We start from the raw sequence: 72089 nt of genomic DNA, 5'->3' as shown, positions 1-72089 counted from the left end.
AAAAATAAGAAACTAAGAAAAAACTAACAAGGACTAACTACGAGGCTCTCTGAACGTAACTAACCTCACCGCGTTCTAAAATATCGCTGATAATTCAGCAACTTCTGAATATTACGTTGAACGATTAACAAACTGCCGAGGCAAGCACACAGGCCGAAACGCGTAGTTCTTCAATTTCTAACTAGCCACCTCCACGCTTGTGAAGCAAGAAAGCACACTTTCGAACACTTTCCTTTCTATTTAACTCAGATACTTCCGTTGACAATTTGAATCCTTGCGCGTTCTACTAAAATTTACATACTCTGGCATTGGCAGTTCCAGGGGAAAGTAAGGCTTGACAAGAAAGATAGTTTAAACTTAAAATAAATGTTAGTTAAAATAAATATAAACCCTACAAGGGAATAGAAAATTCCTTGCAAATCCATAGATTAAAAAAACAATTGTAAAGTATTTTCTTCCTCCTCCGAGCACGCCTTTTTGATGTAACGTTAGCACACTTGGCACGTATTCGAGAGGTCCAGGTTTGAGTCCCGGGGAGGGCACCGCGCATTTTATGCGTCTCATGCTTCATAAAAACGTAATGACTCGAAAGGGGCGCCGGAACTAAAAGGTGGTGGGTAACAATTCGTCACTACTAGGATTTGGCTACTGGGTAACTTCCAAAATTGAGGTCAAATTCAAAATTGGGTCTTCAGTTGCCCTTCAAAAGGGGGAGTATATAAGGTATTTTTTCCTTCCTTCCAGCATACCTTCGAAGTGTGAAGGTAGCCCACTCAGCGCGTATTCGAGAGATCCAAGTTCAAATCCCGGCGAGGGAATTGCATATTTGTCACGTCTCCTGCTTGCTTCAAAAAAAGATCCCTAATGACTCTGCAACTTTTGTTTTAATAAAGGGGAAAGACTCATAGTAGAAAATTTAAAAATTTTTCATGCCTTTTCTAAAACGAAAGGAAGTTAAACAAAACAATAATTTATACGAATGTCTATCAAACATGTGGATTTTTTTATGATTTTCGTAATTCACACCTATATTAATTTCGTAATTTTCTTCCTGATCAATATTTTTCTTTCATTTTAATATACACTGCTTTCCAAAGCCAATAAATTTGTTTAAATATCCATTTATTTAAAATCTCAAGTCTGTTATAACATGCCACTCTGATTCATTTTCGAAAGCCATTTTGTTCCTTAAAATACTTTCTCCTTTATAAATCATTCTTTCTTCCTTTACACAAAGCAGAAAATATATACTACAGCACTCTATGGTCAAGTTATTTTGATTTTCCTTCTTTTGTTTCCCAAAATTTGCTGTATTTTCTTTTCTTTCATTGAAATATAATCTCAAACGAGGCAAGTTTCAAGCATCCACTTGGAATTAGTGCATAGAGCTGATAAGCTATAGTTCAGTAACTTCATGAAGACGATAAGAAAGAGATAAAACGATTGATATATCATGTGGTTAGGGAACTATCCGAACAACTGACAGGAAATAACGGAGTGGATTCTCGTTTGGTTGACCGATAATTTATTTGCTTTGCCCTATAAATAGCATAAAGAATTTTCATGTGTACTGCACTCAGGGAACTGCTAATCATGTAGTCAGAACCAGAACTATTCCGGCGCTTTTATAAATATATCGTGGTTCTCATGCCAAAACAACGAATCTATAACACTGTTCTTTCGACAAAAATGCGCCTAAAGGTTTTTCATGTATTTGGGTTTGAGTAAACTCTAGTTATACCTCTTCCTAGTATTTTTTCCACGCATATCCTAGGAAATAGGTATATTTTTCTTTTTACGTGCTATAAGGCAGTGTTTTTCAAACTTTTCTAAATGCGGGATATTTTTATTAAGGAACATTAGACTAAATTTCGGTAAAAAATGATAACACGGATATATAAATTAAAATTTATTCTAATATTTATATCATGCCTATAAAAGAAATGTTTTTCAACTTTTAATCTTATAAAATATGCCACATTAAGTTAATTAAATTAAAGAAATAATATAAAAAATTTAAATCATTTAGTTTTAAATCACTTCAATATGTTTGAGTCTTTAAATGACAAATTTTTTAACATCAGGCACAATGCTAGAATATTCTTATGGATTTTCCAGAATGATTCATGAATTCTTATATCATTTGCAACATTAAGTCAGTTTCTGTATTTGGAATTTGTTCCGGTGTATTGTGAAAAATAAGCCTCGAGCAAAATATGTTGTCGCAAAAGGAAGTAAAATATGATTAATTCGCTTTGATAAATTCGGATTTTCACCTGAATAAATTTACCCAAACCCTCAACTTCATAATTTTTTTCGGAGCACTTAGTCACTGTTAGTGACAATTTAATGAAAGTTGTCGGAGCACAGTTTGGGAAACATGTATATGGATATGGAGAAATGTGGTGGACACCCATTGCTTAATCATTGGCAATGTGGGTATTGTCCAGCCACAGTAGATATCCAGATAAATTACACCCCACAAGACTTACAGGGCATCTTGCCAGGCGTTGCTTGAAATGCTTTGTATTTTACCAGACCGCGGGCAGTGCCTTTCTTTTTCCCTTAAATATACATTGGTGTTTTTACAGTTGGTGCCTTTCGCACTTACATGCTATGGAGGGCAGCTCCAGGTCTACTTGCTTACTATGTTTTAAGTAATAGCTTTGTTATATTATTCTAGGTTGTGCTGCATAGCTCAGTGCCTCTTGTGGGCAGAAAGCTCATTATAATTATGATTTTTTTCGAAGATGGATGTTATTGATAGCGTATCTAATAAAGGGAGTCACTTCACTCTTCGAATTCGGGACTTTTAGATGATGTTGAACTGTAAGGGGGCATTTGAATATATAGTGGTCGGGACTGCCTCTTTCTCAACATGCACATTGATCTGAAGTTGCTAGTTTCCTTGCATAGAAGACGTGGGAAAACGGCCATGCCCTGATAAGAACCATGTTATTTCTCTAGTTATTAAACTGGGAGCTGTGCCTACTTTTGGGAACAACTGATAAGTCCTTCTTCCTTGTTCGGCGGTGTCCCACCAGTTCTGCCATTCAGCTTTAGATTTGATGGTTAAGGATTTTTTTAAGGTGCGAGCCAGGCCATGGTACTGATAAATTTTGTGCATTTTGACCCCTAGTTGCTTCTTTCGCTAGGATGTCAGCCTCCTCGTTGTCTTTGTCCCTGCATGTGCCTTCAGCCAAGTGACAAAGAAGTGTTGATTTTGTGATGCTGAAGTTCTTTCTGTAATCTCCTGGATTAATTTTGATCGGTCGCGCGGGTTTGCGATGACATGCATCGCTGAAAGACTGTCTGTAAAGATATGTGCTGCTTTTAGGGAGTTTACGATGCTGTAGTTTATTGCTTCAAGGAGCGCTACTGACTCCGCTTGGAATACACTATTTTGTTGATCTAGGTGGAACTTCTGTTCTGTTGTCGAATTGAGATCTAGGCAGATTTTGATTGCGCTGCCTTTGCCTTCTTCTAGGCCGGAACCGTCTGTAGGCCGGAACCGTCTGAGATTATATGTAAAGAGTCGAGGAATTTGGAAGAAAACACGTATAAGGTATTTTCTCCCTCCTTCCGATCTTCGTAGTGTAATGGTAGTAAACACGGCGTGTATTCGAGAGGTCCAGGTTCGAATCCCGGCGCGGGAATTGTACTATTTTCATCCCTCTTGCTTCATAAAAAATTTAATAAATCTACACCTTGGCATCAAAACCACGCATCAAAAACCACGCATATTGTAAGGCATCAAAACCACGTAAGAAATGCATGTGAGGGGAAATTTCTAACGTAGGTGTTCACAGTTCTGATGCACAACCAACGATATTTCGCTGATAATAAAGTTGCTTGATGCGAAAGCTAAAAGCATTTAACATATACTAGTCGATTTTCGCCACTTATGCCAAAATGTTTGAAGCAATTCCCAGCATTGTTATAGTTTACTAATGATATGTCTGACATTCTACACTGTAAAGTTTACTACACTGTAAACCAATTCACCATTTTACATGTTTAATCTTCTCTGTACTTCTACTGTTCTGCCTGCTCCAAAATAAAATGTGAATGAGAGGAGTTCAGAATAAGTGTAAAAATCTAAATTTAAAAGATAATGAGGACTGGCAACTTCAGCCGGCCGTAAAGAGATTTCCCTGTTTGTTGTTTAACGTGAGAGATATTTCAGTTCGTGAGTTTACATTTTGCTTTGAATATTAAGTAGCAATTCGTGAACTTATCCAAGAAAAGTTCTAGAAAATAACTTTAAGAGTTAAATTAAAACTAATGAAATTCTGATTGGTTTATTATTTCTTCCAAATACGAAGTCAGTTTGTATTCGTTTATTTAGTTCAACACTACAAGCTGAAGCACGATAAATCTTTAATTGTTCTGTACAGTTGCATTTACTTAGAGTTCTGGTATTGACAGCTGAAGACAGATTGAGAATTCCATTGGCAATCTAGAAGGTTAGACTAGCATTTACAGTAAACTAAACTGAGTTTAATCTTACGACACGGGGCAAGATGAAAGTTAAAGCCAAAATAATAACTTAGTTCATTAAAAATTAATAATGTTATTTTATTATTTAGGCTGTGCTATAACTTCTGCTTTCGTCAACATCCATCGTCAACGAATTAGTTAATTGCCTTTCGTTGCTAACAGAATAGTTATTCGACTTTCGCCAACAAATTAATTGATGCACAAATTAATTTTGAGTTGTTAATATTTTTAGACAGTGTTCGACAATGGCTGGCTATTCTGATTTACACTCACTGTTGTTGATTTCATTAAGTTGTAAGCCTAACTCGGCCTAATAATTGAAGGATAATGAAAGGCTGTAAAACGATTGCACTTTTCTTCTGCAATACAGAAACGAATGCAAGGATCTCTGGTAACAATCACTTAAATTTTGTAAAATAACGAAAAAAAATATAAATGTGTAATGCCTGCAAATATTGAAAATATCACACAAGATTTGGTTACTGAATTCTTGATGAAAGAAAACATAATAAAAGCAATCGTGACTGCAGCTAGGAGTGATACGTATCTCCTTATGTCATCATCAAAAGAACAACTATCACGTTTAGGCAGGGGCAAGCATCACTCAAAGACAACCTAGATGATGTTGCAGTGTAGACTCACGTACGAAAGTGTAAACTAAGCTAGACTATGCAATAGAAAATCGATACAGGATACTTTCTCAGATTGCAAAAGAAATGGATATTTGTCATGAGTTTCTCGAGAAAACCTGGAACGGAACACTGGAAATATGGTAGATATGCGCCAGAAGGTTATAACGTAAAATGAACTTAAAATGGCGAAAAGGTAAAAAAAAAGTTTTTTAATCTTAAAGATTTCAGATTTTAAATTACACCCAAAGGGGCTTTTTTTTACCTTTTTTGTGTTACCCTTATTTATTAAATATCATCTTCTATGCACTTAAACTATAAAATTCAGTTCAACAGCAATGTCGCAAAATGATTTTAAAATCAGCATGTCTTTGGAATTTCCGGTATACAGTTTCACGCATTGGAGATAAAGAGGTATTTTTTCCCTCGTAGAGTGTTGCCATTGCTCGGTATTAAATCGTTGAGTTTGTTAATCAAAAATTCGTTAGTTTTACAAGATATGAAATCGATGATAAAACAAATTCCAAATTTCAAATTTGGGTTTCCATATTCCTAGTAGGATTACGTTATTCAAAACTGGATGACTCTAGGTAGTATTGTTTTATCACAATGCTAGAAACATACATACATTTATGCAGATGTTTCATTATTTAACTTTTTCAAATATAACGCAAGACTCTTAACATTTGGTAGCAACAATTTTAAACGTGATACGCTGTCTATAGTGATTTGACGTAAAATCGCAAAACGAAAACAATAGCCCTTTAGGGACACAGCCCCTTTTGTCTAAAGAACGCCCTTTTGGACGTAATATAAAACAGGAAAGATTTCGTTTCTTTTTTTTTAAGTCAAAAAGGGCTTTGTCCCTGAAGTACTATTGTTTTCGTTTTGCGATTTTGCTTCGATTCACTAAAAACAGCGTATCACTTTTCAAATTGTTGCCACCAAATGTTAGAGTCCTGCATTATATTTGAAGAAATTAAATAATGAAGCATCTGGATAAATGTATGTATATTTCTTGCATTGTGATAAAACAACGGTACCTAGAGCCATCCAATTTTGAATAACGTAATCCTACTGAGAATATGGGCATCTGAAAGCCCAAATTTGAAATTTGGAATTTGTTTTATCATCGATTTCATATTTTTCAAAACTTTAAAGAATTTTTGGTTAACAAACTCAACGATTTAAAAATGAGCAATGGCAACACTCTACGGGGGGAAAAACATTTTTATCTCCAGCGCGCGGAACTGTGAATCAGTTTTAACAGAAATCATCAACATTTTCAAAGATCAGAAAACCCTTTATCTCATGAAATCAATAATCACAATAGCTCAGAAAATTAAATCAGCTAAATCAAATATGCAGAACCTTTGTCTAGCTTTTCAAGCCATCGAGATTATTTTGAACTTTGCAGATCAAGATTAATTCGCAGCTTCTCTCAAGACAATCACAGCCGAGCGGTAGAAATCCTCAAGCTGCAGATCCTCACTTCGTGCAGCCACGTTTACTTCTCTTCTAGAGAGTCTGCACTAGGTGCAAAAAGTACGTTCCATCTTACTGGATTCAACTCATCATTAAAGACACCTTACTTATAATATATTGGTAAAGGCCGCACCAGGCAGATTGCCTCTTAATTGTGTTACGACATAGACATAGACTGTGAATCGGAAATTCTAAAGATATGCTCATTTTAAAATTATTTTGCGACATAGCTGCTGAACTGAATTTTATGGTTTAAGTGCAAAGAACATGATATTTAATAAAGATAACACACAAAACGTTGAAAAAACGTCCCTTTAACGTAGTTTAAAATCTGAAATCTGTCAGATTTATTTTTTAACATTTAAAAAAATTGTTTTCTTCAGAATTATTTTTCATTAAAACTACCGAAGAAGAAAATTCTTATTTCGAGCAAATTATAGAAGATGCGACGGGGATTCTTAATCAGATAAAGAAAGAAGGGAAACAAGAAAATATGGAATTACTGTGGATCCACCTCCTTTATAATTTTCAAATGTAAAAATCTCCTGGGAATACAATAGTTATAACTTTTTAGAATGAAAATGGTCTGTTAATCATTGATTATCTACTACACAATACACAATTAATAATGACTGATTATTAAGCTAGCTTGTTAATAAAATTTCGGCAGGCCATAAAAGAAAAAGAGAGCGAAAAAACTCAGCAGACGAATGCTGCAGCTTTTGCATGGCAATCTACCTCTCTACAGAACTCAAATATACTGGCTACTCTTCAGTACTGACAATTTCATCTTCTTTCCTGCCCCATACATTCACCAGATCTTCTGTATATGATCATGTTTATTGTTGCTGTTTTATTTTATCCCCAAACCTGAATATGAATTTCAGTAGAAAAGCCATCGAATTGCAGCCTGGAAACTATTTCTGAATGGCATCTTTAGCTTCAGCATGGTTACCGATGCGGCAATAACAGCAACAGCAAACATGCTGAAGTTAAGGATGCCATTCAGAAATAGATTCCACGCTGCAATTCGATGGCTTTTCTACTGAAATTTAATGTGCAATTGATCGAAGTGCTAATTGCAAGTAAAAACGAAGCTGCGTAGAAAACCGAGGAATTCATTTTGAGCATTCGTATCGTACAAATGTGAAAGGCTAAAAATCTATTGAATGTTCTGTTTATTTTGTAGGGTTTATATTTATTTTAACTAACATTTATTTTAAGTTTAAACTATCTTTCCTGTCAAGCCTTACTTTCCCCTGGAACTGCCAATGCCAGAGTATGTAAATTTGAGTAGAACGCGCAAGCATTCAAATTATCAGCGGAAGTAGTATGATTTAAATAGAAGGAAACGAGTTCGGGGAGAGAGTTATTCTTACTTAGCGAGCGCGGAGGTAGAAATCGAGAATTGAAGAACCCCGCGTTGCGGCCTATGTGCTTGGCGGGAAGTAGTTGCAATTGTTCCAGTGAGCTTCAAGTCTGCTGAATTAGCTGCGGCTTTTGTAAAACGCGGTGAGTTAGTTATTTTAGAGAGCCTCGTAGTTAGAATATTGTCTTTACTTTCTTTTCAGGTTCTTATTTTTATTTTGACTGCCGAGTTGGCACCGTTTGTAAGCGTCAAGAGAACGCAATTGTAATTCATTACGTTGAATAAAAAGGGACTTAAACCCTTTACAAGACTCTGTGGTTTATAGAAGCTTTCACAGTCACCCTTGGTTGCGTGCAAGTTGTAGGCGCGCAACGTTATATTGGCGCCCGAACACTTATCGAACTGAAATGGCCGAAAACTGGATGGAAGCCGCTGGACAACACCAAGAAATGACAACGCAGTTAGAAGGATTTGGATACCTGGTCCAGACTTTGAGAGCATCAATCAAGCCAAACGTCTATTTCGACGGAAAAAATTCGGTGTCCGTATTTTTAGAAGGTATAGAAAACCACTTTCAGCTCTATCCTGTGCCTGAAAGACAAAAAGTTGCTATTGCCACATCAGCACTAAGAGGACAGGCCGTGCTATGGTGGAAAAATATAGGCAAATTTCTTCTAGGTGAATTTGGAAGCCCGACGTATACATTTGAAAATTTCAAAAAATCGTTAGTAAAGGCCTTCCCCATAGTGAAAGATCGCGCACGGCTGGAAGCCGAACTATATAGTTTCTATCAACGGGATACAGCACAATTGACGGACTTTATTTTACGAAAAATCAAGCTAACGGATATGCTGTATGGCAAGAAACCCGATGCGGAGATTATTGAAATAATATTACCAAGATTGTTACCCGCTGTCCAAGACTACTTTGAAATTAGAAACCCAACCACATTGCAGGAACTTTTCGAATTGGCGGTGAAATTTCAAAATCGCAGAATAGCGGAAAGAGCGAGAGGGGAAACATATTCTCAAAGTACCAGAAGGAAGGAGGAAACCAGAAATGGAAATCGCTCATATGGGGGAAAGAACTATCAAGCTAACGCATCGAAACTCGAAGGTCAAGGCCCAAAAAGAAAATTTGAAAATAAGCATCCGCGTACCCAGAAGACACAGATTGAAAGGAAAGCTTTAAACGACTAGAGGGGCCTGTGAAAGGGAGGGTCCAGACCCCGGAAGTTTTAGAAAAACCCTCAAATAGACATCTAAATACAGTCATCGTAAAAAACTCACAGCTACCAATTATACAAGTCCTGGTTGGCGATGTACCAGTAGAAGCCCTCATCGATACAGGGGCAGAAGGAAATTTCATGAGTGAAAAGTTCTTCAAAAAGAATTTTTATAGGATACGACTATTCAAAACCAGAAATACGGAAATTATAGCGGCGCAAGGAAAAACATGTCACTGCATCGGGAAAGTATCATTAAACTTACAGATAAAAGAGGAAAATCTCAAAGTATTAATTTTTGTGGTGAAACACCTCCAACACTCTCTTATTTTAGGTATGGACATTTTAAGGGCCGCGAGGGCCAAATTAAATTTTCAAGATAGTTCCGTGGTGCTGGAGATGGACCAGAGGGTGGTGGAACCGGTGGAGACACCTGAATTGGACCTTAGCCATTTGAATGACCAGGAAAGTAAAGCAATACAGCAAGTGGTGAGTAATTTTTCACATTTGTTTTCAGAAAAACCGGGAAACTGTCAGATCGTGACGCACAAGATTCAATTAAATGCCGAAAAACCTTGTAGGACTAAACCGTATCGCTATGATAAACAAAAAGATTTAATCATCGAAGAACATATTCAGGAGATGTTAAAGAATAAAATAATAACGCCCATAAATATTGAGTACGCGAGTCCAGTAGTACTATGTAGGAAAAAGAACGAGTTTCCTCCTTCGGATAAAAGGGCTTGGAGGTTTGCTATCGATTATAGGAAACTAAATAGCATAACTAAATTTCCAGTTTACCCTTTGCCGGTTATAGACGAGATCATTAGACAGATCAAATCGACGAGATATATGTCTACTTTGGACTTAACGTCTGGCTACTATCAAATAGCTATGAGACCCGAAGATATACATAAAACCGCGTTTATAACAAAATCGGGCACTTATGCATTTTTACGCATGCCTTTTGGGTTGTGTGGGGCCCCATCAACATTCCAGAGAGCTATGGACATTGTTCTAAAGCCTGTCCTAGGAAAATCAACTTTAATTTATCTAGATGATATAATTATAACGAGTAGTACGTTGGAACAACACGTTAATGACCTCGAACAAGTTTTTAAATTATTAAAAGAGGCCGGTCTTACAATTAACGCCTCAATATGCAAGTTCGCAACTAAAGAACTTAAATATCTCGGTTATAAAATTTCGCAAAAGGGTATAGAAACGCAAGATTCAAAAATAAAAGCTATTAAGAATTTCCCACCGCCCAACACCGCCAAGAAACTTTCGTCTTTCCTTGGATTATGTTCTTATTATCGATCTTTCATAAAAGATTTCGCTAATATTGTTGAACCACTCTTAGTAATCAAAAGAAAAAAGAGTAAATTTACGTGGACAGCGGAAGCGAACACAGCTTTTGAAAGATTAAATGAAGCGCTTATTAATGCCCCTGTTTTAAAATTCCCTGAGGGGGACGAAAACCTGGAAATTGCGGCAGATGCATCAGACTATGCGGTGGGTGCGGTTCTTATGCAAAATAACCATCCGCTGGCATTTTTTAGTAAAACATTGAATCAAACACAAAGGAATTATACAGCTACAGGAAGAGAAACATTAGCCGTATTAATGGCTGTACACAAATTTCGAGTTTATTTCGGCAAATCGCCAGTAACAGTCTTTTCGGATCATGCGGCTGTTGGTAGACTTTACTCGGGAAAAAACCTAACGGCCAGGTTAATAAGATGGGCTTTAAAACTCCAAGAATATAATATCACAATAAAATATAAACCGGGTAAGGAAAACAATGTAGCTGACGCACTTTCTCGTATAAAACTGGACGATGAAGGTAATGAACTTAAATGCGCTGTGTTGACTTCAAAAATTTTAGATTCTAGAGATACGGTTATTACTGAACTGAAAGCTGATCCTGAATTTGGAAATATCTATGCTTATTTGAAAGACCCCGAAAGCTTTGAGCATACAGATATCGATGCGATAAGAAATAGAGCAAAAAACTATGAAATAATAGATAATTTATTATTCTATGCGAAAACAACAAACGAAAATCTTGAGTATAAGCCAGTCATCCCAGCCTCGCTTCGATTAAGCATTTTGAAGGAGTTGCACGAAAAAAAAAACAGCGGGCCACCTCGGGGTCAGAAAGACTTTAAAAAGGGTACGCGAGGCGGTATATTTCCCGCAATTATACAAAATAGTAACGGCGTATGTCAGGTCCTGCAATCAATGTCAGTTAATAAATGATATTAATTACAGCCCGGCTGGGTACTTAAATAGCATTCGCGCTACATTTCCGAATGAAATTTTAGGCATAGATCTCCTTGGTCCCTTCCCCCAGAGCGAGTTAAATAAAAATCGTTTTCTTTTAGTAATAGTAGATCATTTTTCAAAATGGATAGAAATTGTTCCACTTAAACGCGCGTCAGCCAAAACAGTCGCAGATGCATTCTTACACAGATACATTTTAAAATACGGTGCACCGATAAAAGTCATTAGCGATAACGGAAAACAATTCATTAGTCAAATATTTGAAAACATATGCAATGGACTTGATATACGCCATATCAAAATGGTTCCGTATAGACCACAGGCTAACATAGCAGAAAGAGTTAATAAAATATTGTAAAAATAATTCGCAGTTACGTTAGCACACATCACAAGCGCTGGGATGGCTACATAAATGAATTAGCTTATGCTTTAAGAACGGCACATCATGATACTACGGGAAAAACTCCAGCAGAATTATTTTTAGGCAGAAAGTTAATTACGCCTTTAGATAAATTATTCTTTGTGCAACAAAGAGAGCAGGAATTTAGACAAAAGGACGTGCAAAAGCTAATTGATCAGGCGCTTAAAACCTCGGATACGGCAAGAAATAGGCAGAAAATTTATTATGATAGAAAACGCCGTGAAGCAGATTTTAAAGTTGGGGATAAAGTATTGAAACGGAAATTTTCTTTATCAAGTGCCCCAGACAATTTTATGGCAAAGCTAGCTCCAAAGTTTGAAGGCCCCTATGTAATTCAGGAAATCAAAGGAGTAGTCTTATATCTTAAAAACGAGAGAGGGGAAATCTGTAAAGCAAGTCCCGACCAGGTGAAAAAATACTATAATCCAAATGATTTTGAAATCCTTAAAAGTTTCTTGCAGGACTCAAGTCTAAACGAAATAGAAGGGCCAGAGACTGCAACAACTATTCCACCACCCTAGAAACGGAGAACTGAAGAGAGACCTAGCACTTCTACAACCCGGACGTCGGTATCAAAAAGAAAAAATGATTTTCAAACTCCGGCGTTTAAGAAAAACAAAAATACAGATGAACCGGGTAAAGAAACCGTGGTAAAGACGAAAACACCACCTACAAAAGATGGCAGGAGAAATTACACATCAAGGAGAACGCGCACACGGCCACAGAGTCAGGTGCCAGCAAGGCCGCCGTTCCGGAAACTGAAACGCCAACAGGAGGCACAAAAATACGACGAACAGAAGAAATTCAAGAAGGACTCCAGACCGGAGGACGTCAAGACCAGCCGTCCCAGGCAGAAACGCAAAGGCCAACAACCAGACGATTACTCCGTCAAGAGGCCAGCATGTAGAGGACGCAAAAGAAAGAGCAACGGGGACGACACGCGGAGATCAATAAGGAGAAGATTGACATCCATGACACCTCTAACTTGGGATCAATTTTGTCAAAAACGGATGACGGAGTTTCAAGCATCGAAAACTCAAAGATAAGTTAAAACCTTCTATAAATTTTTTTTCTCTTTTGTTCCGAAATGTTATGCATAAGTACGAAGTTCTATGTTTTGACGAAAGTCAATATGTCTCGGTTGAGACTTAGTTTTGTTTTACTTTATTTAGCTAAGGCAAAAGTATTATTTTCTTTAAGTGTAAAAGCTAAAAACAAGCATTTTCTGTTGGTCGAAAGACTAATTCTGTTATGTTAAAGCCAAAATTTGGCCGGAGACAAAAATAACTTCGTATTCTTGTACTAATAAGAATTTTAGTTTCAGTGCCGCCAGCTTGGCGAAGAATGAGTAAAGTAAAAATTTATTTTCTCTTATTCATTTTATGGTAAATTGTAAAAAGCATATGTATTAAACTTTTGTAAATGTATGTAAATACTTGCATGTTAGGTAAAAGTAGAATTTAGTCTAGAAGCATAAAATTGTAGATGCTAAAAGTGAATGCTTAAAAGCAATGAAGTCAAAATTTAAGTATTAAACTGTAAAGTCATGCTTTAGAGCGAAAGCCTGCATGTTTAAAGATGAATGAGGGGGAAGTTAGAATGAATGTGTTTTGTAGGGTTCTCCACCTACATTTGAATTTTTAAGAATATTTAAGTAGCTCATTGAGTTGTAGAATGGCGAGTAAGGTGTGTCTATTTGGTTGTTGAATTCTAACAAATCATGGTGGTTAGGGGAAGTGTTGTAAGACTAAAACACGAATATTCCCGTTTGACACCACACATGGTGGAGAGCCAGGGTAAAGTTAAATTAGTGCTTGAAAAATTGAATGAATGTGAAGTAAGCAATAACTAAGAAAAACGAATCGTTAAAAACAAAAATTTATTGTGTCAAGAAAGTGTAAATTATAATGTATGTAGAAAGATACTGATACTTATTCCTTCCAGATGCTGGAAGGAAAGACCAAGATTGATTGATGAAGTCCAGGAAATGTGGCTGTAAGAAGAAAGCTTTGTAACGAATAACAGAATTTTAATATATAATTGTTACATAAGATTTTTTTTGTGTAAACGAGGCTTTCGCCAGTTAGTTCAGAATTAGATAAACTTACAACAGGTCGTTTGTAGGACCTGCTTCCAAGTTTTCCAAATTCTGGCAGCGGCAAATGTAGGGTTTATATTTATTTTAACTAACATTTATTTTAAGTTTAAACTATCTTTCCTGTCAAGCCTTACTTTCCCCTGGAACTGCCAATGCCAGAGTATGTAAATGTGAGTAGAACGCGCAAGCATTCAAATTATCAGCGGAAGTAGTATGATTTAAATAGAAGGAAACGAGTTCGGGGAGAGAGTTATTCTTACTTAGCGAGCGCGGAGGTAGAAATCGAGAATTGAAGAACCCCGCGTTGCGGTCTATGTGCTTGGCGGGAAGTAGTTGCAATTGTTCCAGTGAGCTTCAAGTCTGCTGAATTAGCTGCGGTTTTTGTAAAACGCGGTGAGTTAGTTATTTTAGAGAGCCTCGTAGTTAGAATATTGTCTTTACTTTCTTTTCAGGTTCTTATTTTTATTTTGACTGCCGAGTTGGCACCGTTTGTAAGCGTCAAGAGAACGCAATTGTAATTCATTACGTTGAATAAAAAGGGACTTAAACCCTTTACAAGACTCTGTGGTTTATACAAGCTTTCACAGTCACCCTTGGTTGCGTGCAAGTTGTAGGCGCGCAACGTTATAATTTATTGATCGTTGATATCAAGACAAACCGTGAAAGTGCAGTTTTTGGTGTTTGCACTTAGAAACCTTTTCTAGTTCTATATCATGGCCTTGAAGCGAAATCAGTTTCGGAAAGTCACGCGATCGAAAAAGTCGATCTCTTTCTCTTCAGTATAATCCCGGAGTTTAACTTTGCCGAAAATAATAGTTTGTTTTAAAATAAATATAAATAAAATTAATAAACGTGAGTAGGTCGCATGATTTACACTAAATTTTTCATAGTGCAATATTCTTACATGCGGGAAAAATGTATATCTTCAACAATTTTTAAAACAATTTGTACTTTGTTTATGTAACTAAAAATATCATTGAGAATCACCACATGCGAACTTTATTTATGTAATTTTGATAAAAATGAAATCCATTTATGTAATCTGAATGAAATTTATTCCCAAAATAATATAAAATTCACATAAGGGGGGGGAATTAAATAGATTTATGGATGTAAATTTTAGATTTTCATACTACTAAAATAAATATTAAAGGCAGAACTAATTTGTAAAACTCCATGCCGCTACCATCGCATCAGCTATATAAATTTTTAAAAGGCAAATACCCATAGCCATCTCTCTTCACTCTATTCACTAATAAAACCTGGATATCTCGATTTTGTCAAAATAGGGAAATAAATTAAAATTCCTTAAATGCTAGAAAATTTGAATATAAAGATGACTTACATGCATGTTATACTATAAATAAATCTTTAAAGGTAATTTTAAAGAACTAAATGCTACTTACATTCATAAAAAGGACAGCCATCTATTTGTACCAGTTCCAATTTTATGTCGAATCACTTTTTCCAAACCATCCAACAGGTGAGTGATCAGGCTTGTTTTTTTTAAGTGATTTCTCCAAACTACAAGCCTATTCCACTGTTAAAAAAATCATAAAACTTGGAGCTGTACCATATATATATATATATTAATTTTCCCCCCTATCTAATTCTTTAAGAAAACCAAAAATATCATCTGCTATATCTACTGAATGAATACTTTGCAACCAGTCCTGGCAAATATGTAAAAGGGAAGTATTGTAATCACGAAAAGTTTCAGGCAGCATATTTCAACGAAAATATCCATTTTGACCGCTATCGAATGCAATTTAATGATGTTTTTGCGTGACATCTGTACATAAGGACAGAATAAAATACTCATTTCCTTCAAAAAAATTATAAAACTGCTTTAAAATTAATTCTGAAGAGAATTTTTCGTGGCGTCTGTACGAACGTATGTACGTACGTGCGTACGTACGTATCTCGCATAACTCAAAAACGAGCAGCCTCAGAACGTTCAAATTTTGTATATAGGACTGCTATAACATCTAGATGTGCACCTCGTATTTGGTTGCAATCGGCAGCACCAAACGTATATAAATATATTTATATATATATCCACTCTGTTACCCGGCTCAGTGATCTCAGTTTCTTTACCCTTATATGTTTGTAAATTGTACATTTTTTGCTTTAAAAATGATTGTATTATGTTGATTTTATCTTCCGGTTAAGGTTTTTATGCCTTTAGTAAATCTGTGTGCAATATTTTTAGAATTATCAACAATTTTAAAGTTGTCTAAGTGCCGCTAAGTATTTTTTTTTATGGCGGCCATTGATGTTTACATTTGAAAGAGACTAGTGGATTTGTTGCCAATCTAGAGAAACTTAGCTTCGCTACAACAAAGATAATGCATTCATTTATTATTGCCAATTAAATCGTGCTTAATTCTTTCTGGAATTTTTTCAAGGACATAAGTGTTTAAAATTTACTTTGTAATTTTTAATATAGATATTTTGAGTTTTTATGTATTTTTGCCTTCTCGCGAAGTGAGAACTGAATTAATTGAATGAGAAATACTCAATCGTCTGTGAAAAACTGTGTCTTTTTTGCTTTGTTTGCTTAATTTCTTTTATATCATTCTAGCTTTATTATAGTATTTGAATAGAACATGTGGCAACGATTAGATAATTCTATTCTTTAAATGATATAAATTTTGTGCATTATGAGTTATAATATGAACGAAATATATAAGTTAACTCTTATATAATTATTGGATTATATAACAGTTAACTTAGTTTCCGTTATATAATTATTATATAAGTTAACTGTTATATAATTATTAATACTGTTAAGTGAATCTAGCGCCGGTGTGTCGCTATGGTAAACAAATACTAGAGTGAATTTTAAAGAATGCATTTATTCTATTGTGGTTTATGCGCTGTTGGCGAAGTAGATTCAATTCAATCCAATATGTTTAAATGAAATGCAAGAAAAAATGCGTATAATTTAATTTTCTACAAGGAAGTCATGTGGTGTACACATCAGATTTTTTATAAAAAGTCATTAATTAGTAAATTTGAATAATCATTAATATTCTCAAAAGTAAAGATACATCCTTATAATCCTTATCATAATATGATATAATCCTTATCATAATATGGTAAAAGGGACATTCATATTTGATGATGAGATTATAATATTGTTTTTAAAACGAAGCTTCTTCTCACTTTCTAATAATTGTAGGTCATTTATTTAATAATTTCAACCTGACATTTGCCGATACATTCCAAAACGTGATTCAGGAGCATTAGTTTCCTACTTTTGAAACGAACAGGGAATCAATTGAAAGAATGCATCTGTAGTTGTTATTAATGCCTGAAATGTTTGTGGTGATAAAGTTTCTTTTATTGGGACAGACTGTCAAATATGCTATTAGAAAGAATTAATCAAAATAAAGAATTCCTAATGTACTATACCAAACAAATATTCAAAAGAACACTATGCAAAATGTTCAAACTAGAGTAAATGTATGCGATGTTATGTTAAAACGAAATACTTGAATAGGATTGAGAACAACTACAAATTTTTTAAATAAATGTAAAAATTAAAAAAGTACAAAACGAAATATAGATAAAAGTATTATTTACCTTAGCGCAAGTGATTTACATTCACTTAGAATAGCAACATATACATACAAAAAATCATGACCACGAGTTCACAACCACACACTACCACAAAAACACATCGACCATCTGGATCACGTGACGTTTGCCCTTCAAGGCCATTATAGAGTATATATATAGCTATAATGGCCTATATATATAGCTGTGTGTATATATATAGTATACTAGCATAAAACATAAAAATATATCAGATACGAAAAAAGATAGAATTGGAATTCGGAAATGAGACTCAGATTTTGGACTTTTTTGTTCTTTCTTTGTCTTTTTCTGGCCAGTCCGATTTTTTGATCATACGGCCGGCTTGCGCCGGCTAGGAGGATCGGGGCTGTGCTCTTATAATAATAATAATAATAATAATAATAATAATAATAATAATAATAATAATAATAACAATAATAATAATATTGTGTGACATGAATGTGAAAGACGTGCGTTCCTTTTGCAATCTGTTTATACTAAAATAAAACATGCACTTCTTTAATTTAAATGGATTTATCTCACAATAAGAATTTTAAAGATATTATGGTGAAAATGCATCTGTGTCTAAAGCAGAAAAACCTACAAAGGAAGCTTGGGGAATAGTAAATCTATATTTTAAATTAAATTCATTTTAAGCTGCAGCTATCAAACATATTATTTTCAAAATGAGTTAGATATCGTATAATATCGATGATGTGTTCCATTAAAATTACTTGCTAAAAAAAAAAAACAAAGAAGCAATTGACGCTATTAAAAAAAAGAAGAGAAATTATAGCTTTTATAATATGTCAACGCAAAATAGAAGCTAATCACAAGTATCACTATTTAGTCTCATAATATAATTCTATCGTATTATAACATAATTCTTACTTAGAGACATTTTTAGGAACAAAAGTCGCGTCTAAGACATCTGAATTTATACTTTTAATTGGTTTTACATGGTTTAATCTTTTATAGAGACAATACGTTATTTCGAAGCAGGAGAAATAAAAAATGAGCAATGCGGAACTCCAACAACGGACCTCTCGAATTCGCGTCAAGCGTGCTGACCACTACACCACGAAGGGATGCTAAGAAGGTGGGAGAAATACCTTATATACTTGCCCTTATAAAGGACAACTGGGGTTTTAGGAGTCCCAATCGCCAAATCCTGGTGATGAAGAATCATTCTTCACCACTTTTTAGTTCGGGTACCGCTGTAGAGTCATTAGGTTATTTCGAAGCAAGAGAAGTGAAAAATGAGGAGAGTCCTCGCTGGGACCCGAACCACGGACCTCTCGAATTCGCGTCGAGCGTGCTAACCACTACATCATGAAGGCATGCTAAGAAGGCGAGAGAAATATCTTATAAGAGAATTAGTTACTGAGTCTGTTTGTGACATGCAAATTTTTTCTTAATTACCAACATTAATTTAAAACTTAAAATTAGCCTCTTATGTGAAATTGCCACAAATATTGCAAAGATCTTGTAAGCTGGAACCTGAAGTGGCATTTCTCAAACACTAAAGAGAATAAATTTTCTACTATTTTCAATATACATAATGGTTTCATTAAATATTGTTAATATAAATTCGTGTGTACCAATTTTTAGACCCACGTATATATCATTTCGTATAATGAATCAAAACACTGCGTAATTATCATTTACCAAAGCTGACTATTCCGCAATGACGGGGTAGTTTACCTCTTTAACAAGACCTCTGTAATTTGAGATAAATTCTTAACACCGTCTCATTATTTAAGAATGCAAACAAGTACGGAGGAATTTTCGTGTTATGCCCATGTTCTCAGTCTCTATATTTGTGGTGGTCAAATGCAGCCAAGTCACATACTTTATCATACAAGTGCAGCACTGTGAAAAGGTGGACTCAATTTATTTAAACTTAGTATCTAGCAAGTATGAGCGATGCCGTGACAACAGATAATTTTCTATTTCCTGTTGTCTCTAATTCCTTGCGCTTTAATGCATGTGGTGTGGGTGTTTATACCCCACGTGATATAATTTTGAATGTGACATAGAAGATGATACCGGCGTCGGTGAGAGTAATTTAACCAATGTAAAAGAATTTAAAATTAACCCCCCCCCCAAAAAAAAAGAAGCTGTGGACCTTTTTCTATTTAGTTTGAGTATATTGTAACATAATCGTATTACAGTTGCACTGAAATAGCAGTAAGAGCAAAAAGCTGTACTTGTCAATTTCTGTGCTTAGAGGATTAAATGTTTGCTTGGTCAAGCAAGCTTTAAATTAAAGATTATATTACTAAGATAAATTAATGTTTAACTTACTTTATTTGTTATGGTATCACTTTATATTGCTATTAACATATGAATTATTTGGTTTGAATACTATTGGAAAAATTATCTCTGCCATTATGTAAGTGCCTGCGTTAAATGAGAACCATTTTGTAGAAAATTCATGTAAATATTTGTTTAGTTGATAGTATTTTGGTTTCTGTGTTTTTGTGGTATTATGCTTTGCTATTTATTTGTTTGTTTATATAGTGCATTTTATGTAAAAATTTTTTGTTTATTTTTTAGTCGAATTTGTGACCAAGCAGTGCGTTTGTAAACGCTTATTTAATTTATTATATTGCATATCTAGCAATCCAAAGCCCAGACGAGAAAGTGGTTAGTGACCCTGACTGCCTAGGTCCGCGTCCATGGATGTAAATTACCTGTCTCTTAGTAGGAAGTAACGGTGGCCGTCTATTAGGCGCCTTCATAGTAAAATAATTACCACTTTGGGCCTTAGTAGTAGCTAAAATGGCTAGTACCTTCCATAATAAAATAAGATTTAGCATTCTTAATCGATCGACAGCTTAACTTTAAAATTAGCTTAATTAGAACCTGAGATATCTATATACGAATTTTTATATACGACATTTTTGTAAAGCTTTCAGTGCTTGAGCAATTCTTGAAACATAGCTGCACTGAAATCAAGAGTCAATTAGTCCAGTTATTGATTCAGAGTCGTGCAAGTTTAACTTAGTTCCTACTGGGCGATTTTTGCTTTAGCGTTTGCTGTGTGAGTTGGTAACTTGCAATCTTTTTCACCTTTCAAGGAACATTTTTCTCATCTCTGCTATTATCCGTATAGGTATTTACCTATTGCTGCTCCGGTTATGATTTCATTGAATAAAATAATAAAATATTACTTTCCTCCTGTTCATCTAGTGCAGTTATTAAGGGCATCTGCACGAATCTATAGATCTCAACAGTATGATAGTCATTCATTGTGGAATGTTACTCTTCAAAAAGATTTATTATACGAATTTTACTCTTTTTAGACCAGAACTAGAAATTTGCCGAATTAGACATCAGACCTTTAAAGGATTTTTATAAGGATAGAATTAAAATTTTGTATTACATGCAGACATACATACGCTGAGAGCTTCAAAAGTATCTAACGATTATGTATTTCTTCGGTAACTAGTTGTAGACCCTTACATCTGGTTTCATAGTTCCAGTTTAAAAATGAAACGAATAAGACTGGCTGTTTGAATATAAGAAATTGAATCATGGTAACCTTTTAGAAACACGCAAAATATTTAAGTTTTTGTATGTGCCCTCTACAGGCAAATTTAGGTATTCTCGCAAAAGGGGACCTACCGGGCAGTATCATTTAAAACAGGTAGTCTACTCTGTGTCTGCCTTTGGGTATTGAATACGAATCACGCGATACACAGATCTGATGGTAAATCATCAACCGAATTTTGTTGCTCCTGCTTTGGTGCCAAAACTCAGACGACAGTATGTCTATGCAATCTCTTTAAACGAATAATTGTTGGAAATACGAGAGGAATAACACCAACGATGCTACTTTGTCATTTTGCTGAAATGTAGTGGCAATCTGTCAGCAACGGGAACAAACTTCTGGCCATGTTGAGAGACATCAGCACTTTGTTTGTGTAAATGAAAACTAGAGATGCCTATTAAGGTTGTTTTATATATGAATAAAACAGTCAAATGAAAACTGTAACCAAATGTGAAATAGCACTGCTTCAAATGAGCGATGCCAAACAGAATCGCTTGAATTACATTTTTAAGGCATTTAAAATACAATGTCAACAATGGAGGGATGTAATAGATCTTCTTCAGGGACACATCAGTGCGTTCTTTGGGTAAAACTGCATAATTCAATATAATAATTAGGTGACATATATAAAGTTGTGTAATATCTTTTTAATTATTTATTTATGAACGTAGGAATTGGCAAAGAGTTAAATAATCGGCTTATTAATAAATCAGGGCAATATATAATTTGATCATTTTTCAGAGTCGGCAACAAGAATTAAAATTCAAACCTGGATGTAAGACGTCAGCAGTTTTCTGTTAGTGTCTTGCACTTTGTATTTTGTCTACCGTATGTGTATTTAATATGCTATCTGATTCATTAAAATATCTTTCTAAATCATTAAGCCCCATATCTTCTTCATTAACTTCTACAGCCCACATGGAATCTACTTATATATACTGCTGTTTTTCGTGTGGTTTAGTACGGTAATGTTATCAGGTTCTTGGTCTTTGATCGTGGTTCACGAGTGGAAGGTCACCAGATGGGTGGTAGATCACCTATTGCGAGAATACCCAAAATTCTGCTTAAGGTATCATTCTTTAATTTAGAGAAGATCGGTTTCAGTCTTGTCTAATAAATTTCTGTCTTTAAATATCTCGTTCCTGGAAGATAGGAATCGTATTCTGTGAAAGAGACTGAAAATAATGTTTTGGATCAATTTATAGAAAGTTTGTTTGTGGAGTAGGCTCTGCCGAAGCACGAAGCTGGAAACAGGAAACACATACAATGTTCTCTCCGAGATTTTGATTCCGGACTTTCCGAATGCTAATCGGACGTGTTTTCTGGTCAAATCACGAAGGAACTCGGTAAGAAAAAAATACCTTACACATTTAGATATTAACTCCTCAAAGAAATATTGTTGAGGAGAAAATAGACCTTAAATATACGTACATACCACACAGTCCCATGGCAATACAATTAGTTTCAGCGCATTACTGATGTCGTGAAGGAAGTCATATACGGCAACACTGGATATTTGCTCTCGTTTTGAGTGAAATAGGCCTCGTCTTTCTATATACTGCTCCAGGGCCATATGTTGTTGACTCGGAAATCGGAAGTTGCGGTCTTTCAACCTGGTTTACCTTGACTAAGGGAAACTAACAGCTGAAAACATAGATTTTAAAAGTTTTATAAAGATTGTAAGCTTCATATTTTAACATTTCTATAAAGTGAATTTGAACTTTGTGTTCATTTTTATCTATTATAGCAAAAGAAATTTCCATTTAAAAGCTTACTTGTAAAACTGGATTTAGCGATATTTGTGCATAGCCGTAAGTATTTTATTAACTCTAATTTAAATATTTTTTATGATAAGAAAATGGTTTTTTATAACTATTTCGATTAGAAAAACATTTTCTTGCTGACTCTTATTTTTGGGCATTTATTAAGAATTATTCTCTGATGCATTTTAACGTGACCAAATTATCGTATTCTGATAGCGTATTTGATTCTTTTCTTAAACTGAAACAGGTCACCCACTAAAATTCAAATTCTTCCTTAATTACCTACGACCAAGGAAAACAATTTTTCTAACCAAGCATAATTATCTAGTTATCAGACTAAGTCTGAATAAATAAACATGTCTGTGCATTTACTACGAGCAAGGAAAACTCTCACTTAAGCAAGCAAAAACCTTCGCAATGTTTCTATTTAAAACATAACCAATTAATAATTTCAGAAGATTAATCTGTATGTTTGCTTTCAAGTTTCCTGGCCTTTTGGTAAAAAGTTCCAGATATTCCTTGATTTATCAGAAAATGCTCAATTGCTGATATTTTGGGAAAAAAATGCAAAACTGTCCTGATTTTTTGGAAAAGGTTCCAAAATAATCCCTACTTTTTCAAAACATATCAGTGCCCTCTGAACGTTTGGAAGAAGTTCCCTACATGCCCTGATTTCGATTTGCTTTTGGAAGAATTCAAGATTTTCCCCGCCTTTTTGGAAAACGTAACTTTCGTAACTTGACTTTGCAGGAGAACCACAGGTATACAATCAGGGTTCAAATTATATTTTTGTCATGCATTACGTTTGAAATTCTTTGTATAGATAATCTTAAATATTAGACTATAAATCACGCAAACAGAAACTTAAATTTTGTTTTTGTTCCTTGGAAGGTTTAATACGATTAATTACTAAAAATTCATAAGTAAATAATTTCCTCCTGACATGCCCTTTAAAATTTATTTTAATCAGATCCTTTTCGGTATCAAAGAAAATTTATGGTGTGTATCGGATTATAACCCTTAAAACCTGTCAAAAACTTTACGCTGCTCTTGAAACAGCTGCACAACAAACTAATTTGCTCATCACTGTCATGAACATGGATATGCGTTGTCTTCTCTTTGGAAATCCTCAATAATAATAAATATTTGCTATTTGCGTAATCTTCTATGCTATAAAGTGCGAAATGGTAAGAATTTCGTATGGTTGCTTTACCCAAAAAGCAATTTCACGCTAACGTTTTAAATAAAAAATAAATGTGGTTTAACTTTTACTATGATAACAAAGAAATAAAGACGATAAATATACAGATATATTAGAATTAAATAGGCAGAAACATAGAGAAATTATCTAGAAATGAAATTGTTTTATTTGACAAACTAACGAATGCCTCTTGATAACTGCAAAAAACAGCCAATTTAATCTTTCTGAAAGAAGAGCTTTAATTTTAATTGTTTTAATATTCTAACAAATGCTTGATCTATTATTTCAAAATTCTGATTTCATTACTTGATTTTGTCACTTCTAAATTTTAATTTAAAGTAATTATGTAATCTAATAATTCAAATGCGAATTTCTATATCTTAATTACAGATAAAATAAAATCATTTCAACGATGAAATGTTTTTATAATAAAGTGGCGAATGTTTTCTGAAACCGTTACAGAATCTTTAATATTCTTTTGTTCGAATCTGGTGTAATCCACTTCGAATCTGTGTAATTAAATGATTTGTTCGGATCTGGTGTAATTAACTGATATCGTATTGCTCCTGTGAGATTTTGTCAAATTATGCTTTACTCTATCTAGTGATTGAAAAAGCGGTGCATTGGTATACCGAATAGTGGTATTTTTTCGTGCTGTTTTGCAATTGCATGAAACCGATATTCCTAAAGTAAAATACGGGTATTTTCGGTATTAGCTATAAATAATATTTTTTTAATTAAAGGGTTTAACTTATTGGTTACCAGGCAAATATGGAAGGCTTCAAAACAGCAGTTATACATTAACATTAGCAATAATTGTTTGCTCTTGTTAATTTAAATCACGATTATTTAATTTACTTATGTCTTAAGCATTTTAAACATTTATAATCAAATATTAAAATTTAGATTTTGATTCAGTATTTATATTTACTGTTATCTTATGCAAGTAACATATTTTCTTTGAAAGAGTATATAGAACAGCAAAAAGAAAAACCGGAAATTTAATCTGAATGAGAACGGCAAATTTGGCCGAGACTTGAAAACGGTTGTAAAGACTTGACATACCAGGCAATGTTGCAGCCATTTTAGATCCTAACTAAATGTTTATTTTATAGATACTTTTTATGCAACCGTACCAAATATTATTTTATAGAATTTATAATATTGAGTACAAAAAGGGAAATAAAAGTAGCGTCTGTTATTTCCAAACTACTGTGCCTCCCACTTTCTCTAAAAGATACTTTGTTTGTTTTATTATTGTAAAAGATACTTTAAAGAGCAAATTCAGAATTTAAATTAGTTTTCTGCTATTATGTAATATGTAAAGTGATAAGGAAACTGAGCAGTTAATTTCGGTTCCTTCTTTATTCAAAAGTATATTAAATGATGAGAGATGAAATTACATTTCAGAATTCTTCCAATATTTCATTAAATATTCATTTTAACATCATAAAAATATTTAATAATGTCAAACTAATTTATATTTTTGTATTCATCGGCTATGATAAAATATTTAAGTAAATGACATAAGTATACGACATTCATATACTTTAAATGCTTTGTGGACAAAATGTTTCTCCAAATTCATAAATAAAACAAATTATTACATAATATCCGTCAGAAAAAAACTCCACCAAATGAATGGAAATAAAAAGGACGAGCAATAGCACTTTTATCTCACGAAGATAAAAAGGAGATGTACTAATTTAAGGTACATCTGGCATCTGGCAATCTAAATAATGGCAATTTTTATCCTCAGTACAAAACTGTTTATTATCACTGTATTCGAGTAGTCACGTACCAGTGCAAGAACTAATCATATAATATCATCATGCGAGCATAGTATTCGGATTAGCCTACGATGACCTACGATGGTCAGGCCTAACCTTTTTAACTACAAAATAATAAAGGATATATATCATTTTAGTAACATTTTGGTAAAGTAAGAAACATGATATTTTAACAACTGCCGTATTTGTGAATTCTTCTAAATAACAGCGTGTTCTAAATAACAGCAGTTTTCTGTTGCGTGCGTACGGGTTCGTTTGGAATTGATTGCACAAGTCCGATGAAAAATAAATAAGATTTATTATTATCACAAATAAATAAAACACAATACTTCAATTTTCTCAGACATTCGTGCAATATTACAATATTTCACAGTAGTTATCTTCTACTCAAAGAACTAATCATATTAACTTAATTCAAAACAGCTAAAGAAAGCTAATCTGCGAATTCGCTACAGTCAACAAGAGCAGTTTTCTAAGCAGACTCTTAAAACAACAACAAAACTAACTAACCTCGAATTGAGAGGTTTTCCTCCTATTTCTAAAATTTTAAATCGCGCGCGAGAATTTTCTGGAACTTTCTCGAAATCAAAAAGAGATATTTATTTATTAAATGTTAAATGCACGCGCTCTTGTATTTTTAACTTTCCGGCTTAGCTTTCCTTTAATATTCATCACGCACTACACTGCACGGGGAATAAAGCAATTTAATTTATAATTGTACCAACATTAGCTATTTAAATACCAAATCCGTAACAATACTGCTGCGTACATATGATATAACTAGAAAAATTGTAATACCGTAGCTAAATTAGAAAACCTTGTGAAATAGAACATTGAAGATCTGTGTAGCTACTATTCGTTGAGTTGTTGTAAGAAGTAAAAAAAGGGTTAAATTACCCTTTATTCCAACTCAAAATAAAGGAATAGATAGCCCTTTCTCGGTTTTACAATAAGTCTCCACTTGGGATTTAACTCAAAGTAGAAAATGTTAAACTAATCTAATGCTAACTAAAATAAACCACAGCTGCACAGAATTAACTAACAGAGTTGGCCCTTATTTAAAATCACCGGCGTACAGCCGAATAACACTAAGATTAGACTAGCAGCAACAACGTGGCCAGAAGGCAGACACTCTCCTACGATCTTCTACTCTCTTCTAGTGTTCAGCTAAAATACTGGTTTCTTCCTTATTTACATAAAACGTAATCCTTTAAACCAGCTGTTCTCAAACTTTTGACTAACGCGTACCATCTAAACAAAAACTGAAAACCTTTAGTGCCCCCACTGTAAAGTACTACTACCACCACCACTCTTGAACAAAGCTCAGATCGCATAAATTTACGAGTATTAGAGAAAAACCTCAATCAGGATGTTGGGGTTTTAATTTTTGAGTTTAATAGTTAAAAATGCCTTGCATCTTCGAGTACCGCCTATTTTTCTCTGGCGTACCACCGGTTGAGAACCCCTGCTTTAAACTCATTGCGGTAGGGAAAATACGTGAAAAATAAAAATGTAAAGGAAAGACTTGTTGCAAAATAAAAATAACTATTTGAAAAGTAAAGTAAACCCTACTAAATGTACTCATGTAGAATGTCAAAAATTTCACGGCAAACATCTTCCAAAATTTTTCTTTGTTTTCTTTTAGTGTCATTTCATTTTAATATCTCTTTCTTATACTGCTTCTTTAAATATGAATAAAAGCGATTCTAATTATTGAAATATTATTATCGCAAAATCCGAGCGGCTTAACTCATCAATAACTACTGAAAATGTTGTAACATCAGCAAAGGAGAAAGACAAAAATTTGAAAATGTAGCAAATATGAGAATTCAGTGTAAACCGTGGCCAGAAATGGCTGACAGAATTGGCTCGACATACCGAGTTTTCGAAAGAAACGAGCTGAATATTAAATATTGCTGGTAACCTGTAGGAATGAAAGCGACATGAACTGGTATACTTGGTATACTTTATTTACATTCTGCTCGTATGTTCAGGAAGTTGTGACCATTAGGAGGATAAATTATGAATAAATTCTTTTCGTTTCGTTTCATTTGTACTTCATTCATTGCGCAAATTACAAAAAGCATCAGAAAGGCTCTATAAACTCATTTAAAAGAGCATATTTGCGCGTGGTTCAAAATAATATAACGCATTTCATTCTGATTTATATATAAAGAACAAAATAAGTCGATAATCAGTGTAGAACATACTTGTCATAAATACAATGGAATATTATTAATTAATAATATACTAGACTTATCTGCAACAAATTGTTTGATAAATTGCATATTATTTTGAAATAACGTTATTATCAAAGATTTGTAAACTTTTCCCACTCTGTAAAACAAAGGAAATTAAATATATATTTTTTGTAATTAAGAATGAAATTATTAGCCAATTATAAATGAGTTTTCAAATTAGGAAAAAATTAAACGCTTTTAAAGAAGAATACGAAAGCAACTGTTTGAACAATCCGATGTTTAAAAGTGTCAGATCTAATTTTTTCCATATTTGTGAATGATTACAGGTTAAGAGTTTATCTAAATAAAACTCTTGTTTCATAGAGGGTGATTCAGAAGTTATAGAATATATAGCTATAGAAATTTGCTTTTCATTATCCCGTTTGATTGTTTTAGTTTCATTTCCATTTTTGTTTTTTCTTGTCTTTTGTTTTCTTTAGTTTTCTGTTTGCTTATTTAAAGAGTTCAGAAAATTATGAGCTGTATCTGCTCACAAATAACACTGACAGCAAAGGAAAATTACATGTGTTAATGTTTTATGTCAAATTACGTGTTAAATTATCTTATGATTATAGAATCTTATTATGCATAGTCATTGAACCATATCACACAACTAAAATGTTCATTTGCATTTTTTATTATTCCATTCAGGCATTTATCTCTTAGTTCTTTTGAACACAGTTGCTTTTCCATCATAAGTACGAAACTTGGTGCTAATATTTAATGATGCAGCAAATAAGTGACAAATTAAACCGACTTACATTAACTATAATAGATTCTCATACTGAAATAACTTACTAAAAATTACATTAAAACCAATTCATATTTTAAAGCAGTTAGAAACAAAATTTAAATCAATTTGAAAAGATACAGAATCATAGATAAATATAAGAATACAATTAAAGACCAAAAATGGCCTTCTAAGGATAACTTTAATCTTTTAAATATAAAATACTTACAAATAATCCTCTAAAACTTCATTCTTATATTTATGATTTAATTTTATTTATACGGAGCTCCAAACATGCCTCTTAAATATGAACTAAATTTATATCTTAATGTCTGAAAATGTAAGCATTCGTGTAAAGTGTTCCCAAATGAATCCAAGATTTAACTAAATTGTTATATTATATATATATGCTATAACGCTTGTTCTGCCTCCTTACCGTGGGCTTTTGAGGTGTAATCGAAAAGCACACGATATGGAGTAAGAATCCGGTTGACATTCGAAATGTTCGGAGTTCGACTACTGGAGATAGCATAGCTCATGTTTCAAGTTTTCTGCTTCGACAATCCTAATGACAGCATGACGATTATGAATTCTAAGGCATTTATATCATGATTTATGTTCTGTTCTATGTAATTTAGTCCAAATTTTACACTTATGATTTAAGGAATTAATATTTTGTTAGCTATATTCTCACTTTACAGTAATTACATTGTCAGGGTTTTATGGTCAAATGCTTCCCATAAAGGAAATGCGGACCTGAGCAGAAAATGGCGTGAACGGTCAAGCATGAATGAGCAATTACTAAGAACCGACCTTATCAAGGTTGTCAAAAAGTTGCTTACGGATCCCATGTATCTGCAGTACACAATTGTCCTTGAATTCGGCTCTGTGGGTAGTGAAACTGATTGCTAAACTGAAATCAAGGATGCGAGCTCAACTTCAGCATACATTTTGGCTGTATATGAATATTTCCCTCCCAACAGACATTCTTCGATTGTAGTATCTTTAAAACATGGTAAGATAGATGCTATTCCGTGATGTTAATGATCTAGTGAAGCATCTTACAGAGGTTCACTGCTATGGTTTGGAAAGATAAGCACAGGGTCATTATACGATGCTTCGCTTAAGCAGAGGAACGGGGAATAGTATTGTTGTATCATCATAAAGTCCTGATTCTGATGAGGCTCACTGCTACGTTTTCAAAAGATAGTATGGAGCCCTAGTAGGATGCTTTACTTGATCAGTGCCATTGTGGATTAGTATCTTATCACCAATAATAATTAATGCACTATTTAGCTGACTGTAACTCAATTATACCAATATCTGTATTTTAACTATCCACAATACTCATTTATTGTTCACGTTGTGAATGCCTGTTGACAGTACTTAAGTTGTAGCCATTTGTACATGTGAAGCTGAAATTGTTCTCCTCACCCACAATGCTCCTTTTTTGACTCGCCCAGCATTTGTTTTGTACTCCCCAGCATTCGTCATGAGCACAATATGCATCAAAGTGGACTTTTGAAAGAACTGGAACAGATCAGTTTACTTCTCTCTTTCGCCAAACATAGGCCTAAGAAGCTGGCAATCCAGGAATGTTTGTAACAAAGTTAATTCCGTCAGCGGGCCTATCGGCCGATATGCTAACTGCCCCACTGGATCAGCTGCCTCACCGTCGGAGGAAAGAAAGAAAATAGGATGCTTCCTTCGATCAATACGGCATCACGGCACAGTGTCTATACCATTACATGGTGCCTCGTATGTTTCTTCCTGTGTTATTCTGGTATGTCTTGTCGCCCAGCATTCTCCAGGATAAGATGACTAAATGATTAGTTGTTTCAGTCATTTCTGAAAAATGCTTTCGAAAAAGTGTCCGGTATTGAAGGAGTATTAGTTCTTTAATTATTGATATAACTAACCTAAAATACATGTTTCGTTGCCTAGTCAGTCCTAGCAATATTTGCAGAGGAAAGAGAAAAGGGGAAAGTCATTTGTTAAAAATGTAATCTTTGGCATAAATTGTAAATAAAAACTTATCTATTTTTAGAAGATATAAAACAATTATTTTTGGCTTCTGAAGAAGAGTAGCTATGTCTAATGACCTCAAAATCTGAAAATGTACACTCAAATAAGGTTGCTTTTTGCCTTATTCCTCTAAATCAGCGTTTCTCAACCTTTTGACTAACGCGTACCATCTAAACAAAAATTGAAAACCTTTAGTATCACCACTATAAAGTACTACTACCACCACCACTCTTCAACAAAGCTCAATAAATTTACGAGTATTAGAGAAATAACTCAATCAGAATGTAGGGTTTTAATTTTTGAATTTAATAGTTAAAAATACTTTTTGCGTACCACCGGTTGAGAACACCTGCTGCTCTAAATCTTTGTGATAAGTCATATATATGCTAGCTTTTATTCAGAACAAACAGGGGGCCGGGAACAGCCAAGAGAATATCACAAAACATTTCTTGCTAAGCACATCAGAGATGTTATAATAATTGACTGATAAATAAATATGCGTACTAAACTATTATGAAATTATTAACTAAATAAAATATTAAATATTGATACTAAAGCTATTTATATATTAATATCAAAACTATTTATATATTGGTATCAAATTTATTTATGTATTGATATCAAAACTATTTATATATTGATATCAAAACGATTTATATATTAATACTAAATGATTGATAAAAAATATGTGTTTGGTAGAAATGTTAATCATGAACTGAAAAAGCATTTCTGAAATTGCTGAGAATTTAAAGTAGATTTTTGATAAATTTCTGCAATGCAAAGAAAATTTTCAATCCATTATCTCATCTTATCTTTGCATCAATAACAACGAAAGTCGACACTTATCAGTGAAAGTACGACGCTTAGAAGGTGGGGAGAGGTAAAACCAGCTGGTATCAGAAAGCAAGTTGGCAATACCTTTGGGTCTGCGATTGCAAAGCGTAGTCAGGGTTGGTTGACTTCCCGAGTGCTGTTTCCCCCCCCTACATCCCCCGATTTTGAGAAATGACCCATTTCACTTATAAAATAAAACAACTCAGCTGAAAAGGAAGTTATTTTGCAGTTTGTTGTTGCACGATCTAATCTAATTTGATAGCGGCATTTTATTGGCATGTTTCCGCAAAAATATTTTTTTCTCAGATTTAGAAGGCACTTCAATTAATAATTTTCTAAATTGTTATCAGAATTAACTAAATAATAGGATTATAAACATTTGCACAAAATGGAAAACGGAAGACGGTATCCTGATGTTTATTTGATGTCCAGGTTTCCAGATTTGGATAAAGAATTGAGAAATTTTCTCCCAAAAGAAGCAAATCTTGTGATTGTACCAATAACAGGTATATTTTCTAATTTAATCTTAGTAAATGTTAAAGTCTTATATGTTGCTGGTATGAAAAATTTGATGCAGATATTATTATTTACTATTTGATCTTTATACGGTGACATACTGTGATAAAACATTTCTACTGAAATATCAAATATTAAGTCATTCAAATAGTTGAATAATTTTCCTTTTTTTATTTCCATTTCAAGATGTCACCTAAATTAAAATGCTTACAGTGATCTAAAGCAAAATTAGCAATGAATTTTAAGTTACTAAATTTAATACTAATTTTATAGTACGACACTTCACCCTGTCAATCAATATATATTCGTTTTTATTCAAGTATTAAAAATATAGTAATCACGATAAAAATTTTGTAATTGCGATTGTATTTTTGCATAGGGTGCTTGAAAAAGGCAGATATTAATTTTATGTTTTTAAATATTAGTCTTAAACATATACTTCAAATTTAAAGTTTCTTAAAAAAAATTAGAGAATTTTGAAATAATTTTCAACAATGCAATTGATACGGCTTTGTAAAAACAGAATTTAACGTTATGCATTCCTTATGCCATAAAGATTCCAATAAGTAAAATATTTGACATGCTTTTCCGAGATAAAAATTGAAAGATTCTGTTACAGCGTTGCAAAATTTTCGGAGATATCCAAATACGAATTAACAAGCTAAAATAATTTTTTCAGGGCAATTACAGATACATTTCAAGATATCTGAAATCAGACTCAGAGTTAAATACGGTTTAAGCGGTAAAAGAAAGAAAAGAGTTCTTTGTTTTAGTGGTTAATGATTCTGTCCACGGAAAGTTTTCTCAAATAAATTTGTTGATGGATCCATGAAGTTATGTCTGCGAATTTAATAAAATATTAAAATGCTTTCATCTTAATATACAGAAACATAACGAATATTTTTTTAACTTCATGTTTTTCAGAAATGTTACTAAAATGTTACTATGATGAACTGAAATGTTGGATTTCATATTTATGGAAATTTACCAACCATGGAGTAAAAACTATTTTCATAAAGGTGCGCACTGTACTTTGAAAAATCTTATAATTATAGCTACATGCCTACAGTAAGTATTTAAGAAATTAAAAACTGTAGCTCTCTTTCTTGAACATCCAATGTATAACCATTACTTAATTTTTATAATTTTGGAATATATCTATGGAATTGATTTTGATTTTATAAAATATTTTATGACTTATATGCATGATTTATATGTATTCATAAATTGCTTAAATTTTCAATATTGAAGTAAACTTATACCGAACAGCTTTGATTGTTTTAATTAAGACAGTTCAAAAGTTTCGATTATTCAAAATGAGCATTCCACCTGCGAAATATATTGAAATTAAAATTTTTGATAAGTCGAATTTTAGCTCCAAAAAACCATACAACTTTCTCGAATGACGTAAAAATTATTGTCGTTTTATTTATTGTAAGCTGAAGTCAAATATTGATTTCAAACTATGAAAGCATTGAGCAAGTCACAATCGCAATGATCCTAAATAATTAATTAATTGAATATTAGATAATTATTTAACGTTTCTTAATCATAAATTAGTTTAAGAAATAATAAAATTCCTATGGTATATGATAATGGGTTCCAAAAGCTCAGATAAAATGGGCTTCCGAATTAAAAAAATCCATCATGCTGTGTTCAAAACTTCTGTAAAACCCGTGAACGCGATGCATTTTACATTCTCGTTGTTTTCTTCAAACGTATCCACAGACTTACTAGTGCAGCCAACTAGCGTTATAAACGACCCTTTGGGTAAAAGGACATTATATTAAATGGTCGTTGTATGGACTGATGCTCGGAAATTGTCAAAAAGTTATTGTTTTATTAAATAATGAATTAAATATTAATTAAAACTAAATGCACGTTAAAATAAACTCAGTATATACACCTATTTTTTTCCCTTTTATGGCATATGTATTACCTATACTATAAATGTCTTCTGAAAAGCGTAGATTTGGATTTTATATGCTTTATTTCATTAGAAATTATGTCTTTACCCTTTGCGTTCTTTCCTCTTTTCCTCCTCCAAATATTACTTTATTTACAGCTAATTAATCTTTATTTTAATTAGCTGTAAGTAAAGTAATCTTTGGAGGCGTCGAAAGTTTTAAAATTTTTAGGTTTCAGAAGCAGTTAGCTTATCTAGGGATTATAAAATCTTTAACATTGTGTCGGTTGATAAATTGATAACTTAGCTAAAGTGGAAACATCGGTCAAAATTACGAAAAACCACAATGTTACTACAAAAGTTAAATCGATTAAAGATAAACAAAATTATTAAGGCGATGTTGCCAGGAACTCAGAGAATATGCGCGAAATTTGAAGAAGAAAAGGGAAATGATGAAAGCATATAAAAAAATAAAATAGGTAGCTATCACACTTTTCAGTTTAAAGAAATTTGTTTCATTCGTATATTGAACATGGGCATAATGAATGATGATTAAGAAATATCTGCTGATGCGCTGAAAAGACATATTATTACAATCTTAATGCTGATCTTTAATTTCTGAGAAGGCTGAATTGTAGTATGGTGCAAATCTATTCAAACTGTTCGAGGTAAATGGTTTCAAATTACTCTTAATTTATTGGCTTAATCACACTTAAAAATGCTTGCTTATAACGTTCAGACATCTCATTTTACCTAATTCATATACAAATATCCCTCTTTTTACAAAAATTAATAATAACAATTACCAATGAAAGCAATTACCATTCTTTGAGTTTTCTCAGACCGTTAGAGGATATTATAAAATCATACAAAATTGTTCTTAAAATTTAAAACAATATTAAAAAATAATGGTATACCTAATGAGATATATGCTATAAAGAACTAGAACGCGTTTAGTGTAGTTTCAAACAACAAAGCTAAAACGAAAGCAATCAAAAATTACATTAGATACGTGATCTATATTTTTATTTGAAGTATTAAATGCAAAATCGAACTATAAATCTGCTGGAAAAATAAGCAACAAAGGTAAAACAACAATTATTTGATAGATATGCATGAAATTGATCCAAGAGGTTGGTGCAGCATTACTAGACCAGATAGCAAACAATAAAGCAAAGACATACAAAAACACATATATACGACCATCACATCGCGAAAGACCAAATGTATTGGAAGAATGTGCAATAGAAACATCACGCTATTAACGTATAATAATACGACACACTCCAGCTGAAATGCATGCCTTTTACAACGGCAAGGCAAACTAGTAATAGTGTCATTGATCGCTTATTGTGGCAGTGGCGCCCATTCCTATAGTAATGCATGTCGGAGCTGGTCTAGAATTCCCAGCGGCACATTGCGACCTGCTATCTGTCGTTCCAACATGCCCCACACATACTCTATGGGATTCAGGTTTGGTGATCTAACTGACCACTGCAGAAGTGGAATGGTTTCATCACTTGAGTTCTATGCGGACGAGTGTTATCGTCCATAAATACCGCGTTGGTATCCATTGCAGCGATAAAAGGACGCACAAGAAACTGTACAATTTCGTCGCGATGTCGAGCGGTTGTGACGAAACCACCAGGAACTACGTAGGGGTCGGTGTGGCCGTTCGTTGCTATCCCAGCCCATATATGTAAGCCTCATCCTTTGTAATGGTCTCTTTTCGACGAAGTTCGGTGCCCAATAGTGTGGCCCTAGCTCTTGCTGAATCAGTGCCCTTCGGAAATAGTTCTGGATGTTAAATAGAGACTCGTCCTTAAAGAGTATGTGGCTCCACTGCTTTGGGTTGGAATGCGATGTTCATGGACCTATTTCAACCGCGCTCTGACATGCGATGGGGGCAAAACAACACAAACCACAGGTCGTCGGGTGTACAGTCCACATTCTTGTGGCCTTCGCAACACAGTTTGGCAAGATATGGGCCATCCTGCAGCAGCAGAGAGATGAGAAGCCATTTCGATCCCTTTGGTATTAGTGACACTGCGATGCACATTCAGCTCTCTCGTAACAGCGGATTGTCTTGCACCAGCTTGAAACATCTCGACAGCTCTTCAATGCATTTCATCCAGAAAATGGTGCTTTCGGCTCGTGCTATCCGCTTTGCCTATTTCGGATTACACGAACTGTCACTCTTTGCAAACTGACGCTGGAGGTCCAGCATGCCTCTTTTTAAGTCGTCATGGTGTGACTGCTGGATTGCGTTTTACGTATGCTAATTTTGGTTGCTTATTTGCATTCGGCGATGCAGCCTGTACCTCATATGTAAATTGTGTATGTTTTAATTCCTCTTTTTACATTCGCATCATTTTGCATCATCAAACACTAAAAGCGTTTGTTGCTTATTTTTTTAATAGAAGTGTATTTTTGGTTTTATTTAAGCTTCAGAGTACTTCACAAAGTGTCTTTAAGAAATTAAAAGATAGCATGTTTTACGTAAAATGCATTTTTGTGTCTTTTTGCTAAATTGTTTACATTAATGCTTTTACATAATGTTTTTGCTGAAACAAAGCATTACTGAACGCACAGAAAACATTCACTACCGTATTCACATGTGTATTGGTCACATATTTTTACCGTATATTTTTTATGATGTAGTCTATTCACTAGATAATAAATAATTTATTATCATTACTTGCTTTTAAATGTTTCAAAATTATGAAGCTTATAATCAATATCATTATTTGAAACTGAGAGCTATATTTTGTTTTTAATTTGAAACTTCACTGTCACAATCAGCATCATCTGAGACTTCATTTCCAAATGATGCGAGATACACAGTGTTGTTTTCTGACCAATCGAATGGGTGTGATACTGAAATTTTATATACTATTTCTTCTGATGTCTGTTTCCATGAAGCCACGCTACATTCAGGCATACATAACAATGTTATTTAGTATGTCAAGGAAGAAAGGCATACCCTTAGGCGCAGAACATGTAACTGAACTTGGTAGCTATCAGAAAACTATTGCGCTAATGGAAATTGAATCCGAATGAGTTCATGTCGTGAAGTGCCTTTCCCAGTTAAACTTTCCGTAAATTCTCTTTTACGATTTTCATATTTTGAGCAATTCTTCTAGTTTCGAATTAAATCATTTCAACAGGCACAGGAAACCCACATACCCGAAGTTCACTGCTAGAACTCAACAGATTGAGTTTCCAGGTTGAAATATTTTGATATCTTCCTACAAGAGGGTTGTATGTTTTGCGATGTTCTCTCAAGAGTGTCATTTGTTTGAATCTCAAGTCTCGCTTTATTTTCCTCCACACCAAAATTCCTTCCTACCATGCGATTTCCATTTTCTTCTGCAATGTACACCTTTTTTTTTTTTTTTTTTTTTTGTTTAAACATTGCTGTGACTCGATTATGTTTATGACGCATTAATAGGAGCTCTAAAATTAAGTGTTAAACGTCACGTCATCCCTCCATTTGGAATTTGTGATATTCCCATATTTGTGCATATCGGAGTCTCAATTGTAATTACTAAGCGAATTCTAAAACTTTCCTTTTTCCCAAGTATAGCATTTCAGAAACCTGTTTCTGTTACATACATATGCTACTTAAACACGAGTAATTTTAATTACTTTCTTAAGCAGACGCAAACACCAAATTTTCGATTGGAACCATATGGTTTTACACTACTATCATTTTTTACGGCTCAGTAATTCCTGCCTTGCTTTGGTATGCAGATTTCTTTGCCAAAAATTTCGAAATACTTTTTCTTATTTATTTCATTTACATTTCCCGAAGTTTCATGATACATAAAATGCATTTGTATTTAGAGATTGAAAACTATGGTAATTCTGCATAAAATGTAAAATTTTATCGGTGTTTGATATTATCCTGAAATTTTAAATGTTTTGAGACAATAATCTTATGTTTGACTGTTTTCTTAATACACTAACTGAAAGATAAAGCTTGTTTCACAAAAGATTTAAAATTATTATTGTTGTATTTCATGATTTGCAGTCTAAGGAAGCATACATAATCAATAGTGAAATTCATAAAAAATGAAGTAAATCGATATGAAAATGTAAAAAGTATTATAATTGTCTTCATTCTTTATTTTTCTTTATTACCAATGGCTGTTAATAAAATTTCAGATAAGAGAATCAAATGGGATAAAAGTATTCAACTTTCAAATGAAGAAATTGAAACTGTGCAGAAAGCTGAAGTCCTTGTTATTGATAGTTCTCGTCTGGCTAAGATACTTTATCAGCTTCCTAACGCAAAGTGGGTTCAGGCTACTTGGGCTGGTAAGAAAAAAATTTGCAATTATTTCTTGACTAAGAATAAATATGAATTTTTTTAAATCAAATTAAAAATTCTCAAGAAAAGATGAAAATAAATCTATGAAAATAAATTCTAAAACCACGTCAGCTTATTTTCTTTTATTTTACTTTCCTGAATAATGTTATGCTTTTAAACTGAAATATTAAAAATGTTATTGGAAGAATTTTGAAATTGCATCCGTTAACTTTTATTTAAATTTTCTGAATTGTGTTAAGATTTTGTAGTGAAATATAAAATATATCCATTGAAAGAATTTCTGAAATTCCACCACTTTTATATAATAAAATTTCCGCATCTACATTGCACAGTGTATGTAAAATTTGATAACTCAAAAGTAACATAATTGTTTTTCTTAATAAATTGTATTAAAACATGGGCACATACTTTTGTTCAATATTTAAGTATCACATCTTAAACTGAAATCAGAAACTAAGATATTATTACGATTCTAACTCATAAAGTTATCGAAAAATTAGTATTTTCATTGGCAGTGAGATAAAATGGATTGATTTATAAGCGAAAACGTTTGCCTAAGAGGATAAATGCCTCCGAGAAGTATATATGTTGAGGGAAACTGTAACTCTTATTTTTATTCAGTTACGAAAGATCTGTATAAATACGCTTATTTCAACAAGAGAAAAACCATCGTAGTTTCGTTAGTTTAGTTACTCGGATTTCCTTTAGAAAGCAATTCACAGAAGTATCTCTTACAAAGAAAATATCACGCACTCATTGCAGTCATAACTAATTTTCTTCTTTGGTTTCGAACAATAAACAATGTGACATACTTTACGTATGTCAAATTCTTTTATTATTTATGTTTATTATATTTTATGTATACCAAGTGCCTTCGCGGTGTAGTTAGAAACGTACCTAGTTAACAGTCAGAAGATTCGGAATTCAAATTCCGCAAAGGCATTAGCTATGTTACTGGCTATTTTCATGTTTCCTTCTTAGACAAACCTAATGACTATACAATGACACTTACTAAAATCAAACACTGAATTTAAGTTATGTCTTCCTTATTCTCCAAGTAAAGTATTTTAGTTACTGGATACGGAAATCTAAATATACTCATCTTTACAAATTTGCAGTAACGCAAATCTGAATGAAGGCGAATGTCCGGGCTTAGGATCGCCCTCTGAAAAATCGCATGAAAAGAAAAAAAAAAGGTTTTTAAGGAGCTATACAAATATTATATCATTGTCAGTGAGTCCTGTGGGAGTCACTATCTCTAATCAACATCAAACGGCATCATTTCAGGAAAATGAAGAATTCCAAGGGGACGAATTATCGATTTTTTATAAGTGAGCATTTGGCACCGTGATATTGTTACTCATACATAACAAAATACTGTGGTAGTAATAAGGAAACCGAGAACTGAAGAGAACTGAGCGTCAACAAGAAGTACCTTTTCCACACTATTTTTGTTCTGCTTTGCGTATACCTCACTTTAAAAGCCGCTAGAACATAGCACTTAGTGTAAGTTTGTTTATTCCATCAACAGTACCCCAGACGTTGATAAGCGTCTTACCCAGTAGATTAACTCTTCTGTCAACAACAAAAAGAAGTCCAATAGTGGACCACAAAATGTGATGAAACAATGGGATTAAAGACATCTCATACGCATGATTGTGAAAAACCATACAGCTTCTCGAATGTTGGCGCAGAGTTAGAGCTTTGCTATGAGTGCAACATTGTCTGATTACACGAGTCAGCAACATTTACTTCGCAGGGGACTGCTTGAAAGCATTCCTTCGGGGAAATTTTCTTGAATGTGAATCACTGACAATTTAGATACAATGTGTGCATATACATAGAAAATGGTGATAGCTCGGCGTCATGTTTTCTGGTGAGTTCTGCTTTAACCTATATTGCAATTATGACCGCATACGCATTAAATAGTATTGTAGTGCCATATTTACTCTTAGACACAGTAAGCACTTAAAACATTCTACTGCCCCATAAATTCTGTGACGAAACTTGCAATGAAATTGCTTGTGGTGCCCCTTTTCGCAAGCCCTTGAGCACCTTTTCGTGGTACCGTCTTTCCTAAATGCTCTAAACACGTGCTTATTATGCTTAATGGTTAATCCAGCAGCGGGTGTGCACCATTTTTCAGGATGCATTTTACAGCATTATATTAGACGAACTAAAGGCGTGAGGGTGAGGAGTGCTACAGTTGGAATAGGCAGTCTTTATTAGGAACTTATGGAATACTGGTATTCTCAACTGCAACTATTACAACGGGGAAGTTACAGACTCCAAAATCTTCCTTACACTTCTGGTACAACATTTAACAAGAAACACTCTCCCAGTTGTTATCCTTAATATCCAAACATTTTTCTTAGGTTCGCAGGTACGGGTTTTTCCCTGGTCTATCCATTCACAAGATATATCATGCATTGAATATGTATGAGATATGGTTATAACGCAATTTTTGACTCGTATTGAAGCAGCCTACGAGGCAATACTTCAGGAATGCATCCAAAGCCTCTTAGATCTGATACTACCATGTACAAAAACTCTTATTTCCGTTGGCTTCCAAAATGCTGATTTTGTGTGACTGAATATGATTGTATTGGTCTAAACTGTAGTCATTAATTTGTAGGACTATCTCTAACTCACGGGTTAAATTCTTTCTAATCCAATAATCCCTTCGGGGTGCAGACAATTTTCACAAACATGAATGTGCATTTCTTTTCAAGTGCAAAGTAAACGACTAAAATTATAGCATGTAAACAGATGTTCAAATTTACGAAAACTTTCATTTAATTTAAAGGGAGGATGAAATATCAAATCAATTAGAAATAATGCAAATTTTATTTTAGGCATTAACATTCACAATTAATTTTTTGCCTCTCCCAAGGTGTGGAAATGATATTTGAAGAAGTGGAAAAATCAAAGGTATGATATTTAGTTTTATTATATCAATTAGAACTTTATTGCTTAACGCTTTCTTATAAACACATGAAAAGGATGTTAACATGAAATCTTTCTGTTGAATATAAAATGAACCTGTTTCAGTGTACTTTATAAATTATATGTCTTGTTTATCTTGTATATTTAAAATGTAACTAAATATTTCTTGCCTTTTTTCCCTTTCATTTTTCTTGCTTGGTTATTTTCATTTTGAGGAATAGCAAAATATTCATATCATGCTTAATTTCTCAGTGCAGGCTTTAGGATCAGTTCCCGATGGCTTAGTGCGTAAGGTATAGTCAGTTTTCTTATGCCCAACACAAATACGAAAGATAAAATTCCTCTTAGAAAATCTTCCCTTCAGATACGTTTCTCTTGAGGAAGACGGCCTTCAAGATCTTTGTCTTCTTCTCTAATTGCATCGCCAACTAACCATTTAAAATAGCATGCATTAAGTTATTAAATCTCTCATTCACAAATAGTATATGAATGAAATCATAATTGCCTTTCTCAGAAAGGAGGGATGTTCTGCTTAAAATAAAGAATAGAAAACATAAATATAGGGGAGGGGTCATAAAATACGTTCCAGATATAGGGATTCGAGTTACCTGTCCGCTCAACCAATAGAGACGAAATTTCAGATATTGTTATTTGAAGGTACGCGCTTTAGATTGTGATGACTTAAACCAACACAGCTTCACGATTATGGTTACAGTGAAAACATTTATAAATTTTCGAATGGCAATACCCATTTGTTTTCCTGTGCAAATTGATCAGCACATCAAAAACCATAAAGGGCATTGGAATCATGCAAGCAAAAAATGACGAAAACTACCGCGTAAACATTTGAGAAAAAGAGATCATCATCATTCCTTATATGATATGATGAAGATAGTAGGTGGCCGCTGCGGATATTACTGTTTCATATTCTCCTTAACTGGGAAGGTAAAATCCAAGAACAGTGGTCACTGGGCTGGCGAAAATCCTCACAATATGGCACCAGCGCCTTTACACGAAGCTAAAGTGATTGTGTGGTGCCGCATCGCAAACACATTCGTTCTCTGTCCGTACGTCTAAGGACGAGGCCACTTGATGAAAGGCGGATGTAAAATATCAGAGTAGAATGGTCTTTGGCAATATGAAGAGCCTTTAGTTTCTCATTGCAGTCCGATGAAATATTTTTCTCAAACTTCTGCAGTTAAAATACATTGCTTTCCTTGTTTCCATCTGTTACATGAACTTGAAAGTTAGATTTCAATCATACATTTCTGGGTATTCAGTTTTCCAGATCATTAGGTTCACGAAGCAGAAAAATGGAAAATCAATATTACATAAACCTAGGCTACCTTCCAAATCTTAGTTGGACGTCCTAGACACTTACATCTTGAGAACACGCACGGAGAAATTCCATAATTCCTTACGCATGAACCGCATTTAATATATCTTCTTCTAACATCAAATTTTGCTAATTATTAGTTTTTGAAACTAGAAGGGAAGACTTCAATTAGTTATGAAATACTAAAGTATTTTATACGTCACTTATCCAAACTCTGGGTGAACATGGTGGGTGACGGTGGAGTTTCAAACTCGTGTTCAACTCTGCATATTCTTTCCAGAAAGAAGTTTAGCTTTCACCTGTTTAGTTTCCCGGTTTCCATGCGTTATTAACCTGAAATTTCCTTTTCTTTATGTGTGTTTGTTCTCGATCTTTGCGATGTTCATTCTATTTTATCTGAATCTTGACGAAATGGTTTTGTTACGGGTTGATCTTAACTTTCACCTCATTCATTTTCCTTTATTTCACAAGGCATTACTGTACAGACTGGTTTTCCTGCTTGCGTTCATTATTATTTGGTTTAGTTATTAAGAGTAATTTTTAAATAGAAATTTAGAAACTGCTGAGATTTTTTTAATTACTTAAAATTCAAATAACATGAAATGTATATCAACATTAAATATGCTTCTTTAACTATCTTACAGCCGTTTCCGAACTTCAAACTCACGAGATTTGGTGATTCATATTTTGGTGAACTGATGTCTAATTATGTTATTGCCCAAATAGTTAACACAGAAAGAGGATTTTATCTTTATAGTCATAAGCAGAAAACAAATGAGTGGTAAGTATTAAGTTTTATTATTAATTAAAAGTGATTGTTCTCCATTTTAGTTACTTTCCTTACTTTAATTTTGAACCTTAAGGTTTGATGTTTTAATACCAAAGAACTCTGTGATTTGGAATTTATTTGCAAGTACATTTTGAAACAAAGTAAATTTTCAACATAAAGTTTCTTCTTGCATTCCAACAGTATTTCAAAGAAATGAGCAATTTAATTATGATAACAATAAAAAAAATCTGAAAGCTTTCAGATTTTATATTACGCCCAAAGGGATGTTTTTTAACATTTTGTGTGTTCTTTTATTTATAAGATATCATAATCTTCGCACTTAAACCATAACATTCAATTCAACAGCAATATCACCAAATTATTTAAAAAGAACACATCTTTAGAATTCTCGATACACAGTCTCGCGCGCTGGTATAAAATTTTTTTTAGCCATTGCTCGCTTTGAAATCATGGACTTTGTTAATCAAAAACTCGTTAAAGTTTTGCAAAATATAAATTAGGTAATAAAACAAGATCCAAATTCTGAATTTCGGCTTCCAGATGCCTATATTGCAATGGAGGATTAAGCTATTTAAAATTTGATGTCTCTAGGTACCGTTGTTTTTTCGAAGTGCGAGAAACTGTGTGTGTGTGTGTGTGTGATTATGGCAAAGCCTCGAGGGCTATCTGCCTAAGGGTAGGGATGCCTTCGTGGAGGACTTTCTAAGGGAAACTGGCTCGTATACACGTTACACATGGGGAAAACCACGAAAACGCCCATGCAGCCAGCCCGTTCGCGGGATGCGAACCTCGTACCGAACTACCAGTGTTCAGCGACGTTACCGCTCGGCCGCTGGTGGGCCTCGAAGTGCGAGAAACATGCATACATTTATGCCGATTATTCATTGTTTAATTTCTTTAAACATAACATAGGCGATAATATTTGGCGGCAGCAATTTGAAAAGTGATTCACCATTTATAGTGAATAGATGCAAAATGCCAAAACGAAATTAATAGCTCTTCTGTGTTTAACGTTTGAGCTAAAAATGGTTTATTAATCAAATTATACATTTTTATACGGATTTACGGCCTGGATTTATGAACAATTAATACATTGTCTTAATTTCTTGGACATATTTTAAGATGCACGTATATATACGTTCTTACAGACATCACAAAAAATAATCTAGGCCGTATATATACGGTCTTGCCGGTCAGAGGACTAAAATACTTAAAATTTTTCGATTTTAGGTCAACCAGTCTTGTTCATATTAAGTGCAACTCAAATCAGAAGATAAATTTTAACATTGCTATGTTTAAAATTTACGATTATTGATTAATTTTACCTTAATTTAACTGAACCAGTTTAATTTTTTAAATTTATAATTTAATCAAAACTTTAAGCTTTTGTTTATATTTTGTATTGGTTAAATTTATTAAATTGTGTTTATATATCTTATTAGATATAATGACTCATATTTAAGAAATTTATAAGTTATCAAATGTACACTGTGTTCACAATAGTCCTTACCCAGCCTTTACTTTCGCAACTGTTGTTCATAGACCTATACATCCAGTTATAAAAGTATTTTAAATGACACAAATATTCATGTTTTGGCATTTTAAAATTTAAAAGCATTAATTTTATAAAAATTCCGCCCAGACGGAAAGTGGTTAGTGAATCTTACTGCCACACCGTAGGTCCCGGGTTCGAATCTCGGAGAAGGCATGGATATGGCCCACCTGTTAGGTGCCTCCATAATAAAGTGACCAACACTTACGGCCTGAATAAACGTCTATAAGTTGTTAGAGCTCGCTATAAGAAAAAAATCGTAAAATTTACGAAAACTAACTTTTTATAGATTCCTTCGATCTGTACTTTTATGTTTAGAAACATTTTACATTTATTATAACAAATAAAACCCGAAACGTTTGGCATCCTTACAACAAAAATTGATCGGAAGTATATAATTTGAAAATTTGTGAATTCTAAAGACATTTTTCAGTGTGCTTTGATGAGTCGGTTGATAAGCAAATAAGAATAATTCAAAGGTGATTTTTCCCCCCTAAATGTCATTCAATGATAATCTATCGTAATTTATGAGTGTCTTTAATTTATACTTTTTTACTCATGCCATATTTAAAGAACACAAGTAATTTATGTGTTTTCAAAGTCTAAAAATACGTTATTAATATTCTCATGAAGTTTTACTACGTTAGAATCATAATTTGACAATCGTTAATAAAGTGATTAAATTACAAATATTTTTTTATTTTTTATTTATACAGTTGTTACGTGTCAATACTGAGACCTGCCACTGTTCTCTAGAAAACAAATTCTGTGGGGGAGAAGTCTTCTTGTTGAAAAAAAAAAATTGTTGATCAATTTCGCAACAGTCTGCATAGAAATTGTCAACACTTAATCACTTGACATCAGAAACTTTTCTCTGAATTAATATTTTATTTTCAATTAAGTACAAATGCAAACATTTCGCTCTTCATTTTTAATAGCGTCTGAATACGACTGTATTTAATACCACATTCCTCGGTGAATTTCTGTCCTTGGAATTTCAACCATTTTTTGTTTTATTTTTATAACAAGTGAAAATTTTCCTAAATATAAGTTATAGAGACTAGAGGAACTTTTAAAAAGTTGGATTTCGTAATTTTGATTATTTCTTTAAATTAAAACAATGCGAAAATCTGAATATTTGCGTCATTTAAAATATTATTAGGAATTAAACATTTAATTTTATTTACGTGCTCCCCCCTTAGGCACTACACGGAGAAAGAGGGATGCCCCGTGGAGGTCTTTTTAAGGGAAACTGGCTCGTATCCGCGTTACACATGGGGAAAACCACGAAAACGCCCATGCAGCCAGACCGTTCGCCGGGACTCGAACCCCGGACCGAACTACTAGTGTTCAGCGGCTTTTAGGAATTATATGTATATGTATATATACAGGGTGATTCAGAATTCATCATCAATATTTGGTGGGGAGGTAGGGAATACGAAAGGAAGGAGATTTCACATAGGAAAGTATGAGCGCAGACGAACGCATGGTGGTAAAGAGGGCGTTGTGTGTAAACGACTTCCATACATAAGCATAGTTGTTTGACGTGAGCAGCCAGTTGCCATTTGACTAGGTGACTTTGCAGAAGTAACATGAACCGGTATACGTGGAATGAACTTGCAGATATGCATGTAAATGCCATGCATATTCCAGAAGGTTCGGTTGCCCATGCAACGCCGTTGTGAATCATGCCGCACACATGACTCACAACACACATGGTCAGCAGTTCGAGCACCTCTTGTAAATCTGTAAAACCGATGCAAAGAAATGTTACATGTAAGATAATAAATGTTTTTTTCTTTACTACTTCCTTTTTATGTGTTCTTTCCAGCATTAAACTGGATTCATTTTGCCCTACTCCATGGCATATGCACCCATGCATTCCTATGCGAAATCTCCTTCTTTTCCTACTTCCTACCTCCCCACCAAATATTGATGATGAATTCTGAATCACCCTGTATATATGTGTGTGTGTAAATAATTTTAGTGAAATTATACTTAAAATTGTAGTATCTCTTGTGGAATGCAACATCAAAGGTCTCAAGAATGCGATGCTCCTCCGGAAAAATAAGATTACAGTTGCACGTCCATTTAACATCCATTTACATTTAAGGTATATTTAACATTATATCTTTCTAAATTGGCGAGGTATAATAAAGATGGTTGGGTTTTGCAGAATAATATTTTCGGTTTATTTGCAGAGAAATCGCCAACATTCGCCAAACTTGGCGATCATTCAACGACATATGGGTCCGATTCCCGTATAACTGTAATTAGTTTGATTCCCATACATAACAGTAAATATATCCGACACTATATGGAACTGCAACCGTAAATGCTTTCCAGAAATTTCGAGAAATCGAAGGTACTGAAAATTTCTCGGCGGTCGGGGAAAACTATGTAAGACCGTAAAGAACATCAGTTCCCAGTTGTTTAGAGTTGAGTTCGGAGTATTAAGAAATATGTGTGAGAGCTTCGCTTTTTAGATGCGCATTGCATCGTTGTGATAGTTTGAAGTGTAACTACTGATCTATGTCACATCTATATGATATTGAGAACAGCAGTACGAGTACTTTTGTGGAAAGTTCCAGAACTGCAAAGTGTTTCTTTTGGGAAAATAAATTTGATCGAGTTATCATCGGTTCTGGGTGCATTCAACTACCTACGAACCCGTATGCAAGCAACATATTTTTGTGAGTGAAAGTACATGTCTCTGATAAAAGGTTGCGGAAATAAAGACCAGGTGAGAACTTCTGTAGGCATGGCGTATGTTAAATATTATAAAACCCAAAGGTTAAATAGTAATAATTTGACTTCATTTTCCTCAGTTAATTTCCCTTAATTCTTTTTTTAAGGACTTTATTTTAGGTAAAAGTTTACAATTGTATGCCCCTTGTTTTTTTGCGATTGTTTCCTGACGCCAAGATCGGCGTCAGGAATGCACAATTTCAAGATGGCCGCTACACAAAACTAAAATAAGAAGTCAAAGAATTGCACAAACTCTGTGTCCATGTACACATCGATCGTTTTTCACTTAAAAACACCATAGAATTGCACAAACTAGGCATTCCGCACCGCCTTAAATTTGTCCATGTACACATCAATCTGTTTTCCTTTAAATAAAATCAGGAAGCTAAAACACAGTTAAAATTATCATGGTAACCAGAAGTGAGGTTTTATCGCCAAAATTAAAAACAAAATAGTCGCTTATCAAAGGAGCACCCAATTTCGCACTAGAGCCTTATTTTATTTCACTTCCCTCGATTAATTTCCTTTGATTCTTTTTCAGGGCTCGACCCTTTTTTCCGAATTTTCGAGTGCTAAGTGATCTTACAATAGGTGTACTTGGGTCTGGAAATCTTGGTTCAGCAGGTTAGTTTAAAAATATATATAATATTTTTGGTGTGTGTGTGCGTATGAAATTAATTTTCTGTCTTTATTTAACGAGACTCTAAAAGTACGTTTTTTAACCTTTACAAGATAATGTTTTGCGTTTTAGACATTTTTATATTACAAGCACATCAGACTCAATGATATAATTTACATTCCAAATCAATCTCCATTATGTGCTTTAAAATCTACCAAATGATCAGATGTGCTCTTGAATAAGAGTTATTTGGAAAAACTAGGGAATATAGGTGGATCGTCCTTTTTAATATTCTTGATCTTATTGTTTGATAAATTCCATCAATAGTAATAGTTATTTGTTTCAGAAAATGTGACATTAATGCCAGATTGAAAATGATAGAGAAATGATCAATTGGGGCAGAGAACAAATAGTTTATGTTAGGAGTAGGGAATATAATACGATTATGAGATATTTCTAGATAGATCTGGTTCACATCGATCAACATTTAATCACCGGTTGTTGACATTACGGTACAGAGTACTTGCTATTTCATATGAGCGTATTGCATTCATCAATTCGTTTTGTAAAACACATTAATTGGAAGATACTATAGAGAAAAAAAGGTTTCAATTTCAGAGCATATCGTGAATATAAAACAACATTAAATGCAGAAAATTTCTTGAACAAATGATTTTGACAAAACTATCGCCATTGCAAATATAGGTCAAGCAGCTTCATATAGAAACGATCGTTCCAATTATATTTAGAAAAAATCGCTTCATTGGTTTATACATTTTATCCCTTTGCACGTATCTTTAATATACCCTACCTCATTTTATCTGTAATTAACTTTAAAGCTATTCGATAATTCATCATTTAAGTATTTTCTTTAAAAGTTATGGCAATTTAAAGGTTCTTTTATTATGTCAGCATATCTTCTTCATGCAATTACGATGATAATTAAAATTAAAAAATGGTATTACATAAAACTAAAATAAAAACAATTCTCTTTAGATGCCTTGCGGCGACTTTTCCGCTTTATAGACGCCAATAATTCTCGTGCTTGCATAAACGAAACAAAGGAGTTATTAATTCAGAAGTCAAACAACAAAAATCAGCGTTATATTTACAAAATTTTCACAGGACTAGTTTCGATGGTTTTACCGAACCACCATCTTCAGCTGCAAAACCGCAAATGAACAAGATAGGAAATAATGAATAGATAAGATAAGAAAGCCTGGACAAAAATAAGCAAGTGGCGCCATCTGTTGGTAAAACCGGAACTAAAACATAATTTCTTTAAAGGCCGAAGGCAAATTTGGATTGGAATTAGGATCGTTAACTAGAACAGAAAGATTTTTATGAATGTGAAATGCCTCTAGAAAATCCAGTTCTCCAATGGAAGATGTTTTTTGAATAATTTTGGCAGCAGAAAAACTGAAAGTGTGGTTTTCGGACCAACAATGTTGAGCAACAGAAGACTTCTGTGTTTCCTTTTTTCTAACATATGCCTCATGTTCCTTGACGCGAAATTTTAAGGCTCTCTTAGTTTGGCCAATGTAAATTAAACCACACTGGCAAGGAATCCTATAAATACCCCAGGAATTCATATCCGGAATGGGGTTTGCAGCTGATGCGGAATGCGGAATGGGGTTTGCGGTTTTGCAGCTGAAGATGGTGGTTCGGTAAAACCATCGAAACTAGTCCTGTGAAAATTTTGTAAATATAACGCTGATTTTTGTTGTTTGACTTCTGAATTAGTATTTATTCGGCGTGTTATTGTTTCTTAAAGGAGTTATCATCTTAAAATGCATATAAAATCACGTGCTCTCAGGCGAACGATTATCGCATAATTTGTAGTCTGAATAATCATGCTTCGAATTTGAAAAATTTCTTTTGCTTACATTTAGTTTTTCTTATTTTATACACGCTTTTGTGAAAGCTACTAAAAATACCTTATCGAGAAGAATTAATGGAGAGACAAAGAGCTACAGACAGTTGAATGTTCATAATTTAAAATATAAAACTGACCAGGTTTTCTTCTTCTTCTTGTTAAATTGTTCAGGTTAAATTAGTGTGTTAACATCAGCACAAAGCAAACAGTCCTCGAAGGACACATTTTTCCCCAAACGAGGCTGTACATTTTTCGGTACTAATGTAGTATGCGACCTAACGGCAGACCCAAAAGTCCATTAACATTCGTATAAAATAAAGAGGGTGCAATTTTAACTTTTTAAATTATTTATTTATAAGCATAGAATATTATATGTTATAGAGCACTGCAGTATCATGATAGTTCTAATTTTAGATGTTTACAAGTGTTGCCATTCACAAGTTACTAAATGTTAAATGTTGCCATTACAAATTATTAAATACTAAATGTTACAATTAAAAAATTCAATAATCAAATAATGTAGACAGAGACAGAGGTATAAATTGGCATACATGTTTGAAATGGCATGAGGTTTTATTGAAAGAAATAAAAATAAAAAACAAGGCCAACATGTGGCACTAGACAGCAAAATGTCAGTGACGCCACATGAGAATCGTGTATGAAATGAGCTGTAGTGAGGAAGGGAATCAATCCTTTCATGATTTTGTCAATTTCTATCCTCGTCTCCGGGTGTTGGTCACGGCGTGACGTGGATTTATCACATCAAGCGTGATCGGAATCCTTTCTTCAAGGAAATGCGTGGTTCTGCTATTTAAACTGTCAGTGGGACGGATGCGAGGTATGTTGATATGTTGCAGAATCGCATCATCGCTGCTCTGGCTCATAAATTCCTGTTGCAAGGTATGACTTTTATGCAGAATGGCGTTCCACTCCAAATTAAAATATCTCTGGCACTCATTGTTTGGTGAGGATCGCGTGCTGAGCCGTCGCTTCTGTCATGTTTGGCATCTCAGGTCCCCAGATCTCAATCCTTGTGATTATTGGTTGGGGGTTACCTGAAATCGCAAGTCTGACTCCATTAGGGATGGTAAAAGGCAATATCCGACGGCAGTTTCTCATACCTTCAGATATGCTGTACAGCGCTGTTCACAACATCGACCCTCGGCTACAGGTATTGCTGATGAATGACGGACGACATGTTGAAAATTTGTTACAAAGAGCATAGTCTTCGCTAAAAATTTATTGTTATGCTAATTATTGCTCTTTTTATCATATGAAGCGCCAACTGCTGGCCGTTTCAATACTTTTTTTTCTTTTTGGTGTTCAGTAAAACCCCAAGACATTTCAAGCATGTGTGTCAGGTTTTACCTCTGTAATTACATTATTCAGTGAATTATTGAATTTTCAAATATTAACGGATTTTTGGGTCTCCCTGTATCACTTTTAATTAATTATTATTGTTTAGATGCCCAAATGTTTTAGATAGCTACTAATAATTTTTTAAATTCAAATTTTTTAGTTAGTACTAATACAGAGCTAATTCTCAAACAACTGAATCATACTGGGGGCTGGGGGTTGTTTAAGCTAAAGATTCTGCATAGCATGCGGTGTATCACACCGCAAATGCTCCCACGTTATCTCTCCGAAGCATGGTGGAGATTAATTGATAAAAGTGATGACTGTACTTTGGCCATGTCCGCACGACATTCGAAATGTATATGGCCGAACAAGGCATAGAAAAGGTCCTTTTAAGGACCTCTTCGGTATTTATTTTTTGAAATTTGGAGAAATTAGAGTTTAATGGAATTAAGCATTTAATTATTAAATTAATTAAAGGAATCATTTTGATTTATATCTTCTTAATTATTTGTATTTATTTTCCTATTTAAAAATATTGATTTAGTAGCGCCATCTAACAAATAGATAACTAACTAGGTTGTACATTATATCAATACTGATACTTCGTACTAATTATTAGTAAAGCTGGGACAAATTATAAATTTTCTCGAATATAAATTCTAAAATGTGTTCTTATATTTCAAAGCTTCAGAAATTTTTGTGTCTTGAACCCTTCATGTAAGGAATAATAATAGGGGGTAGGGGACTTTAAATCTTTTATACATTATTAAAAGTTCTTAATTAAATCAAAATTTAAAATTTGTGCATATTATAACATAAGGCAATTTTTGAAATAATACAACTTACAAATGAGATTTAGTAAATGAAGTACATAGTTAAGATTCTTGAAACTTAAAATTCATTCTCTCAATATAACTAGGCAAAAAGTAGTTGAATAATAATTCAATTCTTGTATTATTTTCGCAAAATCTGCTAAAATCAAGGGAATGAGGATTATTCCAGTCTTTAATACAGGTAAACACGAAGCACATAAAGCTCAGTTCTGTCTAGAAAATGAAGAAGGCAGCAGTCGGAGACGCCCAGAGATGACACTCATGGTTGAACTCCACTGAAGATACTACAAGAAATTACAACAATTGCTTTTTTTTTTTTTTTTTTTTTTTTTTATGAATGTTTCTAGAGGACGTCAATAAACTTCCTAAAACTAATCTTTCTAAAGTTTCGAGTCAGAATATCTAATGTGTAATAATGAAACTTTGAATTTAATAAACAATGAAGATTTTCTAAAACGTTCTGTATTTTATAAACTGGTGAGCCTTTTTGAATCTATCGTGATCTAGTGGGGATAATAATCACACTAAAAATTATTCAGTCAATCATGTTAAGCTGCAGATTCATTCGATAGGTATTTTCTTCCTCTTTTCTCCATGCCTTCGTGGTGTAACGGTTAGCACACTCGGCGCATATTTGAGAGGTCCAGGTTCGAATTCCATATTTGAGAGGTCCAGGTTCGAATGACCTAATGTCTTCAAAATGACCTTATGTCTTGACAGTGGCGCCTGAACTAAAAGGCGGTGGATGATGATTCTTCATCACCAGGATTTGGCGATTGGGTTCCCTAATCCCCAGTCGTCCTTTAAAAGGGGAGTATATAAGGTATTTTCTCCCTCCCTTCTGCATGCTTTCGTGGTGTAACGGTAGCACACTCGGGGCGGAATCGAGAGGTCCTCGTCAAGGACCTCAAGGAGAGGGCATTGCTCATTTTTCATGTCTCCTGCTTCAAAATATCCTAATGACTCTTAGGTACTACTGTAGAAGAGATCTGCCTAAGCAAAAACTCAATAGCACACAGAACGTTGTGGTAGAATATAATACAAATACACTACCCACAAGAGCAGAAGAGACTGAATCATAAAAAATTAACATATTCGCTAGTTAACAATCCATGACGAAAGCTGAATTCGTAGTATTCCGAATGAAATTTAAGAATTATGGAAAATGACGACGAAAACAGCTAGTGATTTCTTAGAAAAATTGAAAATGTGTTGCTTTAGATTGAACTGAACATCTTAACTTAGAAGAAGTCGTAACTGAACAATTGTATTTGTAAGCTGTGTCACGTAGAAATTTTATTGAATGCTGACACTCATTTGAAAGCCATAAGGGTCATATTCAAATAGTTACGATTTTTATAACTCGTATTAGTCTTAAAATTACTGTGAACTTAAAAAAGAAATGTCATTTTCTTGCTTCATTGTCACGGAGTTTGGGAACTTTAGTTTCACTCACAAAATCCTCTTGATAAAAAGTTCTAATTTATCATAACTTCCCATTTTTCAGGAATGAAAAAGAAGGGGGGATTGTGAAGGCCAAGGAGACCGGGGGATGACAAATAGTCATTCCGGCTCCGAAGCTCATTCTCAGACTGCCGGTCATTAGAACTTGTCAGATCAGTATCTTTAGGCGGCGTTACATCATCAAAATATAAGGCTGGTACTCAAGTCTTCAAAGATAATGAATATACAGTATTAAACATATAAATTTACTTCATCGTAAGAGCTTCTCAAACAGTAATCAATGAGTAGAATAAACAAAAAGGCTTAGAAAAAGCCATCTTAACTCCAGTTTATTTATTTTGCTTAATCTTTTATACAAAAATCATATAGAACTAGGAAAGCCCCTTTACATTATTAAATAAATATGTAAACAATTTTAAAATAAAAATTATTACAAATAAACATGAAGAATTAAATACACATCTAATGCTAAAAAAAATCAATGTAATACCTGTTCAGACGTCCAAGCATGAGAAATCTTGACCTTTAAACACACCAGCCTGTTCTTCATCGAAAGGAAGACTGGTGAATGGAAAAGTGTTTAATAACATCTGAAGAAGAAACTTCACGGTGCAGATGAAATATGTTAGATTATTTGAAACTTGCTTAACCCCGAAAAGTATAACTATATTTTTTTCCTTAAAATAAAAGAAGTCGTGTGAGAGCCACTTAACAATTTCAATCAAATTTTTTCATAATTATAATTTTTATTAACAGGATTCTTTCAGTAAATTTAACCTAATGAAGAAATATATTTCGGCAACAAAATATAAGATTTAAGGGGGCCACATTGAAAGTTTTTAAAGTTTCCATGAAAAAACACCAATAAAAGTAATTAAAGAATGAAAGAAAGAAATGAAAAAAGGCAAATAAAAGTTATCACTTTTTCTCAAAAAATTCTCTAGTATGCTAAATACAGCTTCTTATTCTTTCAAATCACGTGTTAAATATCGCTCCCTTTTCTTCGAAATAGTCTAACCAAACTGTGTGCTGTCCCGCATAGCAGTTTCAAATGACACAAATATCTGCAGTTATTTTTCTTGGCTTTGACAAATGAAAAAAAAAAAAAAATTACATATAGCTAAATCTGAGCTAAAAGGAAAATGAAGAAGAACCTGAATATTTGAATGTGTCTGATATTCTATTGGTGGAGTGAGCTCTTGTGTTTTTATAATGCAGCACGATTTCTAACAGTCCAGTCTGCAGTCGTCTAATTCAATTTTTTTGAGCACATGTGGCAAATATTTTGCCGCACAACATTCGATGATTTGAACAAAACTTGCAGACGTGGCGTGGCGTGTAAAATACGTAATCTATTACAGGACATTCTTGAGATACATACTCTCAATCCCATATCATTATAGGTGATAAGATGCCTCCCCCCCCATTTTGTGTAGCTTGTAGAGACATTAGGTAGTTTTTGAAAGCAGGAGATGTGAAAAATGGGCATTGCCCTCGCCGGGACTCGAATCACGGACCTCTCGAATACGCACTGAATGTACTGCCGTTACACCACGAATGGATGCAGAAAGGAGAGAGAAAATACCTTATAGACTCCCCCTTTTGAACAGCGACTGGGGATTAGGGATCCCAGTCGCCAAATCCTGGTGGGAAGAATCATCATCCACTACCTTTTATTTCAGCCGCCACTGTAGAGACATTAGGTTACTTTTGAAGCAGGAATCATGAAAAATGAGCAGTGCCATCCCTGGGACTCGAACCTGGACCTGTCAAATACGCGCTGTGTGTGCTACCGTTACACCAAGAGGACATGAAGAAAGGAGAAAGAAAATTCCTTATGCATTAAGGAAACAACCATCCAGCAAACAGGTACTTAGTTTATGAATTACATTGAGACAGCTAAGATTCATCATTTGTTATGATATTAAAAATTATTTTTGACTATCCTTCATTAACTATTTTCCATTTCGGTCTTTCGCGTTAAACTTTTCGAACCTGGAGTTAATAAATGTCAGGTGGCGAAGAATCCAGCATATAGGTGTAATATTTTCTTCTTAAATATATTTTGAACAGTTACCAATCTCATATTTAGACACTCTTCAACTTGAGCATGAGTTACAATTCATTAAGAATTGTAACTCATGCCAATTCATTAAGAATTGTACAATTACTTAAGAACAATTCATTAAGAATTGTAACTCATGCCGCTCAATTGATATCTGCTCCACAGTTATAATGTTTTGATCAATTGAAACAGTGGCCAAAACGATCTTCCTCTAATAAAGAATATAGTGCTTTTAGAATACTTTCAAGCGTAAATCCTGCAATTGGCACCTAGTCAACTGAAAATATCAGAACAGAGGCACCTTTGAAGGTATAATTTTAAATCCGAAATTTAGGCCTAAGAGATAAAAAAATATATAATTAATATAAATTATAATAATAAAAACATTCTGAAGATTTAAATGTGAAAACTGTTTATGTTATGCTTCTGACGCCCAGCGTAACGAAACTTATTCAACCAACAGACCAATGAATTATTTAAGAATTAAAAGAAAATAATTATATAAAAATGTTTCTATGTGTGAACTTTGATGATACTGTCCATATTTTCAGAAACAATTCAGATTGAAAGACGCAATATTTACTTTGTCTCTTACTTCCGTAAACTGTGACTTATGACCACGTAGATGACGAATTGATTGACGAAGATATTCTCGTTTTTAAAACATGTTCGACGTCCGAGGGTGGATGTAGTCTTCGAGCTAATTACATGTTCGGCCAAAGTTAATATTTGCGAACGCATGTTTGGAGGGGGGTATGTAGATCTGTTTCTGTCACAATCTCTCAAGATTACCACGAAGTAATTGGATATTCTTAAGAAAGGAGGAGAAGGAGGAAGATGAAGACATGCAGAGTATGAAATACAATGCCTAGGCATTGTATAGAATGCCGGACGGTTTTAGGCGAAGTATGAAATATGAGAATTATTACATACTTTCCCTAGGAATTGCATATAATACCTAGGCATTCTGTAGAATGACAAATGCATTTTAGGCAAAGTATGAAAAAAAGGTTATTGTAAAAAACGTTCATTCCTCAGAAATACAAATGTTATTTTGAAAAATTAATGAAAGAGTATCATTAAAAATGTGTTATTCGAAATACGTAAAAAAAAAAAAAAATAGTGAGATGATCTTGATGCATCGTAATGAGTTTGCCATCTGGCTGAGACTAGGACTTGGTAAGATTTACCTGACAACGGAAATACATTCAAAAACCATCATAAGTTTCACATCAATGGCCTTTTTAATATCAGTTTGTTTTTCTGGAAGGGCTCACAAAGACAGTTGTACAGTTCAATATCATTACGTGTAACGTTTTTGTATTTTGTTGAACATTTTTCCAACATTCTGTCACGTCCATGTCCAGTACTCAAATGAGTTTTCGTCAAATACGGAAAATAACTCGGCGTCACTGACGTAATACTATATAATACCAATAACGCTTTCTTTAACAGGGTAAATGAATGCACTTTCGTTTTTCAAGAACATTACATCCTAGCGATTAAGCAGCCAGTAGTCCCGTGGTTCCTTCTTAGTAGTCATTTTGGCCTTTTTACACCATTTATTAACTTCTGGTAAGTAGTTTCGGTTCTTCGAAATAAGTCGGAAATGTATTTCATACTTTGCCGATTTGTCATTTGCCATTCTATACAATGCCTAGGAAATGTGTGAAATATGAATCGTTTCATATATTACCGGCTAGTTTTAGGCATTGTATACAATGCCTAGGCATTGTATAGAATGCCGAATTTCAAACTTTTGCGGTAACTATATATCTTTTTTTATTTTTGCGGTCCTTTGTCCTAACCATGTAGCGTAGCCTTTTCTTATAAAATCCACTTATAATTTTCTTACAAAGATTTCCTAGCTATATTAATATTACACACACGAAATTGCATCTTAAACAATGCGAAATATATATTTTACTTCGCATATACGTTCTCCTCATTGCATCTTTCTAAAGAACACTTTAACTAAGAAATTACATTAATTTGTATTAATGTTACCGTGAAAGACCGAAATTGGAGAATGTCGATTTTCACCGGAGAATGTCAACATTCACCAAATACGTCGGTGAAAGATCGAATATTTCTTTACATTCTTGTACATTCGGACCCTCATCGGTGTATGTCGACAATCACAGATATGCTCTGGTGTAGGTCGAAAAGAGAGGAGTATATGTACACGCTGCCATTCCAAAAGGAAGTGTTCCACAAATAAATGCAGTTGTAAAAGCAAGGGCCTCTTGTGCAATTCAAAGTGTCATAATAGTTTAAGTTGTTGCAATAAATAAGATTTGAATCACATAATTTGGTAAATTTATAACTTCTATTATTTTCCTTTCTCATTTTGAATGTACTGTGTGTTTTAAGTTCTTATTCTGAGTCTTAAGTGCGTTTTTTCGCGAATGAATTACGGAGAAGGAAATATAATATTCTTATATGTTCAACATTCACCATTAGTACATGGTGAATGTCGACATTCACCGGTGTAAGTCAGAAATAAGAGTACTTGGAAAATATTTCGGACATACACCAAGCGACTATGTGAATTCACCGGTGAAAGTCGACATTCTCCAGATTTCGGTGTTTCATCGTAACATTAATACTTCTCCTTTTCAGTGAAAAGCATTTTAACCGAATTTCACTTGGCTTTAGTACTCATTTATTTAACGCATTTCAATTAACGAACTAGTTTCAAATGTTGTGAAGAAATACTGTTCCATATTTTAGATATCAATGATTAGATGTATTTTTTGTATGTTTAGTTGGCCGCATGTTGAAAAGAAATGGCTCACGTGTCATCGCATACGTTCGAACTGTTCGAAATTCTTCTACAGACAGCTACGATGAGTATGTGAATTCGATTTAAAAAGTCTATTCAGATTACTTAAATGTGTAAAATTTTCATTCATGTAATTATTTTATATAGGGCAACTACAGATTTAAACAGAGTACTCGAAGAAGTTGACTACTTGTGCAATGTTCTGCCCAGTACTGATGAAACAAGGGGCCTTTTAGATGATGATGTGCTCAAAAACTGCAAAAAGGTAAATTAAAAGTACAGTTTATCTAAGTTTTCAAAATTTGTTCCGTGTGCATTTGCTGCACAGAATTAAAGAAGTTTTTTTTTAATTAATTTTTGACAAAGAAACTGGCATGAGCCTAAGCATTTACCTTTTAACGTCAAACAAATTTGTCTCAGAAATGCAAGAAATGAATCTATATCAGTACAAATTTGAATACAAATCAAATTACTCCTGAAGCAGCCTTAAATTTTCTGTAGTACTTAAGCAAAAGCCCTCGAATGCTCAAAATGCATTGCAACAACGGAATAACTCTCGCCGCATGAGCAATCTTAAGCGAAAACTGATTTCAGCACCTTCAGAAACCAAAGTGGATGTTATGCTCAACTGCATATGTATCACTGTGGCTGTATAGTATGAAAATTATTATTTCTATTTCCGTTAAACTTCAATGAGCTTAGATGATTTCGTAATTTAGTAATATTACTCCATTTCCACAACTTTCAGATTTTTCTTACTAGAAATTTATCTAATAATACCTCATATGATTAAATTGCTTGAGTTTCAGCAGTAGAATTCATCCCTTTTTATTATATATAAACTATAAACCTCCTTAAAATAAAATTAATTAAAAAAGCTTTGCATTGGAAAGAATTAGTCTGCATATGCTCAGAAATAAAAACTGTAATTCCTTTTGTTTTAAAATACCTTGTGCAATTATAAATTTTTCTTTTCAGAAGCCTGTATTTATAAACATTGGAAGAGGTGATATAATCAGTGAAAACAATATAATAAAGGCCTTAAAGTAAGTATAGCTTTAATTGAGATTTTTAACATAATTTACATTTATATTATTATCTTTTTTTCGCGTAAAATGTGCCTAGTAGCAGAAGTTAGACATTGTATTGATTGTGGCGCCATCTGTGATCAAATAAGGTACTCAACGTTTAATAGTAAAAGTAGTAATTTTTTTCTAGAGAAAATAATAAATTTTGAACTTAAATTCGTAGAATTTTCCAAGCATTCCGGGGTAGGATTAATATTAACAGTTTTTCAAAATAATAAAAAGCAGGGTAAAAGCAGAGTTAAAATTACTGTAATACAGTAAACGCCCTTGTAAATAAAATAGGTATTAAAGCCTAATAAGAAAACTCTAAAATTCATGGATAAACTGACAAACTTCGCAGAAAATTTTAATAACCGTTAGTTCACCAAGCAATTCCCTAAAATAATTATGGAAATTCATATGGCAATAAAATTATTACCCTAATTATAATGCATCCTCATCAGCCCTTTCAATGACGGCGCATTCGCGAAAACAGTGCATTGATGTTAATTACCTAAATTTTATCCATCTATTAAATTTAATTGCTTAATATTAAGGATAAAGTTACTGTACATTTTACATCTTTATCTACTGTAAACGATTAAGAAGTCATATGTATGTAACATATCTAAAAAACATGGTAACAAACATGAATCGCGTATCTGGTATCCTTAGGTATTGCAAATTTTAAGTCTTACCTTATAAATGCATATCTAAACCTCAAGCATCAAAATTTAAACTAAATCTACTGTATTGTACTAATTAGGACCACTCTGATAAAATAGCTGACATAAAACACTTCTTGAAATTTTTCCTTTTGTGAAAATTATATTATAATTCACATGTATATTGATCACACTGTAATTTACATGCATATTCGGTCAAATAATATTACTTAACATCAGCTAAAGTTTTATGCATGTTAAGTAATTTTTACTCATCCTTCTGATTTACCTCACTGTGAAGATATTGCCACTAACTTTTCCATGTTAATTGGAAGACTGTATAAATATACCTGTGGGAATATTTAAAATACCATAAGTAGTCCTGATTAGCGATTATCAGTATCAACTTTTCTATATGCTACAGCACAGAAGCACCTACAGCACTTGAAGATATTGCAATACCTTCATTTTAACTTTATACTTCATTTATGATTTTTACATTACCTAGAATATAAATCTATCTGTCTTTTAGTTTTATCTGTTGTCAAATAAATTATATGAAATGAATATAATTTTCATTTAATTACTTATTCTATAATAAATGCGTTCGAAAACAGCGAAATTTTGTTACTAGAATTTTTCTTGATGGTGGTGCCATCTATGACAGAGAATGTGAAATAATACAAGATATATTTCATTATACTGGCAGAACATTCGATCTACGCGTATTATTTCCATCACTGCCCATGCATTCGTCATGTTTTATTTAATGGTTCGAGTCTTATGTATTATTTAACTTTGCTTTGCTAACTATAAAATGCTAACTCCATTTGCAAAATGAATGTTAATTTTAACTTGTTGCCAATAGCAATTTAAAGTTAAATTAATTTCATCATATTTAATATTTGTTAAAAAAGCTTGAGTTTGAAGCAAAGTCTACTTAAAAGTTTCATGTAAACTAAAGAATATTAGCGAAATTTCTAACTGAAAATAATCTAATAACAATGCTATTAGTGAGCTTTCTAAGTTAAAATTATCTAATAATCGGGCAGTCATAAAATTGTTGAGTTTAATGGCTCATAGAATTGCTAAATATTACTAAACGTAAGCTTTTGTGTATTTGAGTTATATTTGAGGGTATAAAATATATTTATAGTTGAAATAAAATATGCTTTGAAATTTTATATGAATGCATAGCATTCAGCGGTAGATAATAGCAGAAGGAAATGCTGTAACTATTTATTGTTACAGAGAAGGATGGATATCTAAAGCAGTTTTGGATGTGTTTGAAACTGAACCACTCCCACCGTCTAGTCCACTGTGGCAAACACCAGAGGTCTGTTTTCTAACATTTTGTCCATTAACATTCTCTTACATAATGTTTGCTCAAATATGTTTTAATTCTGACATACCCTATATTATAGGTTTATATTACTCCTCATGTCGGAGCTATTCCTAGAATTGATGGAGTAAGTACTGTTTTCTTGAAATATGTTTGGTTTTTACACATGAATTTCTAAATGAGCTTGAAACTTCGAATGGAATTTGAACTCCATACTTTTAGAACTCTATATATGACCACCACTGATACTGCTTACGACCGGCACATGCGACTTTTATATCTATTTAAAAATTGCTTAGACATTCTCAGCTTCTGCATAGAAGCAGGGTTTGATTACTGTTTAGGCCTTTAAGGACCACTTTCCTGCTTTGACAACCCTAATAGACTCTGCAGCTGGCGCCTGAACTAAAATGTGTATGGACTATAATTAGTCACCTCGTGGATTTGGCGACCAGGCTCCCTTCTCAACATTCTTTAAGTTGGAGAGCATGTACGGAATTTTCTCCTTCTCACCCACGTGCTTTTGTGGTGTAACTGGAAGCAGATCCGGTTGGCAATCTGGAGGTCCGGAGCGACGAGAACACCTTTGACGTTTCATGTCTCCTGCTTTGGAAAAACTAATGACTCTGCAGCGTAAGCAGAATGGATCACACTTAATGCATTATACTATCAATTTACGCTAATTTTTACATTCTGCCACTATCATATGCATTTATCTTAAGTAATTCGGATTCCTTTTACCTTCCTATGTATTTCAGCCTTACAATGGCCGAGTGGTTAAAGACTGTTGAATACTAGCAATTCGCTCTAGGTTCGAACTCGGGGGAGAGAGCTGGCTCTAGGGTTGGTTTTCATGATTTTCCACATATGTAAAATGAATACGAATCAGTTTCATTTAAAGTGTTCCCCATGAAGGCATCCTTTCCTCTAGCTCCGTATTCTTTACCATATTCAAACAATATAGCGGAACCTAAAGTAGTTGATTGAATCAAAAGCATGTTTACATTTACTCTGAGTGTAAGGCATATATATTTTTTCGTGTGATAAATAGTTTCAATTTTTTTTTTAATTCCATGTTGGTATAAATATAAGATATTCTCGCGCGTAAGTTGCACCGCCTATTTTTGAACATGTTTGCAAGATATATTTCCAAGAAAGTCTTTCATATGTAAGCCTGATGTATTGAAAACGTTTAAGGACATAATTAAATGATCTAAATACTAAACCCTGAGGTAAAACGAAATAAATATGCTTTTTTAACATAAATTTAATCGAGTAGGTATAAGGTATTTTAATATGATTTTATATTTTAAGACAAGTATGAATTTTATAATTTCATTAGGTGGAGTAAGGATGCATTTACAGCTGTGCAGATGCTCTTAAATACATTTATGAAAACTGTCAGTTTATTAACTTATTTTAATTTAATTAGTTAGCCATTAGTTGATGCATCTTCTCTCTTTTTTTTTTTTTTTTTTTTTTTTTTTTGGCATTTATTGACTTAATTCATTAATTTGTTTATTCTAATATTAATTTCTGTAAATATCTATTTTTCAGATTGCTAAATTCATAGCTCAAAACTATAAAAGATATGTAAATGGAGAGCCACTTATGAATCATATTGAATGGAACAAAGGATATTAGCGAGAAAAATACAAAAGCCTTTTCTGTTGTACATTTCTGCGTTAAACTTAGCTGAAACTTTCCAAGAATAATGCTGCATATTCGCATATATATTTTAAGTAAAGAATGATGTTGTTATTAGATTGTATTGCATAAATTACCTAAATGTGTACAAACCGATATGATAATATTTATCACAGATGAGATTTGATTTCATGATTTTACGGTTAACAAATAAAGTTTTATGTTCAAATTAAATGTAAGGTGAGCACAGTATTCGAAAACAGATTTTCAGAGAAAAAATAAATCAATTTCTTACAGCGCAAGTAAATACTGCCCGGAATATAATTTGTCGTTCTGATATTTTGAATCAACCCGATTAAATAAAAACTTCAGAAAAAAACGCAATGCAATATTTATTATGCTGTACAGAATATGTACGCAAATGTTTTATTTATTTATTTATTTATTTATTATTGAAAGAAGTAATTGAAACGATGTTAAATCCATTCCATTTTTAACTTCCCTTCTCAAATAAAGAACGTGAAATGAAATACTGAAGCACGGAAGTTTTTCGCGCTTACTGTTTCACTTTCCTATTTGTGTTAATTCACTATTCCACTTTCCTATTTGTATTTTGTTGTGAATATGAAATTATGAAATAAAAGGACCTTTAATTTACATTATTCAATTCCTCCATTATTAATAATTCAACTCATTATTAATAATGAATTAATGTTATTAAATGAAAAGAGCTTCAATTAACATTATTCAATGAACATACAATTAATTCACTGTTAATAATTTAATTAAATTATACATTATTCAATTCATTATTAATAATTAAATTAAATTATAAATTATTCAATTCATTATCGATAATGAATTAACGTTATTCAATTAAAAGATCTTTCATTAACATTATATGCCCACATTGTTACGTTTCATTTTATTGTGAATTTATTCCTCTAACAATTACACCACATTTTATAAATTAATGCAATGTGTTCTTTATGAATTTTATTTTATAATTTCCATTGGAATATATTATTTATATTTTTAAAGAATTAAAAATAACTCTCCTGCTCTCGCCTTAAAACGTAAAAAACTTTAACTGTTCCAGTATTTGCATATTTGAAAATACTAAGATTTTAACTCATTTAAGAAATATAACAACAACAACAAAAAAAAAAAAAAAAAAAAAAACGAATATTTGAGTAAAAGTACTCTTTGAAATGTTGTTAATTTCTGAATTTATATAAGTGTTTTTTGTACTAATGTATTTTATTTCATTTATGTATTATCTAAAATTGCGGTTGATAAATTTACTATTATTGATGTTAAAAAACTTATTTGTTTTTATATCTTAATATATATGTGCATTTTTACACTACCGAAATACCTGAAATTTTTATATTTATTTTTTAAACTTCATCTTTTATTTTAAATATTTTATTTAAATTCTATATTTTATTCAAGTTATAAATATTTTGTTGAGCAATGAAAATAATATCTTTACATTATTTTGACATTGTGAATAAATATATGCTATCCAAAAGGCTACCAATAATACATTTTAGATGAAAGTACTAATTCAGAGACTGCATTTTGTTATTGAAAACACTCTACCAATGACAAATCAGGAAAAAATATGCGAAGAAAAAAAATTATATAAGTTTTTTCAAAAACAAGCACATACAAATACATGATTGAAAATAATATAATATAACCTTAAATAGTACACTGAAAGGAAAACCTTAACTATACAAATATCTACTCTACAATTCATTGTACACACAAAATGTATTTGTTACATTCAATAACAAAATACCATCTACACTTCATAAATAATAAACATTTTTCAACTGTGCCATATATAAATATTTTTCATCATAATTTTGTTAAAACTCTCTCCTTTCAAATTCTCAGAGACTTTAAATTTGATATCTTAGACACACATCTCCACATTTCAGCTTGGACAGCTTTTGAGAAATAATTAATTTTTATTTTAATATCATTTCTACGAAATAAAAAACTTGATGGGCTACCATATGATCTTCTGCCAAGTCCATGGTTTAAATATCAGCTAGCTTTAAGTAAACTATCACTCACGGTTGATCCCCTAGTATAAAAATAAATCGTAATTTATTTACAGATTTTATAGCACAAAGTAACTATAAACACTACTCATATTTTAGTATCCCATTCTCTCACAAAAGGCAAAATTATAACTGTACGGGCTCAGGGACACATGTTTTTATTTGAAAATATCGTAGTATATCTTCTGGTTACATAATGATTCAGATTCACAAATCAATGACTTAATAATCACAAAATTTTTTAAAGCAGCATGCATTTAAAGTTTTCAATAGAGTTTTAGTAATTTCCATAAATTTTTTTTCAGTCTTTTCTCAGCTCATGATATCATTGTTCATTTTTCTTAATTGGATAACAACTTTATTATTTGTTATTTTAGTTTTATTTATTAAACATCACTGTTGTGTCATTCAGATGGATGAAAATAAAAGCACAGAACAGATTCAACAAATGTAATATAAATTTCCTCTATTTTATAATTATTTCAAGTATCTTTAGAAGAACAAGCGACTTATATTACATGCGTTGTTTATAAATCCAGAAACATAAAATACAAGGTCCAGACAGCACGAATTATTGAATTAATTAGAAATCTGAATGAAATACAATTAAAATAGCAAAATAATTCAGAATGAAACTTTTTTCTTTTATTTATTTCACTTTAAGTCCAAGTTTTTTACACAACTGTTATAATTTTGATACACTTTTGAATAAAATGCTATAAATCAAGGGCCACGCTCTTTGATTCTAAACAAAATTCAGTGGCTCACATTTGTTTTCGGACACTTGTATTTGTGAAATTTATTTGCATAGATCCAGTATTAAGTACTGAAACAAAGACATTTTTTTCTGATATATTATTTTTTTTTTCTCCATTTTAATCCTCGCTTGTTATAAAATAAATATCATCAGAATATTCTTTAAAATACAGTGACTTAATTCAGAACTGTTAATCAGCAACTCACATAACAATTTGGACACGTGAAACTTCTGATACGATGGTTTCGCAGATGAAGTTTCTTGTCATAAATTTTAATTTAAATGAAAATATATCACAAGAATTATCGTCTGTATTTGGAAATTATTATATGGTTAGCAAAATATATTCACAGTGCCATATCTGATGTGAACATGGAAAGATGCTGAAAACTAGCCACTAGTTCTGTTAGAAATTTAACTATTCGTCATTTAAAAATTATAAAAGTATTCGAGATGTCCAAAACATGCTTGATATAAAACTTTTAATTATCTTTGATGCGATAAAACGATAGAAGTTGCACGAAACTGTTGAACATGCACTGAAATCTGGACCACATTCCAAGCTATTAGCCCATTAAAATAAAAATATTAATAAAATATATTTTTAATGGGCATTATAAAGCCCATTAAAAATTGAAACCAAAAAAATTGCAGAGACTAACATTTCTTTCCAGGCACTTGTCTTTCTGAAATCTTGTCTTCCTATAAGTTTTCAAGAAAATATGTTAAAAGTTTAAAGTAAAATATCACATCAGTTTTATCACTTTTAGCTAAAATTTAATGTGTTGTTACCATCGATATAAGAGTCTTAAGTACTAAAAACTGAAAAGTTTTGGATTACACTTTTATACAATTTTTCATTAAAATCTGCTGTTGGCTGGGCTTTAAGTAAAGTAACAATTCCGATTGTCCATTAAAAACTTCTTATGGGCTTCATGTTATCATTTCCGATTGTCCAGTTTTCTCCAAAATTCAATTAAACTCTGTGAATGCAGAAAGCTTAAATACGGAGAATAGAAATTTTATATAAGATTTATTATGGAAGAAAAAATCGTGACCAAAGTATATACAGATACATATCATCGTAAAGAAAAAAAAAAAAAAGAAAGAAAGAAAGAAAGAAAGAAATAACACCCAGCAAAAAAGTGTTGTAGGAACCTTACTTCTTGCTTTATCACTAAAAACTCGCTATTGAATTTTTACCTTCTTTGCTTCCCGTGGTGCAGCCTATTCTTGGCTATAAAATGAATTCTCATGAATTCACAATCATTAGGCGGGCCAGGCTGCTCCCAATTCTAACTACCAACCTACCTTACCTTATACGTTGGTAGTTAGAGGTATAAGGAGGTATAAGATTCTATGAAGTAGCTTTCTTTGCTTTTAACAAAACTCTTTTTGTCATATATTTATACTGCATCATGCTCTTCATTTTCGCTTTTCTCTAGTTCAGTAAACACTCTGAGACTGATTTATTCAACTAAAGAAAACTATCTTTCACATTTTTCATTTACATATTCATTTGCTCTGTAAATCAGCCTATTCACGAGTAAGGTTTTGCAGCTTTTTTTTTGAACAAGTTTTGTGAAGAGTGACAGAGTGGCGCCATCTAACGTTTAGATGGAAAATGTTTACGAATTTAGCGTACATTTATTGAAGTTTTTCTTTTTGTAAGAAATATTTAGCAGTTTCAAGTGAAAAAAAAATTACATTTTTATAAATCAGGCGAAATATTGGTCCATAAAGAAAATTTTTAAATGTATTTTCTATTTTAATTTTATAGTGTAATTGATAGGATTAAAAAAATTATGAAATATCATTCGACTGAGATAACTGTTATTAATTGTTAAGTTAACTGTAAATAAATAACTCACTTGTTAAGAACTGTTATATTAATCATTATTATACGATGTGACTTTTCAGTAATGAGGAAAAGGTATGAAAAGTGTGCTTAAAAGTGTTAAAAATTCAAAATTCGTTTAATAAAAATATACTTAACTGTGGGTATTAACTGTATGAAACATATTTAATAAATTATTTAAAAAGCATAAATACACCATAAAAGCAATAAAATGAATAATAATATTTATAGAATCTTTAATGGAAATGAATTTATTTTATTTTATACTATTTTAATACATCTCAACTTTTAATGCTCAAAGATGGCGCCACTAACGATTCAGTGGCTACTAACCTTGAATTAAATTACACATTGATTAAAATGTTGTGAATCTGTTTATGAAACCTACAAACTGTTTAGTTTACTATTTTCTGTTTCGGCAGTTTTTTTATAAAAAATACGTTATACTACTGTAATTTTTGTTTTATTAACCGTTTGGGTTTTATTAGCATAAATACATGATGACATTAAAAGAGTAAAGATTCATTTTATTCTTTTGTAATGATAAAATTAAACTGAAATAAGAAAAATTTTTAATTCTGATCATTAGAATACTAGACAGATAGAGATGTTGTAGTCAAAAGGTATTTTTAATTGCTTCCTTTTATTTCATAAGGATTTCAGGAAATCTCTTTCCTATTTTATTTGCAATTCAGTCTTAATTATAATAACACGAGCCCTAATGCAATGTTTATTAATTTTATATACTACTTTATTATATTTCAGTAGTTTCTTTTATGTGAAATGGCAATTTTTCTCTTCCCTCGTCGCAAGAAAAATGCAAAGGTTTTATTTAATTTGAAAAATAGCCTTTCTTGAATAACAGTTTACTCTTCCAGAAACGGCAACAGAAAACAGCGAACAAGATATCGAAATATACGAAGTTCTGATTTCGGAAATAAATACTTGACCTTTATCGGAAGCACTAAATTCTAACTTTATCAACACGTATTAAATTGTGGGCATTTTCCTGGAATGGGGCAATACTATATTATATAAAATAAACTTTTCACACCTTTCTTGAGCTTAGTTTAAACGAATATACCCTTTCTAAATTTTTATTATTCTCTGTTTTACGTCTCAGAATGTGGCAGTAAAGTTCACGGCACCAATAATGACTAATTTCGTATTCCCCCCCCCCTGACAGGAGTATTCCTTGAATGCGATAGAATTATCCGAGTTAAATATCCGTATTATGCAATTTTGTACTCAAGATTAATCGGTTTTGTCCGGGAAACGAGATCTAAAACAAAAGTGATTTGTTTTGTTAAAATTTCATTGCAAAATTAACTTTCGTAAGATTAAATCTGAATTTGATCAGTGCGGGATATACTAAATACAAAGGGCGTTTTATTCGTTTTTAAAATGATTTGGGGGCCGTTTAATTAATGTTTAAAATGTAAAGAGTATTTTTTTTAAATGTTCGATCTGATAGCCGTTTTTTCTGGGCTATAAGTTTTCATTCTGATTTCCATCATATAAGGGCTTTTCGTAAAATATCCAGAAATACTGATTTCCATTACTTTCCAGAATCCATCAATCGTGGTGAATTTGGGCTTAGAAAGAGCTCTTTCAAATAGAAAGAACACAATAGTCCATAGGTTAAATATCAACAGAAAAATGTTGAAAAGGTATATATGCAATATCTGTAGCAGTCTTCATTTTTATCAAAGAAGGCAATACATTCAAAAATAATATAATCAAGCGCTAAAGAAGCTTCAATTAAAACTTAAATTACATAAAAATGTTACCTAGTTCCAAAGATCAAGGAACCAAATTTGGTCTAATTCTACCCTTTGGGTAGAATTGCAGTCCAGAAGGAAATTGAATGCACGAGTAAAATAATTACTCCTCTCACGGATCATGGTTGTTTGTCATTTTTTTCCAGAAACATTCTACTAAATTCTCCTTGTTGAAATAGCAGCCGGGGAGCTTGCACGTAAATCCCAATAAACACCTTTGTGATGTGGGTCGAGTACGTCATCCAGCATCAGCGTGTCTTTGTGGGAAATTCTTCAAGATATTTGTCTGGCCTTTTAAACACTTTTAAGACTTGTTGAATCCACGGCTTGTCATGTGGCGGCCCGAACGATACCAAGATCTTACTTTTCGTTTTTCAAGGCAGATAGCCCTAGTGTGTTTTGCCATAATTAAATACACACACAATCGTTTTTTTTTCTCCTACCAATAACATTCTCAGTTCCATAGTTATACCCTAGGGACTTAATATACAGTCCTGGTGTATATACAGTATGTCTTGACAATGTGGCTTTCAATAGATTGATGTAACTAAGAAAGCCTTTAAATTCGCACTAAAAGGTCAAAGACGTATATAAGAAAACAAAAAATCGCTCAACTTCTCTATTGTCAGCATTGTTGATAAAAACGTAACGTTTTCTATTTCCCTGCTACTAAATTTATTCGTCGTAAAACATCTTCTGTTCGGGAATTAGATTTCCTAGTGACGTTTCACCTTCATAAAAATCTTTCAGTTCTAATGAATGATCCCAGTTCTAATTCATCTATACCTTCAGCTTTTAAAGGTATTATTTCACAGTATTTTTTTTTTTTTGTCAATAGATGGCCCTAGTGGCTTTGTTTACTTTTCCTTACCTGGAATATTCTCGAATTTTTTGTTCTTTTTTATCGCTTGAGCATATTGTTCCCCTTCCTTGGTTTCACTCCTGCAGTTGAAGAAGGTAGTTCTGTTTAACCTTCGAAACAAGTCATGAAAATTTATGCAATATACGATGATTGTTGTTACTATAACGTCTTTAAATTCTATGTTGTTGGAGTTTACACTGTTTTTCGCATCCATAGCGTCTGAGTGGATAAAGCCATTGAATATTGGAAGCTTGTTCTGGTACATTTCTTGGCGAACAGGTTGGCTGTGTATAATTTTCAGGCTTTTTTCCCCTGCACAACTTAAATAGGATTCAGTGTCCTTAGAAAATCTTCCACCAAAGCATCTGAATTAGAGCCTTTGCGTGCTCTGCTGTAATCCCTTAATCAAAGAATCAATCTTTAGCATTCTACCGCCTCTTAGTTCTGTTGGAATAAAGACTTATTTGAACTTGAACAGAAATTTACACGCCAGATATTTCTGTCTTAAATATGACTAATAGATTGGCGCTCTGATAATTTTTTTTAAGTTACTGCATTCATCATGTCCTTCAAACGTATGCATAATTTTGTAATTAAGACGGTCTATTGTTGTTTCATGCTTTAATCCCCCATATCTTTCACTCGGTTCGGGGAACTTACCTGTGCTAAATTTCAAAACATTACAATGTGTGTATTGTGTATTGAGAATACGGCAAAGCACACGAGGGCTATCTGCCTAAGGGGAGGGATGCCTTCGTGGAGGACTTTCTAAGGGAAACTGGCTCGTATACACGTTACACATGGGGAAAACCACGAAAACGCCCATGCAGCCAGCCCGTTCGCGGGATTCGAACCTCGGACCGAACTACCAGTGTTCAGCGACTTTACCGCTCGGCCGCTGGTGGGCCCAAAACATTACAATGAAAAATGTCTATGATTAACTTATTTATTAAGTTTGCCACCCGTTTAATTGATTTGATAGATTGTTTTTGGACATGATTTTGATTACGTAATTAAAATTTGTTTTCAAATCAATAGTTGATAGCTTTCATATGCTTCTATTTCTCAGCATTTCAGTCTTCCCAAAATTGTGCTTCTTAAAATTCCTTTTGCCAGAAACATAGTTTTAAAAAATATATCGGTTAGCTAGAATTAACAGAATAGTAACAAACT

General features: G+C 33.0%; 1 protein-coding gene across 1 annotated transcript; it reads left to right on the top strand.

Annotated features, from left to right (window-relative positions):
• Positions 1-31941: 31941 nt before the first annotated feature.
• LOC118185497 (uncharacterized) lies at positions 31942-65117 on the top strand. The gene is made up of 11 exons (XM_085820006.1): positions 31942-32240; positions 38324-38476; positions 41383-41420; positions 43416-43552; positions 48403-48485; positions 58846-58930; positions 59010-59127; positions 59841-59908; positions 61846-61930; positions 62019-62063; positions 63494-65117. The coding sequence occupies exons 1-11, from the start codon at positions 32123-32125 to the stop codon at positions 63578-63580; spliced, it is 1017 nt and encodes a 338-aa protein (XP_085676132.1). The 5' UTR covers positions 31942-32122; the 3' UTR covers positions 63581-65117.
• Positions 65118-72089: the final 6972 nt, after the last annotated feature.

This window comes from Stegodyphus dumicola, chromosome 7 (assembly GCF_044657685.1).
Source record: "Stegodyphus dumicola isolate Sdum_Otavi_A_Nest chromosome 7, ASM4465768v1".
In the NCBI taxonomy this organism is placed as follows: Eukaryota; Metazoa; Arthropoda; class Arachnida; order Araneae; family Eresidae; genus Stegodyphus; species Stegodyphus dumicola.
This window is presented reverse-complemented; position numbering and strand designations above follow the sequence as displayed.

Excerpts from the sequence above, each read along its gene's own strand:
- LOC118185497 (XM_085820006.1), top strand. The coding sequence starts at position 32,123 with ATGGAAAACGGAAGACGGTATCCTGATGTTTATTTGATGTCCAGGTTT. Across the intron at positions 43,553-48,402 it reads AAGCAGAAAACAAATGAGTG|GGCTCGACCCTTTTTTCCGA; the intron begins GTAAGTATTAAG and ends ATTCTTTTTCAG. Across the intron at positions 59,909-61,845 it reads AATATAATAAAGGCCTTAAA|AGAAGGATGGATATCTAAAG; the intron begins GTAAGTATAGCT and ends TTATTGTTACAG.